At 41.1% G+C, this 70,311-nt stretch overlaps 1 protein-coding gene across 1 annotated transcript; it reads left to right on the top strand.

Moving 5' to 3' along the window:
- The first annotated feature begins 14,550 nt into the window (after positions 1-14,550).
- On the top strand, positions 14,551-60,254 carry fscn1a (fascin actin-bundling protein 1a). The gene is made up of 5 exons (XM_043711264.1): positions 14,551-15,678; positions 28,116-28,272; positions 47,116-47,237; positions 55,631-55,798; positions 57,933-60,254. The coding sequence occupies exons 1-5, from the start codon at positions 14,859-14,861 to the stop codon at positions 58,133-58,135; spliced, it is 1,470 nt and encodes a 489-aa protein (XP_043567199.1). The 5' UTR covers positions 14,551-14,858; the 3' UTR covers positions 58,136-60,254.
- Positions 60,255-70,311: the final 10,057 nt, after the last annotated feature.

Here is a 70,311-nt window from a genome sequence, read left to right as displayed (position 1 = left end):
CTCATCTTCCGCCTAGGAATCCTCCAACCACAAGGGATGAACTCGGGTTTCACCAGTTTCCTCATTTCCCCTCCCCCCACCTTGTCTCAGTCAAATCCATCGAATTCAGCACCGCCTTCCTAACCTGCAATCTTCTTCCCGACCTCTCCGCCCCCACCCCAGTCTGACCTATCACGCTCACCTTGACCTCTTTCCACCTATCACATTTCTGACGCCCCTCCCCCAAGTCCCTCCTCCCTACCTTTTATCTTAGCCTGCTGGACAAACTTTCCTCATTCCTGAAGAAGGGCTTATGCCTGAAACGTCGATTCTCCTGTTGCCTGGATGCTGCCTGACTTGCTCCGCTTTTCCAGCAATACATTTCCAGCTCTGATCTCCAGCATCTGCAGACCTCACTTTCTCCTTGCTTATCAAGAACCTATCTAACAATAATCAAAGACTCTGCTCCTGTCTTTTGAAGAAAAAAAAGCTCATAACCCTCTGAGAAAGAACTTATCACATTCATCTTAAAATTTCCAAGGATTGCAGAAAACCTTTTTCGTCATTTTTGGTAATTCCAACATCATTGGTTGGGGAATAGGGGTTGTGGTTGAGTGCATTTTTAAAAATTCCTATGATGTGATCTTCACAGTCTGGACCAGCATTTATTGCCCATTCTGAATCGGCTTTGAGAAGATGGCGGTAGACTGCCTACTTGAAGTGTTGCAGTCCATGAGCTTCAGATACAACACCATCAATATGATGTGGGAGGGAGTTCCAGGTTTTTAACCCAGTAACAATGAACAACAACAATATAGTTCCAAATCAGAATTATGTGAGACTTAGAGGGGAACATGTAGGTAGCAGAGTTCACATATATCTGCTGGTTTTGTGCTTCTACATTGTAGAGATCACAGGTTTGGAAGGTGCTGTTGTAATAGACTTGGTGAGTTTCTGCAGTTTACTCATAGATGGTACATACTGCTGCTACTGTGTGTACAGTAGGGGAGTGGAGGAGTGGGGAGGGAGTTAATATGTAAGGTGGTGGATGGGGTACTAACCAAGTAGTCTGATATTACAGGTACGATATTGAGCTTATTGAGTTGGTGAACCTGCATTCATTCAGGCAAGGATAGAGCATTCCATCCCTGTCCTGACTTTTACTTTGTAAATGATGGATAGGCTTTGAAGAATCAGGAGATGTGTTACTTGTTACAGAATTCTCTTGTATGTACACTATCTACATGGATGGCCCAATTCAGCATCTTGTCAATGATAACCCAACAATATTAATATTGGGGAATTCAGCAATGGGGTATTTCCACTGAACAGGCGAAAGTGAGGACTGCAGATTCTGGAGATTACAGTCAAGATTAGAGTGGTGCTGGAAAAGCACAGCAGGTCAGGCAGCATCCGAGGAGCAGGAAAATTGATGTTTCGGGCAGGAGCCCTTCATTGGGAATGAGGGACTCATTCCTGATGAAGGGCTCCTACCCGAAACATCGATTTTCCTGCTCCTCGGATGCTGCCTGACCTGCTGTGCATTTCCAGCGCCATTCTAATCGTGACTCGATTTCCACTGAATGTCAATGGTCGGATTCTCCTTTGTTGGAAGTGGTTGCTGCCTGGGACTTGTGTGGCACAAATATCAGCTCAAACTTGAATATTGTCCGGGTTTTGCTGCATTTGAGCATGGTTGTCTTCAGTGTCTGAGAAGTCACAAATGTGCAATCCTCAGTAAGCCTCACGTCTTCTGACTTAATGATGGAGAGAAGTGGCTGAAGTAGGTTGAGCCAGGATACTACTCTAAGAGACTTCTGTAGGGATGTCCTGTTGTTGAGATGATTGAGATTCAATGACCACAACCATTTTCCTCTGTCCTGGGTGTGACTCAAACCAACAGACAGGTTTCCCCTCAATTCCCATTGTCTTCAGTTTTGCTCGGGTTCCTTAATGCCACTCTTGGTTTAATGCTATCTTTGACGTCAAGGGTAATTACCCTCCCTTCCTCTCTTGAGTTTAGCTCATTTGCCCACATTTCAACCAGGACTGTAATGAGATCAGGAGCTGAGTAAACCTAACAAATCTCAAACCAAGCATCAGCAATCAGATTATTGTTGAGTAAATGTTGCTTAATAGCAAAGTCAAGGACACTTTCATCACTGTCCTAATGTTGAGGGTGGACAGGTTACATTTGGGTTATTTTGCAAATTGTTGGCTAGCTGCCAGTGTTGTAGCTCCATTGGAATAGCTCAGTTGGGGCATGGCCAGTGCTTCACTATTATACTATACTTAAGGTTGTGCAAATTAGTCTCCTGATTCATTATAAACCAGTTTTGCCTGGCTGGCATGGATCAATTCCACCCTAGGGAATTATGTACCACAGAAGGAGGCCATTCAGTCCACTGTGACAATGCTGGCTTGTAGTGCCACATCCTGCTTTTTCCCATCGTGCTGCAAGCTTTTCCCTTTTGGAATCCATATCCAACTCTCTTTTAAATGTTACTATTGGCAACCATTTACATTGTTTTGTCCAGCCGTACATTTGAGATTTTTCTATGGCCTCACCTGCACTGAACCCTGACCCACCCCCCACTTCAGTTTTGTTGTTTGCTAATTTGCCATTGCAAATTGTTTCTCTGAGTTACTTTACCAAACTTCTCGTGATTTTGAGCGGCTCTGTTCAATCTCCCTCTAACCTCCTCTCAGAACAACTTCAACTTCTCTGGATTAACTGAAGCCCCTTACCCTTGCTATCATTTTATGTAAATCTTTCAAACTATCCATAATGGAAGCTGCTTTCAGTGGTGATCAATGTGTTATAGCACAAGTTGCTGGCAACAGGGTGTTTGAGTGCAGGGCACAGCTGTATAAACTGTTAACAACTCATCTTGTTTTCTATCTGCATGAGATCAAAACAAGATTCCTCTTGCTATGGGGTGATTTGCCAAGTTATTACAAACCAAGTCACGGTAGTTACAAACACACAGTATCAGCACTGCATGATTTGTCTTGATATGAATCCTAACAGGCATCACGTATGCAAGAAGGAAATCACAAATTTACATCTACTAAAACAAAGAGTTACTGATTATAGTGAGGTTAAAAAAAAATCACACGACACCAGGTTATAGTCCAACAGGTTTATTTGAAAGCACTAGCTTTTGGAGCACTGCTCCTTCATCAGGTACCTCCAAATCATGATATAATGAGAAACGTGACAACTTTTTACACCGAGTTTTGTAGAATTTCATTGAAGTAATGCAAAGAATTTGTACCATTGCTAAAATCATTTGATCTCTACTTCAAAAGCTCACACACAATTTCCATGTTTCCTATTTTCAATTTCAATCTTGCAATTTTAAAAATTATTTCATGGGAACGGACCTGCTTGCCCATCTCCTAATTACACCAGCGATGGTGAACTACCTTCATGGACTGTGCAAGCTATCTGCTGTAGGTAGACCCACAGTGCCATCAGGAAGGAAGCTAAGAGACATGGAATCATTCCATGTTTTTGATCCAGCGACAGTACAGAAACGGTTAATTTAGAATGGTGTGTGACTTAGAGGAGAACTTGCAGCTGGTGGTGCTCCAGTGCATCTGCTGCTGCTCTTCGTCAATGGGCTAGAGCTCTCGTGTTTAGCAAGGCTTGGCAAGAGGGTGAAGTGCACCTTAAACAGGGTATACACGGCTGTCACTGTGTGTCAGTGGTGGAGTGAATGTTTGAGGGGGTGAATGATGTTCCAAACAAATGGGCTGCTTTGTCCTGAATGATGATGAGCTTCTTCAGCGTCGTTTGTACTCTGGTGAGCTGAGATTAGACCAAATTAGAGGGATGGGCAAAACTTCCATGGAACATGCTAAGATTTACAGACAAGTCAAGGATTTAAATTAACCTGTTTCAGGGAAAACAAAATGTGAACCTTTCTGTTTAATGCAACACAAGATTTATAATCTGCATGTGTAATGACCACACCAATGACTAAGACGTATAAAAACATCCCACTTTTAATTAAAATGTCAATCCCGTTTTAAGATTATTAAGAACTTTTCTGACAATACATCTACAAAGTGAGGTTAGCTAATTAACTTCACATCAGCAGAGATGCAACAGGAATGCATTGAAATCAAAGGAGGGTATATCTGGGACAGAAGCTTTAAAGGGTTACTGATCATGATGAAAGTATAAGTGAACGATCAATCAATCAGTCTGTTTTCAGTTACAAGAGAAGGGATAGTTGAGGCATTGGAAGAACTGCTTACAGCTATTTGAAAAATGCTGCAGCACCATTGCTATTCACATGAATTACCAGTCCAAACGTCTACATCTCATCTAAAGGACAGCAGACCTTTCTCAGAACTATATAGAAAATTTTGCCTAGATTAAACGGTTCTTGCCTACTTGAAGGTGGCAAATATAACTCAACTATTTGGGCAGGAAGTTGGCTCAATGACTCAGCACCAGAGACCCAGGTCCAATTCCAGTCTTGCGCGACTGCGTGTGTAGTGTTTGCACGTTCCCTCCCTGTGTCTGCATGGATTTCCTCTAGATGCTCCAGTTTCCCACTCACAGTCCAAAGGTGTGCTGGTTAGGTGGACTGGCTATGTTAAATTGCCCATAGTGTCCAGGCTAGGTGGGTTAGCCTTGGGAAATGCAGTGTTACAGGGATAGGCTAAGGTGGGACACACTTTGGAAGTTAGTGTGGACTCAATGAGCCAAAGGGCTTGCTTCCACACTGTAGGGAATTCTAAGATTCAATGATGAGAGAAACAGGGAACGTGGAGAACTTCAAAGCTGTTAGCTTCACAGTCATAGTAGGAAAATGTTTGAATATACTATAAAGGATGTGATAACTGAACACCAAAAAATGAATGCAAAACTGAGCAGAGTCAGTATGGATTTGTGCCAGGTAAATCACCTTGATAAATGTTTGGAGTTTTCCAACAATGTTACTTGTAGTATTCCAATAATGTTACTTGTAGTATTGACAAAGGACAAGTCAGTGTCGTGTATTTAGTTTTCAAAAGCCTTTTGGTCAGACTCCAAGCTGAGAGTGAATGTAAGTTGTGAATAGGGAGCGTAGGCTTCAAGAGGATTTGAATGGTTTTAAAAAAGCTAGAATGGGACAGATCGAATATAATGTGAAAAGTGTGAAGTTATTTCCTTCACTTTGTGATTGTTAAGTTTGTATACCCCAGTAAGAACAGAAAAGTAGAATATTTCTTAACTAGTTAGAGGTTTGGAAGTGTGAGAGTCCAGAGGGATCTGGGTGTCTTTGTTCGTGAGTCAATACAAAGCTAGAATACAAGTGCAGCAAGCAAGATCTTTATAACAGTATGTTGGCATTTCATTCTGTTTTGAACTAAAAAGATGTCTTGCTGCAGTTTATGGAGCCTTGATAAAACTGTTAAAAATCACACAGCACCAGGTTATAGTCCAACAGATGTATTTGGAAGCACTAGTTTTCGGAGCACTGCTCCTTCGTCAGGAAGCTGCTCCGAAAGCTAGCGCTTCTAAATAAGCCTGTTGGACTATAACCTGATGTTGTGTGATGGTTAAGTTTGTATACCCCAGTCCAACACCGGCAACTCCAAACCTTGATAAGACTGCACCTGGAGCATTGTGTACAGATTTGGTCTCCTTATCCAAGGAAGGATCGACTTGCCATAGAATGAGTGCGTCAGAAGTTTACCTTAATCCCTTGGATGGCAGGGTTGCTTTATGAGGAGAGATTGAGGTTTGAAGTTTTGAGTAATAACAAGTGACCTCAATTAAACTTACAAAATTCTTGCAGGATATGACAGGATGGATGGGGATAGGATGTGTCAGCTTGCTAGTGACTCTAGGACATATCCGGATAAGAGCAGGTCATTTAAGGTGAGGATGAGAAGGAATTTCTTGACTCCATGAGTGCTGAATCTTTGGAATTCCCACAGAAGAGGGGTTGGAAGTTCAATCATTGACCATGTTCAAAAAAGAAATCAATAGGATTCTGGAGACTAAAGTCATTAAGAGATGTGAAGGTCATGTGGGAAAGTGGCATTGAAGAGATTATTGGCTATGGTCTAGAATGGGAGTGTGGGCTTGATAGGTTGAATGGCTTCCTCCTAACCCAATGTTCCTATCCTGAAACAGTGATGTGGTGCTCAAGTACTGAAGGTTTCAGAGTCACGTATGCTATCAGTTCAGTCAAACTAATGTGTTAAAAAAAAATCTTATATAGTACCTTTCAAAATTTAAAGAAGCCACTAAGTGTCTTATAGCCAATTAACTACTCCTGAAGTGTAATTGTTTCCTCCTTTCTAGCAGTGTCCAAGTAAGGTGTAGGGATGGCCAGATAATTGGACCAGAGAAATACTCACCTTCTTCCTGCCTCCTCAGAAATTAATTTCTGGGTATGTTAAAAAAAAACAACGTTGACCTTCCTGATCTGCCAGCAATTAAGATTTATCAGTGGACAATTAAGGATGGTTCAAGGGTCTCATTCTACCTGTTATGATGTTGGAGGTGTGTACTGTAACTTTAAGAGAGGGTGAAAGCAATTTTGCACTGACAGCCTGCAGGCACCTATCATGTGACTGACTAGCAGTCTCAGAGTGTACTGGAAAATTGAAAATATGTAACATTTGGCTGTGAAACAAATACCCGAGTTTTGGTTACTGTTTTGACAATCATTCAATTAGCCAATCAGTTTAAATTCTGCACCAGGATACCAAAACCCAATTGATTTTGAATTTATTGTCTTTGTCAACCTCAAATCAATGAGATGATCCAATGTTTGGGTTATAAAGAAACAGGCATTTTGACAGTTAGCTAGAAAGACCAACTGCCATCATCAGAATAACTGTCAGCAAAACACTCTCTATCAAAGGTATCTTTTTCATATGAAACACCTTTGCAGCAAAAGACTGAAGATGACACAGGAAGATCTACACCAAAGAGAGACAGACACTGACAACAACAGCCGCTGCGTGGTTTTGAAATTAAGTTGATGTAATTTTAATATGGAGTTTTATGGGAACAAATTTTTTTTTTTAAGAGAGGGATGCATATAACAAGCATTTAAAAGAAAGGAGGCTTAAGAGTTGTAAATAGTTGTTTAATGTTCTCTTTTAGAGTTAAAGAATAAATTGATTTCTTTTTAAATAGTGGAATTTGGGAATTCTCTGTCACTCATACATTAACAGATTATGAGGTGAGGTGAGCTTTTCTGGGTGTTTGGTTTAATTAGCAGAGGAGTTTACCGCCATATCATAACACACCACCTTGCTGATTAACTGTGTTCCTGACTGCTGCATCAGAGCAGCCTGCCTACCAGTTTGCAGGGAACTTTGATTTGGTCCAGTCTGTGATGATCACACACAAGGTTGGGATTGGGGCATGGCCACTGAATCCCACTGCCCTGCCTTGCTTCTGACCCTCCTCCACCCCCAACCATTCTCTCTCTATATATCCCCACCCTGCCATTCACAGCCTCTAAAATGTCATCTACTGTCCCTCTGCAGTTGGTCTCAAGCACTGTAGTGCAGTCATCTGAGGTTGACTAAGAAGCCTTCTGAGGGATACTGCAAGTGCCTGATTTGCATTTATTCTAGTGACTCTCATTTTGTTGCGGGGGGGGGGGGGGAGGGCTGTCTCACTGGTAAAAATGCCCCACTCCCATATATTAACTAAAAAAGAAGTTCTGGCCATTAGTTACTGCAGCTTGTTGGTTTCTGAGTGTTTCCAGTATTTTCTGGTTTAAATTATGGTACAGTCATGGATGATGGAGTAGAGGGAGAATGGGGCAAGTAGATGCACAAGTAACAAGAGTCAAATGGAGGGAGAGTTCAATGGATTACACAGCTGGAGGAGGTCACAAAGATGTGTGATATGGCATGAAACACAAACACAAGGCTGAGAATTTTAAGTGGCCACTTTTCAGGTGCCACAATATACTTGAATTTCTGAAAAATGCTTCAACAACCATGGAAGAAAAAGAGAGGGCAAAAATCTAAGGTCCTATTTAGTACACTGTCTGCATTAAGAACATTCCCTCTCATCCTTCCTTTAAGGATGGAGAGCTACAAAGATGGAAATGAAAAGGTAGCCTTGAGTACTGGTATGTGACCTGGGGCCACATCTAACAATGTAGCATTTATTTCAAACACTGAAGCAAACTTTAGAAAACAGCAGTCAGACAGACATTTCATTCCGATAAATCCTAGCCATAACAATAAGTAAAATTGGAATGGGTCAGCACAACTGCTTATTTTCACATTTTATAGCTAAGGTATTACATCAGTTGATTTTACTATGTGACAAGAGGTCATTAATAATATGATTAATGGCAAGTTACAGACCAAACTATTATAAGGTAATTTTAGGTCATTGAAGTGTATGCTAACTGAAAATTCACTGCCACAAACACACCAACTTTCATTGAAAAAAGGGAGGAAAAGATTAATCATAATATGTAATATTCTTATTTGAAGTTCTCATGTTTAACTTTAAAATTTATGTGCGCCCAGGCAATGGAAGGAAAGCAGTAAACTCAACCAATGTACCATAAGATGAAGCTGGCAGGTAGGTGGGCAAAGAGAGTCAAATTTGATATATGGATGAAGAAGAGGGGCTGGTACAATGACTAAACAATAAGATGTTACATAATCTTCTTCAAGGTCAGTGATAATCTACTGAGACAAGAATGTTAGCAGCCTCTGCAAAAGCTGCTTTTATCTGCAAGGTATATTTTGCTGGGAATGAAGGATGCTTGGAGTAAAACTATCTGGCAGAACCCAGTTACTGGCTTAAAGTTGTGCAAGCTAGAAACAGAGACACAGTTACCCAAATATTGGAGCAGAGTAATGTTACAACCTCCATTCTGTGGAAATGATTCAAAAATGAATTAGTAGCAAAGACAATAATTCTGACAATCACTTTAGAGCATTCCCTGTAATTTGCAGTCTGTCTGGATTGAAGCAAGGTCACTGTTACTGCAATTTATGGTTCCAATCTGATGATGCATTAGACAGTGACATGCCAAAGATGTGCCAACATCTTATAAGTGTTTATAGGAATCTTCCTGGCAGAGGTGAAACTTGCCTCTGACCTGTCTGTTACCCATCCCATTGGTACACCTCATCTTTCACTCTCCATGCCCAATAAACATAAACAAAGAAGAATTCTCAATTAGGAAACTCATTATTCCAGTGTCATAGATGTACTATACCAAACCAAATCACTAGAAGTCATATATTAAATACACATCTGATACCGCTACACCCAAAAACCCTACCCAGCTGTTTTATCCTGACAGACTTATGTTGGATCATTTTGCAATTGAGAATGCCAAAGGAAAACTACATAGAGGGCTAAATGGTGTAATCCAAATTTAATCAAATACAATTTACTCCAAATTACTTCTTGGCCAGTAAAACAAAAACCTGGCCAGAAAACCAACTAAGCTGCTAAATGGATCAATCCAAAAACATGTATTTGTTTGTACAACCCACAAAAATGTGCAGCTTACTATTCTAACTCTGAAGCTATTCAGATAAACTGCCCATCTCCATTTCAAGTTCAACCTCATGTGTGATTCAAGTTATGATTCTGTAAACTTTCCACACAAGTATCCCTTGTCACCTCTACATGCACAACAAACTCTAGCTTCAGTCTCCAGAGCATTTCCAATTCAGTGATTCTATGTCAGCAGTTTTTAACGCAATCTGAAATGCAATCACTGGGAAAAACTGCAAAATAACAGGAAACAAAATTAGTAAGATTTCAAGATCTGGTCATGCACATCAATCAAAGTAATTGTTAAATCATTAAAATTTATATCTGCTGCTAACTGTAAGAATTTTCTGCATTGTTCTTTGCTGTTACATTGAGACATGAGTGAATTGAATTGAATTTATTGTCATGTGTACCAAGGCACAGTGAAAAGCTTTGCCTTGCGAGCAATACAGGCAGATCACAGAGTTAAGTAGCACAGATAAGTAAACAATAGATAAACAGCGTCAAAAACAAAAACACAGTTACAGGCGAATGTTAAGAGATTGTGAGTCCATTCAGTATTCTAACAAACAGTACGAAACCTGCTGGTGTGTGTTCAGGTTCTGTACCTTCTCCCCGATGGTAGAGGTTGTAGAAAAGCATGCCAGGGTGGGATTGATCTTTGAGAATGCTGTCGGCCTTTCCTTGACAATGCGCCTGGTAGATGGATTCTATAGATGGGAAGATAGCCTTTGTGATTGTCTGGACCAAGTTCACCACTCTCTGTAACCGTCTCCGATCTTGAATGGTACGGTTGCCATACCAGATAGCGATACATCCAGACAGAATGCTCTCGATGGCACACCTATAAAAGTTGGCGAGGGTATTTGCCATCATGCTAAATTTCCTCAGCTGCCTGAGGAAGAAGAGACATTCTTGGGCCTTTGTAACCAGTGTGTCCATATGAAGAGTCCCAGAAAACTTGTTTTGGATGACTACTCCAAGGACCTTGACACTCTCCACTCATTCCACCTCTGTGCTGTTGATGTATAGGGGCGGGCATGAGTAACATCGCACCGAACGTCAATAATGAGTTCCTTGGTTTTGCCAGCATTGAGAGCTAGGTTGTTCTCAGTGAACCATTTTTCCAGGTCTTCCACCTCCCGTCTATAGTCTGTCTCATCACCATCTGAAATTCAAACAACTGTGGTGGTGTCATCAGCAAACTTGTAAACGGCATTAGTCTGGTATTTGGTGACGCAGTCATGGGTATACAGTGAATACAGTAGGGGGGTGAATATGCACCATGTTTTAAGTAATGCTAAAAAGGAAGGGAGTTGCAAGTTAGGGAATCATGGACTAAAAGCTATATTCTGTGGGAAATTTACTAGTCTTTGACAAGATAGTATTGTGATCCTTTCAAAACCCATGGAGCCTGGAAGGGAGAGTCAGCATATTCTTAGAAACCACAGAGCTAATTGTAGTGCTCTCATTGTTACCTTACATAAATACATCAAACTCAGCATTACCTGGGGATCGAACTTGGGACTTCCTAATCTCTGTGGCTTAGTATTAGCAATAACTTGTCTTAGTAAATCACCATTACATAGTAAAATCTTTTCAAGATGTTTCACAGGAGCTTTATCAGATAGAATTTGGCACGGAGGTATGTGACAAGGTAGAAATAGCTACTCAGTCGTACAAAACTTGAGTATTGCTGAAAATACATTTGTTAAAGCTTTTCACTTTGCACTCATCCAGACCATTCACAAATAATACTCATTCAAGGGGGAAACCAACATGTATACAGCAGGAGAGGACAGAAACATGTGATTGACAATTAGATTCTAATTGGCAGAGCTGTTGCTATGGGAATGTCTGCATTGATGCTGATTGACAGTTAATTGCCAAGCTTTGTCTAAATCTTGAAACAGGCGTTTGACTCTGATTGGTTACAGCATTGTCAAGGAAAATTAACCAGCAAATGGTTGTCATATATTTTGTTGATTGAAATAGGTGCAGTGTGTGTATACAATAAAAACTGAAAGAACTGCAGATGCTGCAAATCAGAAACACAAATGGAAATTCATGGAAAAGCTGAGCAGGTTTAGCAGCATTTGTAGGGATAAATAAAAGATAACATTTTGAGTCAAGTGACTTTTCCTCAATGCTAAGAGACAGTGAGGTCTTCAGATGCTGGAGATCAGAGTTGAGAGTGTGTTCATCAGGAAGGGCTCCAGCCTGAAACGTTGATTTTCCTGTTCCGCGGATGCTGCCTGATCTGCTGTGCTTTTCCAGCAACACACTCTCAACTTCCTCAATGCTGCCAGACCTGCTCAGTTTTTCCAGCAGTTTATTTTTGTTGCAGTATGTGTATATGTTTGTTCTGTCTGCAAAGAACAAGGATCCAAGTATTAATATATTTAACTTACGCTCAGTACCTTGCTTGTTATGAACAGTAAAAGGATATATTCTTTGATATGATCCACTAGTCTTTGGGATGTACAGCCTACATACCTGACATCACATTGCTATTGAAATTCACAGACCACATTACTCATTTGTGTGATAGGCAGAATGTCTGTTTGGTCTGATAGCAGCATCCATGCAAACTTGATGCTGGAAAAGGATGCATCAAAGCCATCCTGCAGGATAACGGGCACCCTGATTAGATCATTTCACACTGCATTAACTCATGAAAGGCCAAGGTTATCACTTTGGTTCTGGAAAGTGTCCAGGTTACCTCAGAGAAGGGTAAGATATCTCAAACACTTGAGCAAACAAGTGAAGTTAGCTGTCTCATAGTATTATTAGGCTGTAGCAACAAAAGTGGTATTCGCCACAAACAGGATGCTGCTGTCACGCTAAAGAGATACTCTGTATTTCACACAAACGAATAATGTGTTATGCGAATTTAAGCATGGTGTGATGCCAGGTATGCAGACTGGCTGATCATATCAAATATGCGTGCAAAGAATTACACTGTCAAATAATTTAGACTTGTCAGTCCAAGCTCACAGTATGGTGCACTTGCGTGTACTGGAAATTACATAGGCCCCTGTTCATTGCAGATAGAAAGAATGCGTGCATGCTCTGCGCCTACTTCAACTGAATGAAGTAGGTGATAACCATTCACTGGTTCACTTTTTAGGGAGACACACTACCAGTCAGAGTTAATCTGCCTAGGTTAAAGTTTAAACACACTGTGATAAGCAGTAATGGGTTTGGAGGTGCTGGTGTTGGAATGGGATGGACAAAATTAAAAATCACATAACACCAGGTTATAGTTCAACAGGTTTATTTGGAAACACCAGCTTTCAGGGTACTGCTCCTTCATCAGGTGATTAATGGGTGCATTCCCCAACACTTTTATGAGTTCATTTGCCAGCTGGCCAACGAAAACTCTGTTGTCTTGCATTATAAATGTTGGTTTTCCCTTTTAACTGTATTCTTGTGAATTGTCTTGATGAGATGAAAAGCTTTTATAAATTTTTTTTTCAGTAGTAATAAAAAAGGTAGTTTGGTCAAAGCAGTAACTTTAAGAATGGATTAAAAAAAAAATTACTGAGGTGTTGAGGTTTAGGGAAGATATTCCTGAGTTTCGTGCCTACATTGCTGAAGGCAGGGTCAACAGTGCTGGAGTGATGACATTCGGGTTATGGAAGAATTGGAAATGTGCGATGATCTTGGATAATTGTGGGGCTGCAAGAAATTACAGTGATATGAAGAGGTGACAGGTGTGGATGGATTTGAACACAATTTCACTTTGTTAAAATTGAGGCAAAGCTCAACTGGGAATCAAAACAAGTCAGGGACTGTAAAGGGGGATGGGTGAACTAGGATACTGACTTGGTGCAAAAGGATTACAGGAACTTTCAAATATAACATGGGTATAACAAGTATAATATCTGTGAAGAGGAGATGGTGAGGACTACAGACGCTGGGGAGATCAGAGTCAAAAATTGTGATGAAGGGCTTATGCCTGAAACATCGATTCTCCTGCTCCTCAGATGCTGCCTGACCGTCTGTGTTTTTCCAGCACCACACTTTTCGACCGTAACATCTATGAACAGAAAAGAGTTAACCCTTACTGAGGAAGGGTCACTGGACCTGAAATGTTAACTCTGATTTTTTTCACTGATCCTGCTGAGCTTTTCCAGCAATTTCCATTTTTGAATCAGATTTACAGCATCTGCAGTTCTTTTAGCTTTGATTTAGTTTTAAAATGTTAGGATTAAATCCAATAATAGCTTACATTCATTTGCAGATAGTTAAGTCTACACTTCATCAAGTACAATGAATCACCTACTAAAATGTAGTAATCTTACAGGTACAGGTTTAACATTGCTCACGGTGCTGGTCACTCTGGTTACCTGCCTCTGTAAATGTCTGACTGACCTTGGAAAACGAATATGCAATATCCACAGGTATGCAAGATCTTCACTCACACGTATCACAGGATGTCTGCTGAGCATTGATAAAAACTTTCATCTTTAAGCTTCTCTAAATACTATTTTTTATGGTTGAGTTCCTTAATCGTGGTAACCTAATAAAACGAAAACAGGCACTTCTGTTTGATGACTGTGGAGTCAATGCACTGGCCCTCAAGATAGGGTCGATTGGAACCAAAATACTTTCACTCGTTTTGGAATTTCAAACTAGGAGGCATAGTCAGAAGATTAGATGCAGTCCTTTTGGTAATGAAATTGGGAAATGTCTCTGCAAGGAAAGAATGGTGGAAATTTGCAACTGTCTTCTGCTAACAATGATTGATACGAGATTAACTATTTTTTTAAAATCTGAGATTATAGATTTTTGTTAACACAAATGGAGCAAAGGGAATGGGTACATAAAGATGGGTGGCAGGTCAGGTATGATCTAATGGAGTGACAAAACACATTTGAGGAGCTAAATGGCCAACTTCTGGTTCAATTATGTTATGTTCATTCTTATGGGTTTATTTGGAGAGAAAAAACTGTGAAATTACGGCCAATTGTCTTTTATCAACTGGTCGCACAGACTAAGAACTGTCAAGTTGGTGTGGGGTTTTTTTTTGGAGGGGGTCTATTATCAGGGTGAAAGCATCAAGTGGAGTAACAACAAAATGCAGGGCAGTGTCAGTGAATGAGAAGAAGCCTCAGGGTCGGGATTTTGGTGGAAGGCGGTTCTAGGCGCCTGACGTCAGGCACGGTATAAATGATACCGCGGTCGCCAGCGCTCCAGCCTTTACTGGAGGGAGGCTGAGCTCAAATTTACTCGGGGAACGGGGGGCTTTTCATTTCAAACAAAGAGGTGGAACATAGCCCGTGCAACAAAAACTACATTCACCAAAAAAAAACACCCGGTTTTAAAGCAAAAAAAAACTTAGATTGAGATAGTGTTCACAAAAGAGCCAACCATGCCAGCTAACGACCCCAGCCACAGTCTGCAAATCCAGTTTGGGCTCATCAACTGCGGCAAGAAATACCTAACGGCTGAAGCCTTTGGCTTCAAGATCAACGCCTCGGCCACCTCCATGAAGAAGAAGCAGATCTGGACGCTGGAGCAGAACGGCGAGGACTCCAACGTGGTGTTCCTGAGGAGCCACCTCGGGCGGTACCTGGCCGCCGATAAGGATGGCAACGTGTGCTGTGAGAGTGAGCAGCCAGCCGCCGACTGCAGGTTCCTCATTGTCGCCCACGACGACGGCCGCTGGTCGCTGCAGTCCGAGCCCCACAAGCGCTACTTCGGCGGCACCGAGGACCGCCTGACGTGCTTCGCCCAGACCATCTCGGTGGCCGAGAAGTGGAGTGTCCACATCGCCATGCACCCGCAGGCCAACCTCTTCAGCGTGACCCGCAAGCGGTACGCGCACCTGAGCGACAAAGACGAGCTGGCCATTGACCGGGACACCCCGTGGGGAGTGGACTCCCTCATCACCCTGGTCTTCCAGGATCAGAAGTACAGCCTCCAGAGCAGCGACAACCGCTTCCTCCGCAACGACGGCCAACTGGTGGAGAAACCCGACCGGGGCACCGGCTACACCCTGGAGTTCAGGTCGGGCAAGGTGGCCTTCCGAGACTGTGAGGGCAGGTACCTGGCTCCCTCCGGCCCCACTGGCACCATGAAAGCTGGCAAAAGCACCAAAGCGGGCAAGGATGAGCTGTTTGTCTTGGAACAAAGCTACCCACAGGTGGTCCTGAAGGCAGCCAACAGCAGGAACGTTTCCATCCGGCAAGGTAAGGGTTAATGCCGGCACACATTTTGGTTTATTCTCTTGACTTAAACCATTTTCCATCTCTCCCCTTGATCTACTCCAATACTAGCCACCCCCGTTGCAAATATAGGAGCAGCTACAAAACTTGCTTGGGGGGGGAATCTACATTGTATTTATAAATAAGACCTGATTACCTTAAGAATTCCATTGACTTCATTCCCTCAATTTCGTCTGCTAGGGAACTAATATCAGGCTTGGAAGATTTTCTCCAATATGGCTCCTATTTTCAGTCCAATCCATTGTTTTCCTGTAGGGTTTTTTTCCTTTTGGAAGGCGTGACCCTTGATGAATACTTCACATATCCATCAACCCTTTCCAATCTCTCTTGGTAACGGTATTTAATTACTTTGGGCGGTGTGTCAAAGGTTAACTAGCTCAACCAAGTCTCATTCTGTGGTCTTCCATTTGCAAACCCTTTTGATTAAAACGAGACCATGTATTAAATGTGGGTAACAGTATAACCGGCTGGAACGGGAGAGCCATGAGTCCAACAGATTTTCCAGATCGTACGTGATGGAAACACGCGGGATATTTCTTTATGGACCGAAAACGCGCAAAGGCTTTTTTAAAAAAAAATCACTCCCTCATTGTCTGCAATAACGGTCTTCCATAGCGGTGCTCAATTGCTTTGCTCGTTCATTACATGAATGGTATAATGATTCCTTTGTGCAGTGAACAATCCAAACATTTCCTTACAATACTCTGCCAGCAAGACTGGTCACCCCTCTCCCAGCCAACACTTCGAAGGTGAGGAGTGCAATTGGTTCGTGTAATAAAGAGTTTGTGTCCGGTCAAACCAAGGACCCACATCCATGACTAAGCTGGGGCTAAATACATTTATAAATAAAAACATCCGCATGCAATTTAATCTTAATTCATCTGCTCTTGAGGCAGTTTTTTTTGTAAAAATGGGTTTAGAAATGGATAGCGGATATCTCACCTAGCACTGTTGTATTTTGCGATTAGCTGAAATTTCCCTTCCTCATCTCTTGAGGAGGCGCTAAATAACAATTTAGTTTCAGACACAACAAAGGAAATGTGCTGTGGTTACTGAGAGCGTTTTCAACGCTCAACAAAATAGGGTTCCAGAGAGATGCGATTTATAGGCAATACAGAGAAATAACTCCCTTTTTTTAAAAAGGAAGCAGCCGTTATGGTATGAAATATAAGCATTTAAAATCCTTTAGCCCCGCAAAAAGGCTTCAGAGTGATCTCACCCGTGACTGAAGAACAAAACCAGATGTGCTATTTGAGCTCTTAAAGGGGAGACCTTTTCAAAAAGCCTAGGGTCTGCCGACAGAAATATACTTCAGGCGCCTCGACTACTAAGTCCGGTCAGAACCTTACGTGCAACATTTCACCACAGCATCCAGACTGCGTTGAACTAAAATTGACCAAAGTGTAGCAATTGTACTCGGCTTTATTTTTTAGTTAATATTATTTTCTTAGTGTGAAATCATTGAGCATCAAGTTCCTTGATCTCATGGAGTTTACCACTTCTAAGTTTTCTTAATGAATTATGCACTATTTAAGATCTTGTGAGCATCAGGTATTGTAGTGATTTATTGAAAGGTGTACAAGCAGTAAGTTAAAATATCACTTGTATTGTATTTGCACTAATAACAAAAACAGTGGACATAGTTTTTTTGAGCCTCAAATAAAAATTAAGACAGCATATTTGGTTCCTTGCAATTGTGTGATCTTCCTTGCTCTGGTTTGATCTGCATAAACTGCATTTATCTGGCATCTTTTTAAGATAGTAAAATGGTACTGTGGAGTTTGCCACTGTCGATTTGGGCGGCACGGTGGCTCAGTGGTTAGCCTCACAGCGCCTGAGACCCGGGTTCAATTCCCGCCTCAGGCGACTGACTGTGGAGTTTGCGCGTTCTCCTGTGTCTGCGTGGGTGTGCTCCGGTTTCCTCCCACAGTCCAAAGATGTGCAGGTCAGGTGAATTGGCCATGCTAAATTGCCCGTAGTGTTAGGTAAGGGGTAAATGTAGGGGTATGGGTGGGTTACGCTTCGGCGGGGCGGTGTGGACTTGTTGGGCCGAAGGGCCTGTTTCCACACTGTAATCTAATCTAATCATGCGTCATTTATCGGATAGAACCAATCTATCAACGTAATATCCTCAAGCTTGGACTGACTTCAGCACCTTTATTTTAGGCAAAAAAAGTTCCATAAACATAAATTAGTTCAGAAGATTTGTATGGTCCTTATTTTCGTCACTTTTTAAAACAAAACACATTGAGTTTTTTTTTACATCCGTAAAGAAGCCCGAAACTGCTTTCACGCTCCTGGTCACAGCTGCCATAAGTCGATGGTAATAATCTCCTCCCTTCACTTGGTTTTTCAAAAAAACCTTTGTTAGGGAAAGGGAATAAAAACTGCACAGTCCAGGCATGTCAGTATTTTTAAAGGAAAATGTTTCCGGTCAGTGCCCAAGCAGCAACATAAAGTGAAGCCAGTTAGCTGGAATGGAGCCCAAAATACTCACTCGCTGCACGTGGGGAATTGGCTTCTGACCAGTTTGAAGTGGTCAGCCTACAAAACAGATTTGCCTTTTGTTTTCAAGGACAACACCTCTTATTCTGAAGAAGGGTCACCGGACCTGAAAAATTAATCTGATTTCTCACCATAATGCAGCCAGACTTAAGCTTTTCCAACAATTTATGTTTTTGTTTGATTTCCAGCATCCCTGATTTTTTTTATTAAACCTCTGGGGTGGGTACTGTCCAGTGGGTGTCTGCACCTCTCAAATGTTCTGCTTGTTAACTGACCCTTTTCTACGAGCTTAATTACAGAAGATTGCTTTCATCAGGAATACAAGTAGCTTATCATTTGTATCCTCCAATCTTTTTGGAGTTATAGTTAGGAAAATTATGAACTACTGATGCACAGCATTCTCTGCTGCATTCTGTAACTTGATGACTGTGTGCCATTACAATGTGCACTGCACAATCTACAGGATATACTGCAGCAAACTGCCAAGTCATTTTTGACGGGTCTTCACAAACTTGAGCTCTGTTAGATACAAAGGATTAGTACAGTGTACACTGGAATGTCATGTCTCTGTGAGGCACACCCCAATCTGACGAGCATTTATTGCTGCCTCAAAGTCCTGGGCCTCTGTATTCAGCAGCCCTGTAGGAACATCTTCGCCCGGTGGACTGAGGCCAAAAGGCAACCTACACTCCCCTTGTCAAGAAGAACTAAGGGTGGGCAATAAATGCTGGCTTTGATAGCCATGTGCATATTCCAGTGATTGAATTAAAAATGAATTTTTTAAAATGCTGCTTGTGACTTAGCTAGCCCACAGATGGATAGATGATGGTGGCAGTGTTCTGAGATGCTGTTTGGTGATTCTACTGGTGCAAATGTGGATGTCTGGCAGGGACAAGGTGGAATGTGGCTTATAGTATTTTTTTTCTGTAGCTGAAAAAAACTGCCAGTACCATTTAAGTGCCTCAACAGTGACTTGAATGAGGTTCTGCCAAGAAATTGGTCCTGGTGGTATCAGATGGTACTAAAGGAGATGGTTTTTGTTGGGATGAGAAGCATTTCAAAATTGAAGTGCGAAAATATTTTGCTATTTTATAGGTAGTGGGAGCATTATTTAACTCTTAGTCTGAGCTAATAGCTAAAAGATTCAACACGGATTCGACTGCAGCTTGTTGCAGTTGGGCATTTGGAACATGAGGTAGCAGATGATGCTCGGAGGATGATGTAGTCTGTGGCCAGTGACCAGCAACTGAGGCCTACCTTGTTGAACTTGGAGGATCACACTTGTTCCTTCCATGGGAGAACTGTCAATTTTTAATGGTTTTAATAAAGAATCTACTCTCTGACTGGACGCCACTGCACATGAGCAGAGTGTTAATCACAAGTGCAGCCATGCATCCATTAGGATTACTATGTGGCCAGGGGTGTAGTGTGCAAGGGAGGTAGTGGGGAAAGAAAGATGGGACATGATGCCTCTACAATCTTGCATTGTGTTTTTACTGAAACTTTCTAAGAAATGTTTTTGACTTTTCTCTGGTTTCCCTTAGTAGAGAAATTTTCCCAAAACTCAAAACTGGTTGTAAGTGGGAATCTTTTTTATTCCGAACACTAGGGAGACAGTAAAAGAAATTTCACAGCACAACCGATCAATGACTTACCGGATGTAAAGCATAGATCTCGAAGACATGGTAAACACTTGTTTCTGTCACTTATTTTCAAATAGAAAACCTTACTCTTGCTTATATTTTAAGCAACTAGGTTGGCAACAAAGGGATAGAATATAGTTTTTTGGATCCACAAAGCAACTCATAATCACTTTCTGATGTGAATGTTTACTGTCTCCTTTGTTGAAAGGATGAGTGTGTCACTGGCTGGGTCAATGTTTATTGCCAATCCTTAATTTCCCTTAAGGTCGTGGTGAGCTTCTCCTTAAACTGCTGCAGTCCTTGGGGTACAGGGACACGTGCCATGCTGTTGGGAGGGATATTTAGGATTTTGATTATGATATTGAAGGAATGATGAAATAGTACCAAGTGAGGATGGAGTGTGGGTTGGAGGGGAGTTTGCAGCTAATGGTGTTTCTATGCACCTGCTGTTCTTTTTAGGTGGTAGATGTCATCATTTGGAAGGTGCTGTCTTGTTCTCTGCTGTTTGAAATTTTATTGTGCATTAAAGATGTATGAAGGATGCAAAAATTGTTTCAGACCTGGTATGTTAGATGCTGAGAAAAAGAGGACAATCCAGAGATGACCATTTTTTGATTTGTCTCCTTGCACTTGAAACCTAAGCTCTGACACAACGTGCCAATCAAACTTCAATATTCCTCTACATTTGAACCTTGCAGTTTGTGCTGTTCCAAAATAAACCTTGGGTCTTTGAAAATATCCTGGAAACTAACACGACTTCTTAACCTGTACCAACTCAATGTTAAAATGAACATACTAAACCAACTTGGAGTATACCTAGCGCTGCGTTTGTTTGATTCCCAGCATCTACCATATTCTGCTTTTCTACTAAGCAAATATCACTGGTCTGAAATGTTTTTCTACAACCTCTGATCATTTAAGGGGCCCAGAACTGGACAAGTACACTTCTTGACGTGGCCATACCACATGTGGATGTTAAGAACTGGTATTATATTTATATTCAATTGCCTTGTAATTTCATTGCACTTAGAGAAAGTGAGGATTTTCATTTCATTCCTTTTTTTTTGTGATTGTCTCAGTGCACTGGTTGTGGACCTTCAATGAAAAAAGCAAGACTTGATGCTGGAAATCTGAAACAAAATCGAAAATTTCTGGAGAAGCTCAGCAAGTCCAGCAGCATCTGTGGAGAGAAAGCAGAGTTAAATGTTCAGAGTCCAGTGACTCTGCATTAGAACTGTTAACTAGAAAAAAGTGGTATTGATGCTGAAGCTGAAGTTTGGGATGGAGATGGGGGGAGCGGGGTGAGGGGGAAACAGGAGGAGAGGGAGGGAAGAGGTGAGCACATAGGTAGAGATGGAACTCTGAGAGGGATATGAAAGGGGAAGATAAACGAGATTATGAATAGCAGGCCAGAACTGAAGAGAAGCTGAATAAGTGATCAGTTTTACCCGCCCCACACCTGGTTGCTTTTAGCAGTCACCCATTCCCAGGTATTCCTCAATCTATTATCATATTATACAAATTGCATTCAACACAGCGAACTCATTCTCTCATGTCACATTACCATTTATTTAGTTTTTCTGAAGAAGGGTCACTATATCTGAAATGTTAACTCTGCTTTCTCTCCACATGCTGCCAGACCTGCTAAGTTTCTCCAACAATGGGTTTGTTTCAGACCTTGAATGTATTGTGATTCACACTAGTCCTTCAGTCCCTGCCTAGTAAATCCATGGTTGGATTTGCTCCAGTGCAAGTCTCTCCTTTGAGCCTGAAGGGAGCATTATTAGTTGCCTCATCACCAATGTACTTCCAAATATCCTTTTCAGCAGTGTCACCAAACTCAGTGAGCAAAGATTGATTTTTAAGAATTGATGCTAGGTGCCCAGTCCTGGAAGGTTTGGTGTGTTAACAATGACCTTTTGTGCTAAATTAACTTCTTTTGTGGTTAGTGATGTATTCCTTCAGTTCCAATTCTTGCTGACACTTTAATGTTCTAGTGCTGTCATGCACATACCCAAGTGATTGTGTGCCATTTGTTTTTAAAGGACGGATAGACGTCTGATTGTATTTATCTTTTTAATTTGCTTGATTTTTGTTAAACCTTTTTCACTGAAAATTTGCTTTTATTGTACTTCCTTGTCATTCAATCACTCAGCTAACTAAAGGCCTATTCATACAAGCATTGAACGTTTTTTGTACATCAAAGCCTAGTTGAATATCATCTGCAAGTGAACTCTGTCCTGATAGGCAAGCAACGCATTACTACATGGCTGTAGCAGCATAGCCATTGTATTTATGTATAATGAAAAATATTCTTATGTTACAATATGAATGGAGTACTTAAGTGACAACTTGCCTGAGGTCATATGGGATACTTTACTGTTCGCTGAAGTGTAGTGCTGGAAATAGAACAGCAGATCAGGCAACATTTGAGGAGCAACAGAGTCAACCTTTCAGGCTTAACCCTTCTTCAGGACTAGGGAGGGGCTCCAGGGATGAGGAATACATAGGGGGAGGGGCGGTGGGGCTGGGGAAAGGTAGTCGGGATGGCGATAGGTGGGCGAAGGTAAGTGGTGATTGTGACAGGTCAGTGGGAAGTGTGGAGCAGATAGTTGGGAAGGAAGATGGACAGGTAGGTTGGTCAAGAGGGTGGTGCCCAAGTCAGAGGATTGGATCTGGGATAGGGAGAGGGGAGATTTGGAAACTGGTTAATTCAGTGTTGAGGCTGTGTGGTCATAGGATCCCGAGGCAGAAGATGAGATATTCCTCCTTTGATTTGTGGCTGCCCTTGTTTAGGCAGTTGGAGGAGGCCCAGAATGGACATGTAATAGGGGGACAGAGAGTTGAAATGGGTGACTACAGGAAGGTGGGGTTGGTTAGTGTATATGGACCAGAGATGTTCCCTGAACTGTTCCATGAGATTGTGCTCTCTGATGTAGAGAAGGCCACATTGAGAGCAATGGATGCAGTAAATGAGGATATCATGTCCCCCATATACTTTACTCTGTGTCCACCTTGGTGAATAATATCCAAGTGTTATTTGCAAATCTGGTGACCTGCTTTTTGACCTTTATTGTCAAGACATCTCATTCTGCTGGTTTGAGGTGGGTTAATATAGGAATTGGGTTGAGTAAGTGTAATGGAGTCTCACTGGCAATAGTGTGGCAAAATTAGGGGAGGTGACAAGAAAACTGGCTGAGCCGAGAAATTCAGGATTACAGGCATTGGACAGAGGCCCAAACCATGTGTAGACCATGACAACCTTTCATTCTCGCATGTCATGCTGTCTAACTCCTGGATGTAAACTCGCACCCACTTTGGGGGAAATAGGTGCAGGGCAGCATTGAATGGAAGAGTTAATCTTGACATTTAAAAGATGAAATGCTGTACAGTAGCATAAGCTTATAACAAGTTATACAATGAAAATAAACTGTCAGTACTGGCTTTGAATTTGAACAATATGCACGATACAAAAAATGTACTGGTTAAAAAGAGCTTTTAAATTGACTCCAAATTAGAACACTCAAGATTTCACATGAGTCCTATTGGTATGTCTGCAATTGTGTATGCTTTTCCCAACTTACTCAGTGCTGGGTAAGAGTTGTTTGATTCATGTTTGAAGAAAAGATGATTCAGGATAAAATAACTTCCATCAATTATGTTTATTGTGTAGGCCCTTTTATCTATTTGACGGGGTTTAGAAATATTCACTACCTCTTGGTGTTGGTCTGCTTTCCTCCTGGATTTTTTTCCTTCCCTGCTGCTCCCTACCCAAACAAAAATCTGGAGGAAACATAGTGGGTATATCAAATCATCAGACAATGAGTAATAACTAGAATAGCCTTGCATTTGCTTCAGTTGTGGAAAACTTGCAAGGCCTTGGTGGAGTTTTTCTCTCTATGCATCATTTCTGTAAAAGATTATGCTACCATGTGATATGTTGGGCAAGGTCACCATGTTTACCACTAACAGAAGTATTTGAGTTTATAACAACATCAAATTTCTGATTCCTGTTTTGTTGCATTGCTGAAGAAAAGGTATTTTGTCAAAGCTTTTTGTCTTGCACTCATCAGGATAATGTTGTGGTGTTGTCGCCATAGTCTTACCAGATAATAGGGGCTGCTCTCTCATTAGAGAAGTGACTGGTGGTGATTTAGCTTGAGGGCCACCAGATGTGAGGTGAGGGAAGAGGTTGAGAGTCCTTCACGGTAACCTCGAACCAGTGATGGGAATTGAACCCACGCTGTTGGCATCACACTGCTGTGTAAATCGACAATCCAGCCAACTGAGGTAAACTGACTCCCATCAGGACAATGTGCAAGAGTACCAATAAAAGAAGAAAACCAACACTAAAACTGTATTAGAGACTGCAATCACTCAAATCTGCATTTTTCTCTTTCATTGGTATTTTGTGAATTGTTCTGAAGAGTGCTAGGCACAATGTTTCTTTTATTACCAATATCAAGTTCTGTACTTCCAAATAACTTTTCCATTGTCATGAATTCTGGGATTAGACAATTGGAATATTGTAGAATGAGATGTACAATTAGAGCAGAAAGGTGATCAGCAAAACAAAAGATTCCATGTTAACTTGATACAAAGGATTCCCATAAAGATTAAGGGAATAATGTTGGGTATTAAATTCTCATTCCTCCTCTGATTAAAAATCACCTGTTTAATTAGGGTTACCTAAATGCCTGAAACCAGTCGATAATACAACCACAGAGAGGTTCTCCATGCTTCCTGTGCTGCAATGATGTTGGGACAAATTATATGCCTAATTTAAATGGCTGATAATCCTCCAGAAGATGCTGGAGAAACCCAGCAGGTCTGGCAGCATCTGTGGAGAGAAGTTCTGAAGATTCCTACAGGACTAAACGTTAACTGCTTCACCACAGATTCTGCCAGACCTGAGTTTCTTCAGCATTTTTGTTTGTTGAATATCTTAGTAGGAAAGTAATATGTTGTATATCTTGGGTAGTTCAATGGTTAGTACTGCTGCCTCACAGCTCCAGGGATCTCGGTTTGATTCCAGCCTCTGGCAACTGTCTGTCTGTCTGTGAAGTTTGCACTGGATGTTCTGGTTTCCTCTCTGTACAAGGATGTGTAATTTAGGGTGGATTGATCATGTTAAGTATCCCTGTGATGTTTGCATTAGGTGGGTTAGCCATGGTAAGTGCTGCATTATGGGGATAGGTTGGGGGCTGGGTTGATTGTGATCCTCTTCAGAGTTGGTGTGGAATTGATGGGCCAAATGGTTTCTTTCTGCACTTTGAGTAGTCTATGATTCTGTGATTTTAATTTTTAAAATTGTCGTCTTAAAAATTTCAGTAGTTAAGTAGACCGGATGATGTACTTTTGAATCTCTCAACTGAGTTTATAGACAAATGTTTATTGAGCTAGTATCAGCCAAAGCAGCTGTGTTCAGGTTGTGTAGCAAGTCTGTCTCTGGGCTCTCTGAAGATAGATAGAATTGCAGCATTGCTACTAGGGCATGTATAGGATCAGTGAAGGCAATAGAGTTTGGTCATGTGGTTTCTGGCATCCATCTAAAACCCATCTTGAATAAGATGCTTGAGGCCTTGACCTTTGAATGACAACTTTTGAGATGCAACTGAACAAATGGAAAGGAAACTAAATAATTTAACAGGATTAGCTCAGTTATAGCTTCCATTTTGCAATTCTACGCCATGATTCTTAACTGTCTGTCTCACTATATACAGTTTCTTGGTTGCAGTTTCCCAAAATAAGTTGTCTGTTTTTAAACACGATCTCCAATTCTCATTGTATTTGATTGCAAAGGGACTTGCACAGCTGCTTCCTCTTTGGACTGCTTCAGCATACTGGGATGAGTGGAAGTCTTTTGATTGATTTTTAACATGTTTGTTAAATTACAGTTACTATTTTAAAATCTTCCAGACTTTGGGAGGTATGGGTGGGACTAGGAAACACTTTGAAGCTGCCCTTGTTGACACACTCGGTTTTAAAAAAAACTATGAAAAGGTTTTGAAAGTTCCCTTGAACATGAGAGAGCTACCCATTGCTTTACAACTCACATAAAGACAGAACTATGAAACTGCTTTCCATTTAGGATTCTTCTTAAAAATTGCCAGAGCTACACAAATATCCTCCCGTGCACCACCCATCTGCCTTAAGAGGACTTTAAGTTGGCTGTCGACTTGAAGAAGATTCCACTTCACTGGCATGGTCTGTAATCTGATCTGTGGCTGGTGTGGAATGTTATTCAATAAAACAAATTCAAAGGAAACTACTGTTCAGTTCTCCCTGGTCTCCAGTTAACTGGATGAATCTGTCTTTGTATAGTCTGCTGGTTTAGAATCATGTAGTAACTGTCCCCTTCCCTCTTGATAACTACCTACATCTCTTCCATCTTGGCACTGTGATTAGGGCTGGTGAATTTGCTTCCCAACTGTAACCAGCTTTGAAAAGCGTATGACACTTTACAGCTTAGCACTTCATTTAGCGTATTGCTGGCTAATGTAGTCCTTATTGCTAAAGTAAATTAGAGGAGAAAGTTGAAACTCCAGAAAAATTCATTCTAAGTATCAATCTTTTGTGAAATTAGTCAGAGTTGTAGAGTCATAGAGATGAACAGCATGGAAACAGACTCTTCGGTCCAACCTGTCCATGCTGACCAGATATCCCAACCCAATCTAATTCCACCTGCCAGCACCCGGCCCATATCCCTCCAAACCCTTCCTATTCATATATCCACCCAAATGCCTCTTAAATGTTCCAATTATACCAGCTTCCTCCACTTCCTCTGGCAGCTCATTCCATACATGCACCACCGTCTGTGTGAAAAAGTTGCCCCTGTGTGAAAGAGTTGTCTCTTTTATATCTTTCCCCTCTCACCATAATCCTGTGCCCTCTAGTTCTGGACTCCCTGACCCCAGGGAAAAGACTTTGCCTATTTACCCTATCTGTGCCCCTCAGCCTCAGACGCTCCAGGGAAAACAGCCCCAGCCTGTTCAGCACCTCCCTATAGCTTAAATCCTCCAACCCTGGCAATATCCTTAAATCTTTTCTGAACCCTTTCAAGTTTCACAACATCTTTCTACACTCCCTAGGAGCTTACCATTAAGTGTATAAGTCCTGCTAAGATTTGCTTTCCCAAAATGCAGCATTTTGTCTGAATTAAATTCCATCTGCCACTTCGCATCCATTGGCCCATCTGGTCCAGATCCAGTTGTAATCTGAGATAACCCTCTTCGCTGTCCACTACACCTCTAATTTTGGTGTCATCTGCAAACTTACTAACTATACCTCTTATGCTCGCATCCAAATCATTTATGTAAATGACAAAAAGTAGAGGATCTAGCACCGATCCTTGTGGCACTCCACTGGTCACAGGCCTCCAGTCTGAAAAACAACCCTCCACCACCACCCTCTGTCTTCTATCTTTGAGCCACATTAGTTCAAACCTCTAACGTGAGACTGATCAAACATTTTGGTACAGCTGAGTATTGCTGTCTTTTTATACGTCCAAAGCTTAAGTATTTTTTACTCCAATATTAAACAACTGTTTAGGTTTGGTTCCTGTTTGTCCTGAAAGCTCTTGCATCTATGCTTCCTCTTGCAGTCTGTCTTTAGCCTTTTATTGTTTTAAGGCTTGGGGTTCAAAATCAAATTTTCTGGACAAGCATCTCTTCCCTTTTCGCTGACATGAAGGACTGTGGATTCTCCAATTCTTTGCAATAGACATGTCTAGGGTAGTTATGTGTTAGTTGTCTATTATGTTCTTGAGTTGGTATTCCGTTATATCAGTAAATGGACTCTTGATGAGGTACTACCCAAAACCAATAGCTACCCCTTTGTGTTTCCAATGCCGATTTAATCTCTGGTGTTTTTACACTGTACTCACTTCATGTGTGCTCTGCCTGATGGCAGGTCCTTGGATTGTTGTTGATGCTTCATCCTGAGCTGCTTCCTTGATGGCTTTTGTTATTGGTGGCTGGCTTCCAATGTCTGACAGGATGAGGAGACAGGTCACTTGCTCCGCTTAAGGTGGACAGGGAATTGAAAATATGCTATTGGTGTTATTCTGTAGCACGTGAAAAGCATCTCGCTAACCGCTCCCAACATTAGCACGTTTGAGCAAAGCTACTTCTAATGGTGTCTCGTGTTCCAGCCAGGAAAAAGAAGTGTGATTTGGCTTGTTTAGCATTCTTTTGTGTTGCTTATGATTCCATCCAGATTTAGAAAAATGATGTATGATTTGTTCCCTGAAAGGTATGGACCTCTCTGCTAATCAAGATGAAGAAAGTGACCAGGAAACTTTTCAGTTAGAAATCAATAAAGAAACCAAGAAGTGTGCTTTCCGAACCTGCACTGGGAAATACTGGACTTTGACTGCCAATGGAGGGGTACAGTCCACTGCTTCCACAAAGTAAGTGTTCTGATCCTAGTTGATAGTAACACTGGCTAAGGACAGGTGTGAAGCCTGGCTTGCTGGGCCAGAAGTATATTTTTTGCATTTGGTTGGTTATTCACTGGCATTGTGAATACATTCAATGTTAGATAAATAACCTAGGCCTGTTAAGGAGAAGAAAAAAATGGCAAAAATATAATACAATTTGGAGGGATCATAACATAAACAGCAAAATGATTCCACTTTTCCTCCCAGCAATATCCTTTACAGTTAATCAACCCAGTTAAAATCATTCATATTTAACTTTAAGACATAATTGACTCCTTTCAATTCTAATGGCCTTGTTGTGACAGTTTGAGAACATCTATGCAAGCACTCATTGCTTGGAGACTTCATAAACTAACATCCCCTCCTGATATAACATTTCTGAACTGAGCCAGGTTGCTTCTGAGTTGAGCTCAAACTGCATATGGTCTCTGATCTGTTTTTCTGTATGTAATAAAAGTTCAACTTAGTAAGCGTTTCATCAGGTAAATTCTTGGTTATCTGACCAGGATATTTCATGCAGAATCGGAGAATTCTTTCAATGTGGAAGCAGGCCATTCGGCCAGTCAAATCCACACTGACCCTCCAAAGAGCATTTCACCATCCCCATCCAACCCATTTTCTAACCATATCCCTGTACACTCTGGGCAAGTTAGCATGGCTAATCCACGTAACCTCCACATCTTTGGACAGTGGGCGGAAAGCAGAGCAGCCAGAGGAAACCCAGGCAGGTACAAGGCGAATGTGCAAACCCCCACAGTTGCCAGAAAGTGAAATTGAACCTGGCATTGAGGCAGTGAGATGATCACTGAGCCACCATGCCACTCTCAGATTTAACTTAAATCACAGGCTTCCTTGAAAATTGTCTTTATTTCATTATTCCAAATGACTTTCTAACCTCTCTTCAAAAGCAAGTTACCTCCACGTAACTGAAACCAAAAACTTGTTTGCCTTTATTTTAAAATACAAATTTTAACAATAATGTTCTGTACATCTTTTATCACTCATCCTCCAAAGAAAACAATAAGTATCCTGAAGAGGCTTTTTTCATTTTTGTTTCCTATCAGCATTTCTTCTTATCACTATTTCTACTTTACATTGCCAGTAAAAAAAAAATACAGCAAACATTTTATTAACTGGCACCTATGAAACCAGGAGTGTTCTGGTTGATCAAGAGGTCCACGTAATATAAAAATACACACTAATAGCTATGTAATGTAGGGAGTATGCACATCACTGTTATACTTTATTTATAAGCATAAATCACTTTTTTAAAAAAAAAATAGTAATGCAACTTTGCCTTAAATAAAACTTAATGTGAGAGAGCCTTCACACTCTCACCCTTAACTGAATACTTGGACATTGTGGAGATCACCATAACACAATAAACATTCCTGATGAAGGGCTTTTGCCCGAAATGTCAATTTTCCTGCTTCTCTGATGCTGCCTGACCTGCTGTCGTTTTCCAGTACCACACTCATAATGCAATAAATGTCTGGTATTAATTTTTGCTGGTTTAGTGTGCTGCGATAAGGTGCCAGTTAAAACAAAGTTTGCTGTATTTACATTAAACATGATTTTCATAACCATAGTCCACAATACTTTGCTGCTTCATATGGGCTCTTGATAACAGGTCTGCTATAATATTAGCCTTTTCTTTCTACATGAATGATTTTAAATTGTGTGGTGTAGCATTAAACTCCACTAAAACAACTGTAGCTCTTTGTCAGAATCTGTGAAATAATCATCAAAGGGATAAAACCCATGGATGTAACAATCCCTGTTGGATTTATAAATTTCAAACCTGTATGGAACATCAGAAGGCTGTGTTTCTCCCTCTACTGTCAAATATTCCTGACAAGCTTTTTGGCTTTGAGGAGAGTAACTGACTTGCTGCTTAATCCCCTGCAACAACACTGACATCATTGTCACCTACTGCTAATTTAAATGGTTTCTTATAATGTAATGCTGCTACAACAAGTGCAATTATCAACATAACTTTCAAATTGCCAAAATCACATTCTTCTGTCCATTTGAATTTCTTGCCTTTAAGTTCACCGGGGAACAGTGCCAAAATTCAAAATAAACCTCCAATAAAATCTATTCATGTCAATATATCTCAGAATCTTATCATTTGCCTTGGACACAGACAAATCCAACATTGCCCTTATTTTTGCTTCTCTTGGTACTACTTGGCCTTGTTACAAAGTGCAGCCTAAATGAGTCATTTTTAGTGGTGATTTCACTTTTTTGCCATATTTATGGCCAAATTATGTTTCTTGTAATCAATCAAGCAGCTCCTTCAAATGGTGCAAAACATTGTTCTTCCGAGGTTTCATTGAATATCACCAACTCTTGATGCAGCCAACACAATTGCACAATTCCTAATTATCTTGTTAATTGTCAGCGGTCAGCGTTTGAAATCTTGATTTTCAATTTTTAAAAATGTTCTGATTATATTTCAATCTCTTTTTTTCATCTCTCAGTATACTTCTGTTCATTATTTCATTAACAGAACATATCTGACATTTTTCTGTTCTCTGGAGAATTCACTACGTAACTCACATTATAAGTTTTATTGAATGTAATTTTTACTGATTTTTTTTTTTACCCGAGACCGGTAACAGCAACAAAGTCCCTTTTTTTAAAATCTGGTCTAGATTTCATTGTTGAGCACTTTTCAAATGTCCTTTTGCCACCTTACAAGCTTTGTTGATATGTGGGACAGAAATGTAGTTTGAGCTTTGGTTTACAATTTTCCCTTTTAATTTGTAGGGTTCTCTTATCATGCCGATATCAATTCTAAAGAACAGGACTGATTCATGTAGAACAGTAACGAGGGAACTTCCTTTTTAAAAAAAAAAGCAGAGTATTTAGAAACGCCTCATATGATCAAGTAGACCATGAAGGGAACATTCTGCCTTTTTAAAAAAAAAGTAGAATTCTTTGAGGAAGTAACAAGCAGGATAGATAAAGGGGAAGCAGTGGATGTAATGTATATGGGCTTTCCAGAGGTGTTTGACACATTGGACTGCTTAATAAGAAAAATGCCCATAGAACAGAGGTGATTCGGAGTCCTTATCCATGAATCACAAAATGCTAGAATCCAACTTCAGTGGGTAATTCGGGAGACAATTGGAATGTTGGCTTTATTTCAAAGGAAATGGAGTATGAAAGTGGGGAAGTTCTGTTAAAATTATAGAAGGCGCTAGTTAGATCACAGCTGGAGTTAAGTGAACAAACTTCATCACCTTTCATAAGGAAGAATATTTGGCTTTGGAGGCATTCCAAAGAAGGTTCATAAGTCTATTACCAAGTATGGGGTACTGTCCAATGATGAGGTTTAGGAGTCGAGGCCTGTAATTGTTGGAATACAGAAGACTGAGAGGTGATCTTATTGAAACCTATTGGATTCTTGGGGAACTTGACAGAGTAGATGCAGAAAGTTCATTTTCCTTGTGGGAGAGTCTAGGGCCAGAGGGCATAATATCAAAATAAGGAGGCGCACGGAGGAATTTTTTTGATGGCAGTAAATCTGTGGAATTATTTACCACAGAGCTGTTGAGGTTAGGTCATTAAGTCTATTCAAGGTTGAGATAGACAGATTATGAATCAGCAAGGGAATTGAAGGTTATGGGAAAAACAAAGATGGGTGTTCAGAATTATCAGATCTGACATAACCTCATTGAATGGCATAATAACTCAATAGACTAAGTGGCCTGCCTTCTGCTTTGAAGTCTTATGGTCTTTATCCCAAAATAAACTTTAAATCATTGTCGTCAAAGTTTGATGTCATCTTTCCAATGCAACGTGAAATGATGGATGATAAAGTGAAAACGTAAATAGTTTCATTCTTTGGGAACTCTGTTTTCTTTCTTTAAAAAAACTTGGATTAACCTTTTCCAATATTGTGTTTTTTCTGTTATGGTTTTCCCTAAGTTTTCCACTTCAGGAAATCTTGTCAAAAGATTGTTAATTGATAAAATATACTGATCCCCGCTTTTTAATTTTAGGTAGGAGTTCTACATGGATTTTTATGCCCCTGCTGAATGATTCTTTGAATGCTGTCATTGAAATCAAAAGTGCAGGTTTTATTGTTTGGGGTTTCTAGATCACCCGACATACATTATTTTTGACCAATTTCACTACACATTTTGTGTAGGTCTGGACAATAAAAATGCTGTAATATTTTGACCTGTGTTTCCTATTACCTAGTTGTCCTGCCATTGGAATTTCATGAGCCACTCAAATTGTGTTGCAATACTCTGATGGAGTTTGCACCTGATGGCCTGTTGCCCATTCCTCACTGCCTGTTGTCTGAAATGGTCCCCATATCTTCATTAACGCTGTCTGTAATTGGTTCTGATTTTAATTTGAGTAGACTGGTATAATTCTCCCAGTTCAGGATCCATCTATTGTATTTGTAATGTAGACAATGGAATAAACATGTCAAACTCATTTACTTCACCTTCATCCTTTTAGATTCAAATTTTCAAAAGCTGTAAGAACAAAATTTCCAAGTCATCACCTCTTTTTCATTGGACACATTCTCTTCCTGTCTCATTGTGTGCCTGAAACCTAGTCTCAGGTTTCTTCCTGCAGTATCTCTCTCTTTCATTTATACTGTTTGCTCTGCCAGCTTTGGTGAGGTCAGTGTTTTGAAACCAGTCAAGATAAAATAAATTCCTTCTATAGTGATTACTGTACTACTCCCAACTACAATTTCTCCATTTACAAAGTCACTCATTAATCCAACTCTAAAATGATTTTGGAACCTCTGTGCATACCTTCAATTAATATCTCCTTCATCAGTCCCCCAGAAGTCTGACTAACTGTATCATCAGCCAAAATCAGTGACTGACTTGCCCCAGTGTGTCTCAATATTTGTATTGGTTTACCTTGATTGGAAGCATACAGAAATACCTGTTCCATTTTGAAATTAAAATATTAAAGCTTCCAATCGTCTGATTCTCTTCAATGATCATGGAAGTATTTTCTTACATTCTACCTTTTTATTAAATGTCTGTGTGGAGTTTGCACAATTCTTCCTGTGTCTGCATGTGCTTCCTCTGGGTGCTCCGGTTTCTTTTCAGACTCCAAAGATGTGCAGGCTAGGTGGATTAGCCATGGTAAATGTGGGCTTACAAGGATGGGATGGGATTGTCTTTTAGAGGGCTGTTGCAGACTCAGTGGGCCAAGTGGCCTTTATCTGCGCCTTAGGGATTCAATGATGCATCATTGCTCCCTCCCTAGTAGGTTCTAAAGTAACATATTCCACTTGTGTTACTGTTTCAATTTTAATAACCATTTCCTTTCCTTGAGGATTCCTTGGGTGTTCCCACTACAGTCAACCTACTATTTAACTTCCAGCAATTGGATTGGTATACCCTATCTTATTACAATGGAGACACATAATTTTCTTATTGCTTTTAGGTTCTAGCCTTTCTCCTTTTCAATTTGACATCTTTGTTTGCTAGGAGAAACTGAGGACTGCAGATGCTGGAAAGTCAGAGTTGAAAAGTGTGGTGCTGGAAAAGCACAGCAGGTCAGGCAGCATCTGAGAAGCAGGAGAGTCAATGATTTGTGCAAAAATCCTGATGAAGGGCTTATGCCCAAAACATGGACTCTCCTGCTTCTCAGATGCTGCCTGACCAGCTGTGCTTTTCCAGGGCCATATCTTTGTTTGCAGCTAAAACCAAAACTGATACTTTTTTCTATCTCCAGATTTTCCTTATCTCTGGAAAATGCAGCATTGTGGGGGCGCGGGTGGGTGTTTGATCAGGGCTAGATTTGCATGAGATGCTCTTTGGAGGGTTGGTGCAGACTCAATGGGCTGAATGACCTTTTACCACACTGTAGGGATTCTGATTCTTTAATTCCCATCTGACCATTTCTCTACATCTACCTTGTCATAGGTATCTGAGAACCATTGCTTCTTGGATTTTTGATAGTTGAATCTCCTCTAAGTAAGTCTTAATGATCACCAAGATACTATTTTGGAATTCTTCCAAAACTGACTTCTGGGATTGAAATCACTAATCCCATACTATTTTATTTTCTTCCAAATTTAACGAATGTTTGATTTGAATTTTTTCATTGTAATTTTTCATTTTAATTTGGAAGCTTCCAGCACAAGCTCAAACATTGAGTATTGCTTTTTTAAAAGCGTAGTCCGCAGATTGACAAGCTACACGTATGCATTCAATGTTGCACTTGTCAAAACACTCTTTGTAACATTCAAGTTCAAACATCTCAGTCCACTTCATCTTTTCAAATAGGTGCCAAATCATTCCGTGTAAATGTAAGCTCTGAACACAGATTTCTAGTTAAATGAAATCCTTCATTGGAATCTGAATCATTTGAGGTACTATCTCCTCTTTCTTTCTTTTAAGCTTTTCTCCCTGTATTATGTTGTCTTAAGTTCTCTTCCCTTTGAAGATATTTTAGTTTTTGTTCCCATTCCATTCCTTTTTTTCATTCATTTTCCAATTCAAGCTTTCTTATCATCTTTCTCTCACAATTCAAGTATTCCCCCCCCCCCCCATTTCTAATAAAATCTTGGTGACACCTTAATTTCAGGTTTCTTATCTCTTAATTCGAAATGCTGGGTGAGTCATCTCCTTTCATTTCTGCTTTCAATTGATCTGCTAAATCTCTGCATTTAGCTTTAGTCCAAGTTTTCAGAAAAATCCACTCTTTTCTACTCCCAGAAAAGTCTTGGCAACGTTCAAAGCCCTTTTGAAGTGTTTCCTGAACAATATACTTTGCAACAAGAATGATAACTAGAATTCGGGAGTTAAGTTGAGATGAGATCAAATTAGACCTGTTTTCCCTACATTTCAGAAGGCTATGGGGTGATCTGTTCAAAGTCCTCAAGGTATTAATAAGAATTTGGTGATTCTAGAGCTAGGGGAATAGACTGTGAATTCGGGCCAGACTATTTAGAGATTTTAGGGATTGCTTCTACACAAAGGGTGATAGATGTATGGAACAAACATCTTCCACAAACGGAAATAGATGCTGGATCATTTTAATCTGTGATGCGATGAAATTTTTGTCAAGCAAATGCATCTAGGGATATGGACCAAAGGCAGGGATATGGAGTTGGTCCACAGATCTGCCGTGACCACATGGAATAGTGGAACAAGCTCAAGAGGCTGAATGGTCTTCTCCTATTCCTATGTTCCCATAACACTCATTTGATGTCCAAGTACCTCCATTTACTAATTTCTTTAAAGATTCACAGTTCCTTCAAAATTCAATGAATTCTATTCCACCAAAAAATCCCCACTTTGATTCCTGATTCCAGCTGAAGGAGAAACAGTTTAGAGCACATGACTTGATCAATCAAAAGACTAATTTTTGCACTGGGTTGCTTACTGATTAGTCATTGAACATATTCTCACATGCCTGTCAGTATTCTTTAACAAAAGAACTAACATCTATTACACAAAATAAAGACCAATTTAGAAAGATCTGAACACCAACAACAAAAAGAAAATCCAGCCTTTCTCCTCACAAGTATTCTTTACAGACAACCAATAGTATTCTCGATTTGGAGATGCTGGTGTTCATACAAAATCACACAACACCAGGTTATAGTCTAAATAAACCAGTTGGACTGTAACCTGGTGTGTGAGATGTACAAAGTTTAAAAATTACACAAAACCAGGTTATAGTCCAGCAGGTTTAATTGGAAGCACTGCTCCTGATGAAGGAGGAACGCTCCAAAAGCTAGTGCTTCCAATTAAACCTGTTGGACAATGGTGTTCTCATGTCTTAACTTGAGATTTCTTTCTTAAGTAACTCTTTCCAGTTTTGTTGGCCTAGAGACTACTTTGCACTTCAATATCTAGCTTGCTGATATGACACTTCTAAACTTAGTTTGATGCAAGAAGCATTATGCTTATCAGTGGCCCCGAGTGAGGTTGTGTTTTCTGTATCTAATTAAATTTCAACACTATAAGCACTTCATTAATGATCTCTCCAGTCATCTGATCGGGGCCTTTAGCCTAAATCACAAGCTTAGGGCTATTGTGGCACAGTTTGTGTCCCAACCCTTGAGCCAGAAGGCCCAGATGTGTCTCCCAAGGTTTGTAACAACATTTCTGTGAACCCTGTTTAATTGGTTGGGAAAATATCTAATCCACAAGCCTCCTTGAGAAAAAAAATAGTTCACTGTTTCAAATGACTTTCTTAGAACTGGAATCAAAAACTTATTTGCCTCTACTTTTAAAGTCAACGTTTCAATTTTTTGTCATGAATGCAAATCTACATTGTTAATAGCCCAAGAGCTACATTTTAGCACAAACCTTGCATGCAGTCACCAGCTGTCATTGTTGAATCACATCTAGCAACATTGAGTTGCTTAATGAAAACCGCAAGCATTTGGTAAATTGGCTTCTATAGCTATAGCAATATGAAAGCTGCCTCTTTGACCTTTTTCTTGCAAGATTAAGATGAACATAAACATAACTCCCAAATATTCGAGCCTGGATAGATTGTTTTGATTTGTCCCAAAAAACACTTTATACACAAATTAATACTTTAAAATTATTTTCAATGTGAGAATGCATCACTTGCCAAGCTTTTGTAGCTCTTCTCTAGTTTTGTGACTTTCTGCATTTTAGTCTGTAGTTGAGACCCTTAAGTGAAGTTAGTTTCTATAATATTGAAAATCTCACAACACCAGGTTATAGTCCAACTGGTTTATTTGGACTATAACCTGGTGTTGATTTTTAACTTTGTACACCCCAGTCCAACACCGGCATCTCCAAATTATAATATTGAAGGAAGAGCATGGAATGACTGAAATCTTCTATAGAGTGATTGTTTAGTATCCCGGTTGATTTTATCAGACAAATCAAATCCCAGAAGGGAATCTGTTGGATAGGTCTTACATTGATTTGTTTTTGCTTTAATGAAGTGGTCTCTTACTGAAATGTAAGCATGGAATACTGCAGACTTTTTTTAACAATAAAACAAGTTTATTAACAATAGCAATTAAGATAGAATAAATGAAACCACTACACAAAGATTTTTAAATACCTTAAAAATACAATCTAATCCCAAAACAGTCTTTCATAAATTGAAAAGGGAGAAAAATGCTTTTGTATAGTACCTAAGATGCACCTCTGGTAGAGCACCTAAAATATAATTTGCACAAACGTCTCACCAGACTACCTGTAGCAAACGGTTCAGTGGATTTAAGTCCCGTGTGACTTAACTTTACCCTGTAACTGATGGTAGCTTCTTCCTAGACCTATTATAATGAACATAGTATTTGGCTTGAGCTAACACATAACTGTTCATTCTCAAACTATGGGAAAAGATTTGCTAACGCACGATAGGCCCACAAAAGCAAAATTGGCCAAACTGTACCAGAACACCCAGAATTCCCGAGCAGCTCACAAGCCAAGTCAGACAGCACACAGACAAGGGATTAGGCTTTAAACTCCCGTGGACATGACATAGCACCACAAATATCTCAAAGCCCTAAGGGTAGTTTCACAACCCAGCAATACCAAAGCCCCACAAACAGCAGGTCAGACAGAGAGGCACCACAGGACAATCGAAGCACCTCACCACCTCAGAGACATTAACACCTACGTGTGAAGAGGAATGGAACTGTTGTTACTGTCAGAATGTTGCATTGTGTGAAGGAACAGGACATCCATCTGATAACTGTTTTCCAATTAGCATCCTGGTAACTAGATTACTCAATTTCCAGATACATTGTAGTTTCCCATTTCTTAATCAGTGTCATTGTGCAGCATTACAATAAAGCTGGTCTTATCCTCAGCTCTCAGAAAAGAAATTCTGATCTACCTGTACAGACTGTCAGCCTAGTCAATTTCTCTTCCAGCAATATGGCTTGCAATAAACTGTTTTGTCAATTTCACTTTGAGCGGTGTTTTGTGATCTCTGACACTAAGGCAACTTACTTCACTATATATCCTTTCTTTCTCTGGAGTACTAGTCTGCACAGCCATCCTATTCCAAGGACTTCACAGGACAATCCAAAACTGAAATAAAATGTCTCCCTCTGTAAACTATCGGTGTTTCCCTTGAGCATTTTAAAAAAACATTCCAGAATTTAACAATCCCCGAGGGTCCTTTATTGACCTCGCTGAATGCAAAACAATCTAAGATAAAACAACAAAAAAATCTGTCTCTCCGAGACAGACCGACACACCCAACCCATTCACCTTAAAGCCTGGCCCCTCAAACTGTTGTAAGGGAAATCACCATGGCTAGAGAAATGCTTACCCATCAGTTATTAATTTTAGGTGTGCGCACAGGTTACTAACTCAAACCAGAAACCCAAACCTTTCCTTATATAAAAAAAAATCCACCACTTATGTCAGAACTCTAATGAATTATGTGCTTCAGTATCTTTTGGAAATGAATAAGACTTTGTGGCTTATAAAGATTTTGTTACTATCTATTAAAGTCTTAAGGGAAATTTTAGAAGTTGAACAATAAAAGGATTAAAGCAAAACTAGCTTAAAACTTGCTAATTATGCCACATTATCATAAAACCAGACCTGAACTGGAATACTTGAAATGGCCAAGGTTTTATCTTGACTATTGACTGCAATATCATGGCTCATTTATGAGTTAAGACCAGTTTTCTCCTCCCTAATGCAGCTGACATCTGTAATCTATTACATACTGTAAGTTGTGGCATCTTAAGATGTCTGATTTGATGTCAAAAATAATGCTATATATGAGTCAACTTTTCTATTGTAATAAATGCTGTTTTCTCATTAATTATTTATCTTGATTTATATTCTCACCCCAGAAATGCAGGTTTTTAATTGCCATGTATAGTAAGTCAGTGCATAGAATCAAGTAAGGGATTGTGGGCTGTATGCACTTTAAGTGGGCCGAATCAAATGTTTCCGACTATCAGCGAGTTGGTGTAGCCACTTTAACAACCTGCAGTTGTGGCAGGAAACACAGCTTGCTCAGACTACTGATGGACCTCCAGCTAAAACGACCAGTTTCCAGTGATTCATCATCAAACCATGGCCAAAATAGGAGTACACTTTTGGTCACGTTGAAATGCAGGAGTGTTTCATGCATGTACCACTATATCCCTTCAGCCAAATTGTGGAGTGGAAAGATTAAAAATAAGATTTCTAGTGAAAATGACAGAGCACGAGAGCACATGATTCATAGTAATATGAGCATGCTTGGTCAATGGAACAAAACTAAAGCCTGTGGTAATTTTCAAATATAAAACTGCGTCATAAAGTTTCTTGCAGAAGATTTTGTACATGTCCATGACCGTGGTTGGATGAAGGTGGAGCAAATTCATTGATCCACCTATTCTGTGGAATAGGTGTCCAGGTGATCTATGTTAAGATTGTAGCTTATTTGTGTTAGATGTGTTCAGATCCCTTATGACCACTGAGTTAGAGATGCCTGTTGTAAGATGATCCCTCATCATGGTGAAAGGTCTAACTGGTAGAGCTGCTGCCAGCATCCTCTTTCCTGGTAAGCATTTGCACGCGCTGCTTGATCTGGTGTGGTAGAACAAAACCAGCTGGCAGTCCGAATGGAAAGAGATTAATGTCTTAAATGAAATATAGTTTTTGCATGATGACCACGAGAATACAGGTTATATTGCTGTAACAGACATTGCTACTTAGACTGAGGGAGACCTTAATGGTAAGTCACTCCCGAGTCCAATGATATCATGTTGGGTGGTACTTAATGCACTTCTCTGCATTAGCCCTTTTAAACCCTTGCACCTTTCTACTACAAATACTTGCCCAAAAAAACCCTACATTGCTGCTATACCTAGGGTAGGGGTTCTAATACCCATAATCCAATCTTGGAATGCATGCATTCAAGGCTTGTGTTCACGCAAGATATGGTAGCATGGCTGAGTGATTGAAGGCTCTGGATTTACATTCCAGTTTCTTTGACAATGGATTGAATCCACCGCTGCCGAATATTCTGGTGGCTTTGATAATGTCATTGGACTCTTAATCCAGAATCCCAGGCCAATATTCTGGGGATCAAATGTAGAATAACGGTGTTCAACCTGGAAAAGTGTGAAGTGATTCATTTTGCAAGGTTGAATTTAAATGTAAAGGCAGGATTCTTGGCAGTGTGGAAGAACAGAGGGGTCTTGGAGTCCATGGCCACAGTTCCCCCAAAGTTGCCACCCAAGTTGATACGGTTGTTGAGAAGGCGTATGGTATAGCAGGGGGATTGAGTTTGAGCTGTGAGGCTGCAGCTCTCTGGAGCCCTGGTTAGACCAAACTTGGAATATTGTGTTCAGTTGCCTTAGGATGTGGAAGCTTTAGAAAGGGTGCAGAGGAGATTATCCAGGATACTGCCTGGACTGGAAGGCATGTCTTGTGAAGTAAAGGTTGTGGGAGCGAAGGCTTTTCTCATTGGAGCAAAGAAGGGTGAGAGGTGACATGATAGAAGTGTACAATATGATGAGAGGCATAGTTAGAGTGGATAGTCAGACTTTTTTCCAGGGCTGAAATGGCTATCGCGAGGCGGCATAATTTTAAGCTGGTTGGAGGAAGGTTTAAGGGAGACATCAGAGGTAGGTTCTTTACACAGAGTGGTGGGTGCATGGAAATGCACTGCCAGCAGTGGCAATAGCATCAGATACATTAGGGATGTTTAAGTGACTCTTGGAGAGGCATATGGATGATAGTAAAATGAGGTATGTAGGTTAGTTTGATCTTTAGAGTAGGATAAAAGGTTGGCACGACATCAAGGGCCGAAGGGTCTGTGCTGTGCTATACTGTCCTATGTTCTACTACAGGAGAAACTTAGCAGGTCTGGCAGTATCTGTGGAGAAAGAAACATTAAAGTTTCAAGTAGAGTGTGGTGCTGGAAAACCACAGCAGGTCAGGCAGCATCAGAGGAGCAGGAGAATCGCCGTTTCAGGCAAAAGCCCTTCATCAATAAATTTCAAGTCTGCTTTGACTTCTCCAGAATTTAAAGGTGACAGAAATCTTCTTATATTCCTTTATGGAAGTTGAGGACAGCAAGTGGTGTAGAGACCCAGTACAAAAGGCGAGCTGTTAGTGGTGAAAAAAGATGTAAAATGGGTATACGTATCGTTCCTCTCCAACCCTGTGCTATAGTAAATTGCGCAATGGAAAACCACTATAGAAAATCATTATACCCATTCACTAGAAAGTTTGCGTTATCCAAACAGAATCCACAATCTGTCAATTGCGTTATAACCCATTCATATTAACGAAACGTGGGTTATACCAGAACGACTTTTAAATTAAAGTGTGAAAATGGGAGAATAAGTCCTTCGTACTTAAGAGCAAGGTAAACCGGAAAAGGCTGGGTGTTAGAAGGGTCCTTTTTAAATGCAGATACTATAGGTGCAAAAACAAGGACCTGATCACATCTCCTCTCTCCCTGCTTCCAGTAAGGATTGTTCCATTCTCCCAGTTGCAGTTTCCTTCGCATCGGTTCTGATGTCACCTTCGGTAAGGCTGCCCCCAGTCACATCTATCAGGTTCTCTTTGTCCTTCCTTCCCACCCTGTTCATCTCTACATTAATAAAGATCATCCTCTGCCATTTCCACTACCTCCAACAGGGTGCTGCTACCGTACAAACATTCCCCTGCTCTCCAATATCAGCATTCTGCAGATATCGTTCCCTCTGAAATTCCTAACACTTCCTCACTCCCCATGGCACCTTCCTGGGGACTTGTAGAAGTTTTTAAACAGTTGTCCATTCACCATCGCCCTCCTTGCTGTCTCAAGGCCCCAGACATACCTTCCAGGTGAGGCAGTGTTTTGTTTTATTTTGTTTTGTTCAATCTAGTCTAGTGCATTCACTGCTCACAATGTGGTTTCCTTTACAATAGCGAGCACGGTGGGTGCAGACTGGGTGACAGTGTAAGTGTCCTCCGAAACAGTCTGTAGGAATTATCTTGACCTAGTTGCTTGCCACTTCAATAAACCATCTTGCTCTCATGCTAACCTTTCTGCCTTGGTCTTGTTGCAATGTTCAAATGCAGCAAAATACAATTTTAAGGAGCAACACCTCATTTTCTGCTAAGGCACTTGGCAGTCTCATGGTCTCAATATTAAATTTCATACCTTCAGAACAGATCACATTTTCTGATTTACATTTTCTTATTTTCTAACCCCCACCTCAAACAGCTTTGTCCTGTTTGTCTGTTTACTTTGCTGTTAGGGAGAGAATAGAGGGCTTTGAGGGGCAGGTCATTCCTCTGAAACCTTATTGAATTCTTTGAGAATGTGACAAAATATGTTGATGAAGGTAGAGCAATGGATGTAGTGTGTATGGATTTTAACAAGGCGTTTCATAAGGTTCCCCATGGTAGGCTCATTCAGCAGGTAAGGAGGCATGGGATACAGGGAGGTGTGGCTGTCTGGATACAGAATTGGCTAGCCCACAGAAGACAGGGTGGTAGGAGATGGAAAGTATTCAGCCTGGAGCTTGATGACCAGTAGTGTTCTGCAGGGAGCTGTTCTGGGACCTATGCTGTTGGTGATTTTTGAAAGTTACATGGATGAGGAAGTAGGTAAGTAGGTTTGCCGATGACAAAGTTTGGAGTTGTAGATAGTGTGGAGTGCTGTTGTACGTTGCAATGTGACGTTGACGAGATGCAGAACTGGGCTGATTAGTAGGTGGTGTTCAACCTGGAAAAGCGTGGAGTGATTCACTTTGGAAGGGTTAAAGGCAGGATTCTTGGCTGTCTGGAAGAACAGAGGGATCTTGGGGTCCATTTCCGTAGTTGCTAACCAAGTTGATAGCTTTGTGAAGGTGTGTGGTGTGTTGGCTTTCATAAGCCCAGAGGAATGATTGAGTTTAAGAGCTGCAAAACTATGTTGCAGTTCTATAAAGCCCTGGTTAGACCACACTTGGAATATTGCGTTCAGTTCTGCGTTCGCCTCATTACAGGAAAGACGTGGAAGCTTTAGAGAGGGTGCAGAGGAGATTTACCAGGATGGACTGGAGGGCATGTCTTGTGAAGTAAAGATTGAGGGAGCTAAGACTTTTCTCATTGGAGCAGAAAGGATGAGAGGTGACTTGATGGAGGTATACAAGATGAGAGGCATAGATATTGGATAGCTGGAGACTTTTTCCCCGGGCAGAAATGGCTATCACAAGGGGACATAATTTTAAGGTGATTGGAGGAAGGTTTAGAGGAGATGTCAGAGATAGGCTTAGTGGTGGGGGCCTGGAATGCACTGCCAGTAGTGGTGGTAGAGTCAGATACATTAGGGACATTTAAGCGACTCTTGGAAGTTAGTACAATGAAGGATATGCAAGTTAGTCTGATCTTAATAGGACAAAAGGCTGATGCAACATCAAGGATGAAAGGGCTGTACTGTTCTGTGTTCTAATAGTTCCTTTCATTTGTGTTTTATCTTTCTCTCTTCACTACTATTAACAAACCCCTTTGACTGTTGCAATGGGTCTCTCACCATCTGTCTCCCTTCTTCACCACCTCTATCAAAAATATTTAAAAAAGATTTTCTGACATACCAGAGACAAAATATTCTGTTTCTCTCTTCACAGATGCTACCAGTTTCTCCAGCATTCTGTTTGTTTGAGATTTCCAGCATCTGCAGGATTTTGCTAATACTCTGAACTCATTGGCTCAAATAGCACATGGTGAAATTTGAACTCCATAAAAACTTGGGTGACGTAGCCACTGTCAATTGTTGTAACAACCCATCTGGATCACTAATGTCCTTTTTAGGGAATGAAATCTGCCATCATTGCCACACATAGTCCAGACCAGGTAACAGACCCACAACAGTGTGGTTGACAGATTGTCCTTTGGATCATTAGGTATGAACAGTAAATGTTGATGCAGCCAGCAACACGGGCCATCAATGAATTTAAAACACAATAGAATAAATGGAATGTAGACTGAGAAAATAGTTCAGAGGGAACTGTGAATGTTTACCATATCAAATCATAGTTAAAAATCACACACCAGGTTGTAGTGCAGCAGGTTTTTGTTTTGGAGCAGGTAGTGAAGGAGCAGTGTTTTGAAAGCTGGTGCTTCCAAGTAAACATGTTGGACTATAACCTGGCGATTTTTAACTTTGTCCACCCCAGTCCAACACTGGCTCCTCCATGTCATGGCTTGTCAAATAATGGAACTCTAATAGTGCACCAAGTATTGTTCAAAAATGCAGATTTTCCAATCCAATGACCGGAGAAGGTAATTTGTTATGGAGGGAAATGGATCGAACCTGATCCAGAGTGGTATCCTTACCATGATAACATGGCCAAATAGAGTCATAGAGAGGAGTGTCGGAGGCTGAGGGGAGACCTTATAGAGGTTTATAAAATCACGAGGGGGATGGATAGGATAAATAGGCAAAGTCTTTTCCCTGGGTTTGGGGAGTCCAGAACTAGAGGGCATAGTTTTAGGGTGAGAGGGGAAAGATATAAAAGAGACCTCAGGGGCAACTTTTTCACACAGAGGGTGGTGCATGTATGGAATGAGCTGCCAGAGGAAGTGGTGGAGGCTGGTACAATTGCAACAGTTAAAAGGCATCTGGATGGGTATATGAATAGGAAGGGTTTGGAGGGATATGGGCCAAGTACTGGCAGGTGGGACTAGATTGGGTTGACAACCTCTCCCTGTAGCTCAAATCCTCCAAACCTGGAAACATCTGTGTAAATCTTTTGAGTCTTGCCTGCTGTCGTCAGACTTTTGAGTTGACCTCTCAAACATCAATTTTGATGTCTCTCTCTGAATCTTCTCTGCAGCTGTAACACTACAATCTGTACTCTGTACTGCTACCCTGATGCACTTCATGTGATATGATCCATTAGTTTAGCATGCAAAACAACACTTTCCACTGTATCTCAGTATATGTGACAAGAATAAATTGACTTGATTGTTTAGTTTAGAACTTTACTTCAGATAATGATTGTATCTGCCAGTGTGTGAGCAAATATGGAGATGTTGCAGGAATATGGAGAGAATGAACAATTTGGAATCTAATTGCTGAGAAGCACTTTTAGCAGTTCTCTCCAGCCCCTCCCCTCCACGCCTCAAGCCTTGAACATCGTTCCTCAGATTTGCCATCCTCATCGCACTTCAGCACCAGCAGAACACCAGCCTTTCACATTGTCGTCATGTGTACTGTTTGACTAACTCTGGCATCACCTCAGTCCTTAATCACTTCAAAACTCCAGGGACATTTGAGATATGTTCTTCGGTTAGGGTGCTTTATGCACAGGGACATGTGTTTCAGATGCATCTTGTGACTCTTAGTTTGCTTTGTTAGTGCTAACTCACTTTGCCCTTGCTGGGAGACCTCCATGCTTTGTCTTAGTCACATTGCTTTCTTTCCTGCACTCTCTCAAACTCCCAGACTTCAGCACTGGTTTATGGGCTGCCAGCCTCTCTCTGGGTTACACTGCCTTTGTGTGCATGGCATGTAGTGTTCAGTTGCAGGCTTGCCAGCCTCTGTGGCTTGCATTGCTTCTTAGTGCAGAGGGAGTATCAGACTGTTTGTCAGGGTGGGGAGCTCTGAACAACCAAATGTGGTGGACAGGTCTGTATGCAGCACAATGGTATGTCAACTGCATCCAAGCTGCATGTGCCACAAAGTTTTTCAGAAAATGCGTACGTGTGCTTGAAGCAAATAGCCTAATGTGAAAATCAAAGGGGTGTTTCCCTCAACTCGAGTGGAAGGGCACCATGGTCAGCCTGGGGTACTATCAGAATCGGTCAAGCAGCTTGTCCTTTCCCTGTCCAGGGGTTTGGCCACATCTACCAGAGCCCAAGGGATTTATGCCTGTACAGTCTGGGGATTGGTCATGATCAGTCAGCCCATTGAGTCTGCTCTGCTATTCAATCATGGCTGATAAGTTTCTCAACCCCATTCTCTCTTTCTCCCTGTAATTCTTGACACTCAAGAACCTATCTATCTCAGTCTTAAATAATACTTGATGACCTGGCTTCCACAGCCTTCTGTGGCAATGAATTCCATAGATTCACCACTCTCTGGCTGAAGACATTTCTCCTTCTCTCCATTCTAAAAGGTCTTCCCTTTACTCTAAGGCTGAGCCCTCTGGTCCTAGTCTCTCCTACCAATGGAAACCAGTCTAAAGCCAGGATAACAGACAGGCCAGTCAGGGTGTTGTGGAGAAATTACCTTCAAATCTGTTCTGTTTTGTTGTCCTATTACAACTTGCACTCTATTCTACAACACTCAATTTTGGAGATGTGGTTTGACGTTAAGAATGATTATGCAGTCCATTTCATTCCTCCATTCACTGCCATACAGTAGGAACTGGTGTGGACATGAGGTGGAGTCTATGGCCTGCTGAGCAGAGTCACAAGTTCTGGCAAAGAGGAAAAAGTGAGGAGGTTTAAATAGAGTTGTCGGTACCAGAAGCCCAGCACTGTCCAAGCAAAAAGACATGGAAGGTGTAAACTGTGAAATAATGTTTGTGCTCTTGGGTAGCTATTTGTATAGTTAATTCCAAATTTGAATAATTGTAGTTGTCTCTTTTTGCTTTGAAGAAACCATTATAAGACTGAAACTGATCTATATCTATACATCTTAAAATTCAGTTGAGACGAGGATTAAAATTCCAAAAATAGGGTCCTGAACAGGTTGTGCCAGTTCCTTTTCTATAAAATAGATTAAAGCAGTCAGAGGAATAAACTTGAGGTAAATGACATCAGCCTGTGATGGTTATGGGTTATGTTACAAATGTGGATGCTGTGCAATGACTAAAGTCCTCATTTCAAATCCAGTTTTTTCAACCCACACAGAATTAATCTTCTTTCCTGCATTTTTGTTTCACAGAAATGGCAATTGCTACTTTGAAATTGAATGGCGTGGGAGAAGGATTGTTCTGAAGGCTGTCAATGGAAAATATGTGACCGCAAAAAAGAATGGGCAGCTTTGTGCCAGCATAGAAACACCAGGTAGGCCGAGGCTTCCAAATTGTACGCAGGCATGACTGTGGATTACAGCTTCCCCTCCCCACCCCACACATTGTCCTTTTTTTTGCAATTTGAACTGGTGTTTAATTGATGTTTGGAGAAGTGGGACAAGTATACCATTTTGTTTTTGAAGAATAAATTTACATTAATTGTACACTTTTTTTTAAAATTGAAGAAATCTCCACTGCTGATTTGTCAAGTTATTTTTAATGCTCTGTTACTTTGGGCCAACACTAACTCATCTGAAATTTGCTCCCCCCCCAGTCCTAGAAACTCATTTTAATCCTAAATTTCCTGTTCTACCCTAACTTTGAGTGTAACTGTTATTATCAGCCACTTTCATTACTCTACACTGATGTATTTGCACCATTTCACTTCTGGAGCTAAATTGAGCAACTCTCATTTTGTTCCCCACATTGCTATTTGCTGAGATGTATTGACCTAGGAAGCAGCTTTAGATTCATTATAAAGTTTCCACCATTTTCTCCATGTATAAAACCTTTATTGTATCCAGTTCATCTTAGAATGGCTTAAAATCACCCAAATTTTTATACATTTAAAAAAAAATTTGAGTGAAATAGAGTATCTGGGCTTCACTGGTCAGGCCAGCATTTATTGCCCATATGTAGTTGCCCTGAAAAACGTGGTGTGAGATGCCTTATTGAACCACTGCAATCTGTTGGTGTACACCAAAGTGCTATTAAATGGATTGGGGGCCTTCCAGAATTTTGTCCCAGCAGTACTGAAGGAATGCCGCTGTATTTCTCAGTCATCATGATTAGTAACATTAAGGGAACTTGCAGGTGCTAGTGTTCCCATGTCTGTTGTCCTTGTTCTTCTAGCTGGTAGTGATCATCTGTTTGGAAGGTGCTGTCTAAGGAGCCTCTGAAGCTCTGCAGTGTTTCTTATGAATGGTATGCGCAGCTGCTACTGAGTGGTGGAGGGAGTGAATGTTTATGGGTGCAGGGCCTGTGCCCGAAACGTCGAATCTCCTGTTCCCTGGATGCTGCCTGACCTGCTGTGCTGTTCCAGCAATAAAGTTTCAGCAGTGCCGATTATACAGACCGTTTCTCACGTTGGAGCTGCACTTCTGCAGAAAAGTGGAGATTACTCCATTACACTCCTGACTTCTGCCTTGTACATTGTAGCCAGGTTTTAGGGAATCTGGAGGTGAGTTACTTGCAAGATTCCTAGCCTCTGACTTCATGTAACGACAGCTTCAGATTAATGATCATTCCCATGTGGTGTTAGTGGCAGATATGTTGGTAATACCACTGAGTGTCAAGAGGAGATGATGGATCTTGTTAGAGATTATCATTTCATGACATTTGTGAGGCACAGATGTTCCCCACCTCAGCCCACAAGTAGAATCCATGCCTATAGAATAAAATGCCCGCAGTGTGGAGGCAAGCCATTCAGCCCTTCGAATCCACACCAACCCTCCAACTGGCATCCCACCCAGAGCCACTCCATCCCTGCAACCTTGCATTTTCCCATGGCTAATCCACCTTGCCTGCACATCCCTGGGCACCATGGGCAATTTAATATTGCCAATCCACCTAACCTGCATATTTTTGGAATATGGGGGAAAACAATTGAACACCATGCGGCACAGTGGCTCAGTGGTTAGCACTTCTGCCTCACAGCGTCAGGGTCCCAGGTTCAATTCCAGCCTCTGGCGACTGTCTGTGTGGAGTTTGCACATTCTCCCCGTGTCTGCGTGGATTTCCTGCGGGTGCTCCGGTTTCCTCCCACAGTCAAAAGATATGCAAGTCAGGTGAATTGGCCATGCTAAGTTGTCCGTAGTGTTAGGTGCATTAGTCAGTGGGAAATGGGTCTGGGTAGGTTACTGTTTGGAGAGTCACTGTGGACTGGTTAGGCCGGAGGGCCTGTTTCCACACTGTAGGGAATCTAATCTTAAAAAAACTCTCACAGACACTGGGAGAATGTCTGGAATTTGCACAGACACTCAAGGCTGGGATCGAACCTGGCTCCTTGGTGTTGAGTCAGCAGGTGCTAACCACTGCAACACTGTGCTGTCTCATGCCTGAATATTGTCAAGGTTTTCTTGCAATTTGATGTAGATTGCTTCAGCATTGGAGGAATCAAAATAGTGCTGAACACTGTCAGATCTTTTGATGAAGGAAACATCACTTATGAAACAGCTGAAATGGATTTAGATGAGAACACTACCTTGGGGAACTCCTACAGAGATGACTGATATCTAACATCTACAACCATCTTCCTATGTGCCAGGAATGATTGAAACCAGCAGAGAGATTCTCCCTGATTCCCATTGACTCTAGTTTTGTTCGAGCTCCTTGATAACACACACTGTCAAATACAGCTTAATGGCAAGGGTAGTCATTGCCTCCCCACGAGTTCAGCTTTCTTGTCCATATTTAAGCCTAGGCTGTGATGAGGTCAGGAGCTGACTGCCCCTGGTGGAATCAAGCTGAGCGTCAGGAAGAAGTCCACTGCCAAGCAAGTGATACTTGATAGCACTGTTGCTGACACCATCTATAACTTTACCGACAGTAGACTGATTGGGTGGTATTGAGTAGGGGGGAGTTTGCCCTGCCTCTTGTGTACAGGACGCATGGAATTTGAGGTATCTAGTGTCTTCAGTTGTCCTTTTGTACTTGAAGTGAGTAGAGTTGACTGAAGACTGATATGGTGCATCATCTACTTTGGTACTTCTGGCTAAAGATTGTTGTACATCTTTACCCTTACCCAGCCTTAGACTGTGCCCACCAGTGAGGATGGAGCTGCATCTTCAAGTGAGGTTTTTTGTATACTTTGTTTCATGGTTGAATGGCAGGGCTACAGAAGTTAGATCTGATTAGTGCTTGTGGAATTGCTTAGTCCTGTGTACCACTTGCTTATGCTGTTTGGTTACACTGTCTAGTGTTGTAGACTCCCCAGGTTAGCACCTCACTTTCAGGCATGCCTGGTGCTGCTGCTCCCGCTGCCACGCTCTCCAGCGTTGTTCTTTGAATTAGGGTTGGTCCTTTGATTCAGTGGCAATGATAGTGTGGGAGATACACTAGGCCATGAGGTTACAGATTGTGTTGGAGTATAATGGCCCACAGCACCTTGTGGATGTCCAGGCCCCTCAACACTGAGGGTACCTCTCCCACATCTCTAGTGGTCACTCTGACTGAGCAGGCTGTCACAGGCAGATGTAACTCTAGCAGGCTGATTGAGGGGGAGGTCAAATATGTTTTCTCTCTAGCTTATTCGTCCACCAACTGCTGTACACCTAGCCTAACAACTGTCATTAAAACTTGACCAGCTTGGTCATTAATGATGATGATGCCAAGACCACCACCCCTACCCCCAAGATGCTGGACATTGAAGGATATTCTCTGCCCCTGCCATATTCTGTGCTTTCTCCAAGTGGTATGTGACATGGATTTGGGGAAGGGGAGTGTGCTGTTGTTGTGGCATGGTGGTACATGATCATCAGACCCAGGGTACTTTATTGGTGATTAACCTCATTATTTTTTCCCAGCAGGTTTTCTCTCTCGCTAGTTATTGTACTTATTCCCTCCCCTCCTTTTGCCGCTTGAATATTTTTAATTTTGGAATGCAATTGGTGAAGACTGATTCTCCAAGTATTTATCGGTTTCCTTTGCTGGTTTCAGGTTCGTTATCATTCCTTCCCCAGCCTCATTTTCTCTCCAGGATCTATGCTCACTTTGGCTTCTCACTTCCTTTCTGGCTGTTGAACCACATTTTACTGTCTGTTTTGATATTACTTGCAAGTTTATGCTCAAAGTTTATTTTCTCCCTCTTCTTTTGTCACCTTTTTTGATTTTTAAAACTTACCCAATTTCTTAGAATCTTCCTTCCTCACTGGAATATGCCTTTGCTGTAAGCCTTAAACTATCATCTTAAATGTCTGCCATTGTTTCTCATCTATCTTTGCTGCTAAGCCCCTTCAGTCCACTTCAGCCAGGTCAGTCCTGATTCTTTTGTAATTAGCCATGTTCAAGCTTCACGTAATCACTTCTGACCCAAGTTCTTCCTGCTTTATTATACCATGTTCTGATCACTTTTTCTGAGGGGATCTTTAATTGTGACATCATTTATCAAATCTGCTTTGTAACACATCACCAGATTAAAAATGGCCTGATCCTGGTTGGATCCACCATACCTTTGTTCTAGGAAACTGTCTGGAATACACTCAATTTTTCCTCATGGTTTCTGCCAATCTGACTCTCCCAAACTACATGAAGGTTAAATTCACCCATGGTGAATGAGCTGCCTTTGTTTTATGCCTCATTATCTCCTGAGTGTCTGTCCCACCATATAGCTACTGTTAGGGGGCCATAAGACTACCCTTCCAGTGTCATCTTTACCCTTTTCTATTTTACCTTCACCCAGCTATCATACTTTTTTTTACATTTTCTGACTCCAAATTATTTCTTGCTATTATATTTAGAGTCAGAGATGTACAGCACAGAAACATTTTCAACTCATCCACACTAACCAGATATCCTTAAGTCAAGTCTCATTTGTCAGCATTCTCTTCCTATTCATATACGTATCCAGATGCCTTTTAGATATTGTAATTGTCACAGCTTTTACCATTTCCACTTCCTCTGGCAGCTCATTCCAGACATGCACTACCATCTGTGTTTTTAAAAGGTTGTCCCTTAGATCCCTTTTTAAACCTTGCCCCTGTCACTCTATACCTATGCCCTCTAGTTTTGGACTGCACCAACCCCATGGAAAAGACCTCGTTTTATTTATCCTACCCATGTCTCTCATGATTTGATAAACCTCTAAGGTCACCCCTCTGCCTCTGATGCACCAGTGAAAATGGTCCCAGTCAATTCCACTTCTCCCTTTGGCTCAAACACTCCAACCCTAGCAATATCTTTGTCGATCTTTTCTGAACCCTTTCAAGTTTCATGACATCCTGCCTATAGCAGGGAGATCAGAATTGCACACAATATTCCCATAGTGGCCTAAGCAGTGCCCTGTACAGCCACAACATGACCTCCCAACTCCTATACTCAATGCTCTGACCAATAAAGGAAAGCATACCAAACGCTGCCTTCACTATACTCTGTACTTGTGATTCTATGTTCAATGAATTATGAACCTGAACTCCAAAGTCTCTTGTTTAGCAACACTCCCCAGCACTTTACTATTAATAGTTCAAGCCCTGCTCTGATTTGCCGTTCCAAAATGCAGCACCCCACATTTATCTAGATTAACCTCCAACTGCCACTCCTCTGCTCATTAGCCCATCTGATAAAGATCCTGTTGTACTCTGAGGTAACCACTATCTCCAGTTTTGGTGTTGTCAGATTTATTTCATTCGATACCAACAATGCTAGCCTACAACCCTTTCCTTTTGTGCCTGTCTTTTTGAAAAGTCAGATACTTATGAAAATTTAGTTTCCAGTTCTGGTCTCCTTGCAATCATGTCTCCATACTTTGAGATCATACCCATTAACTTGTATTTGTCCTGCTAATTCATCTATTTGTTCTGAATGCTAAATACATTTGAGCTATTAATCCTGTCTTTTTCCTAAATTATCTCCCTTTTCTGTTTATTGTTGTTTCTTGGTTACTCTGTCTATTTTCTATTGCTCTCCTGGGTATAGTTACTCCAAATATTTGCCATGTACTGCCACCATATCTTGTTGCCTTGTAACCCTACATTCTCTTGCTGGTATTTGCGCCAGTACCTCACCAACACTGGTATTGGTGCCAGTGCTTCTTGCACTGAAAGCATTTTCACACACTCCAATTTTTGAGGCATGCATTTAACTCCTCGACTTTACTTACTTACTGTCAGTTTGCCTATGACTCGTGTGGTAATCCAAAGAATATTACTTTGGAGGTTTTGTTTTTAATTTAATTGGGCCCCTAATTGTGCAAAATGTATAAGCAAAACCATCTCTCTAGTTCTGCAAATGTGATTTGGTACCAATACAATGAGTGTTTAATCTCTTCCCCTGCCCCCCCCACCCCCCACCCAAGTTGTCAACCCTGAGGAGAGGTCTTTAACCCTGGCACCAGGCAGGCAACAGTCTTCAGTTCAGGGCTTCAAAGGTCCAGAAAACTGTGCTTATCTCTGTAATTATACTGTCCATAACCACAACTATATACCTATTTTCTTCCCCATATGAATAGTTCCCTGTACCAAAGTGTATTTCATTTACTTGCTTTGTTGCCCCCTTCTGTTGCTTTTATTCTTACTTCACCACCCTCCTTAAAACTGCTGCCCCAGGAGGGTGCAGTTATTGGTAGGACTCTAGGTGGTTGATAGTGTGGCGCTGAAAAAGCACAGCAAGTTAGGCAGCTTCCGAGGAACAGGAGAATCAAGGTTTCAGGCGTAAGCCCTTCATCAGGAATGCTCTTTCAGCACCACACTATTCGATACTGATCTGCCGTCTTCACTTTTTCCCAGGACTCTAGGTGTTATAGAACAGAGCAAAGAAGGGATTCAGGTACATAATTCTTTGAAATTTGCATCACAGGTAGACAGGCTGGTTAACAAGGCATTAAACACGCTGTCCTTCATTGCTCAGACCTTTTGAGGATAGGAGTTGGGTAGCCATGCTAAAGTTGTACAGGATGTTATGAGACTTCTTTTGGAACACTGAACAGTTCTGGTTGCCCTGTTACAGGAAGGATATTACTAAACTGGAGAGGGTTCAGAAAAGATTTACCAGGATGTTGGGGAAAGGTGAGCAGAGAAAGATTTAAAAAGGGCAAGGATCAACTTTTTAAAGAGTGTGGTTCATGTGTGGAATGAACTACCAGGGAGAAAGTTCATGAATTGGAAAGGTGTAGAAGGATACGGGCCAAATGCATGCAAATTGGACTAGTTTAGTTTGGGAACATGGTCAGCATGGATTAGTTGAACCAATGGGTCTGTTTCTATGTAGTATTACGCTGACTCTGACATGCAGTTTTATCAGAAGGGCATTCCTTATTATTTTTGGTTGGTGTGAGTGGTGTCCCATTAATCTAGCGTTCCCTTGGCAAGTTTGCTGTAAAAGCCCTTCTGTTCTGTACAGCAGGTTGACTCAGTTTTCCTCTTTAAAATGACTCATGTATGATGCAAGAAGCATTTCCAGGCTAGTCTTGTTTTTCAGTTGTGCCCAACACATTTTAAACTTCCTATGCAAAACTCAAAATTGCATCTACTTTATTGCAGGGCTCCAAGTTCCATATTGAGGCACCAATGTGGATCTCCTGGTTTAGCTACTTGCCTATCCCTTCTAGAAGCATTTAACCAGTTGCATATAATCTATTCCTAAACCAGAAGATTTTGAGCAGCATGTTCCCTTTTATGTTTTGACTCAAACCGAAGTATTTTTCCAACCTTTCTTGAAATGGTTTTTCATCATATTTGGTGTTTAAGTAGAAAAAGATTCCAGTACTTTAGAAAACTGCAAATCCAGATAGTGCTTTGCAATTCTTCTGTTTTAACATTGTCAGATGATTGCTACAGAAAAATGTCGATATTTGAAAAAGATTGTATCCTAAGTGTTGAAGAAATCTAAGTTTTTATTTTCTATTCACATCTTTCAGAACCAAGTCCTTTGATTATCATTTTATCATGTCGCCAGCAACTTTGAAACTTGGCATTGGTACCATGTGTGGCAGTAAGCTTTTTTTATTGGCGATGAAACAAAATTGACTGCAGCCACAGGTTTTCCCAAAGCTCTGAATTAATCTGTTTCGCTGAGTCATGTGCATCTTGTATTTTCTGCTTTAAGTAATATAGTCTGGATTAAAATGTCTTGCCCAGTGCTGGTGAAGTAAAAACTTGTTGACTGTAGTTCCAGATGGAAACTTCCATCTCCCACTGAAGTGATTCCAAACATCTGCATAACTGAATCCTGTCGAATTTTCCACAGAGCGCCAATGGTTCCAACTAGCTGTGAGACTAGGAATTGCTCATCATGTTCTCTTCCACATAAAGTCATAGAGATGTACAGCATGGAAACCGACCCTTCGGTCTAACCTGTCCATGCCGTCCAGTTATCCCAACCCAATCTAGTCCCACCTGCCAGCACCCGGCCCATATCCCTCCAAACCCTTCCTATTCATATACCCATCCAAATGCCTCTTAAATGTTGCAATTGTACCAGCCTCCACCACTTCCTCTGGCAGCTCATTTTGAACCTGTACCACCCCCTGCGTGAAACAATTGCCCCTTAGGACTTATATTTTTCCCCTCTCCACCCTAAATGTATCTCTTTTTTTTTTCTCCTTCCCTAAATGTGTTGATTCCTTGCTCAGGGTATTGGCAAAAATGTGGGGTGTGTCTTCAATTGTCCTGGCTAATTGACCGTCACTGCCTGAATTGCTATAGTGTTCACTTCAACTTTCCTGTTTTCAAGCGGAGACTGAAGAATTTGTGATGAAACTCATCAACAGGCCGATTATTGCTCTTCGTGGAGAGCATGGCTTTATTGGATGCCGGAAAATGACTGGAACCCTAGATTCAAACAGATCTTCTTACGATGTCTTCCAGCTGGAATTTAATGATGGTGCTTACAGACTCAAAGGTAAGTCATTCCATTTGTTTACTTGTTATAGGTTTCTCTCCTGTAGGCGTAATTTCTGGCAGGACATGATTCCATGAATCTCATTCTCTTAGTCCTTTTTCATGTCCTGAGTCTGGAAAGTCTCAATCCCTAGTGTTACGGTGCAGATTCATGTCACTATCTGTACTGACTCCAAATATACATCATGACTGTCATTTGCAGTCTTTCCCCATACCTTTGCAAGCTTGATTCTAGTTAAATAACGATCCAAGCCCTGATTAAATGCATGAATTGAACCTGTCTCCTCCTCATTTCTACACCGTGCATTCCAGACCTGAACAACTTGTTACATGCAAGTTTTTTTTTCTCTGGTCTTCCATTTGCTTCTTTTGCAAATCACTTCAAATCTGTGCCTTCCTGTTCCTTATACAAGCGGGAACAGTTTCTCCTTTTCTGCTGTATCCAGATCCATCATGATTTTGAAAATTTCTATCCAATTTCCTCTTCAGTCTTCCCTGCAATGAGAACAGTTTCACCAATGTAACTGAAGTTTCTCATCCCTGGAACCGTTCAGTTAAATATCTACAATAGGAGTCACTAAACCAAGCAATAACGCTGTTTTTATTCCCTACTCCTTCCTACACTTTAATTCTGGGAGCTCAGGGACCCCAATTGTATGGCATTGCTCTTCTCTTTGGAGATCAAGCCTGAACTGTATCAGGAAGTGTTTTAGCTATTAGATATTGAGAAGAGAATTTAGTTAAGCAGATCAATATTGACACCAAAATGGAGGTGTAGTGGACAGCGAAGAGGGTTACCTCAGATTACAACAGGATCTTGACCAGATGGGCCAATGGGCTGAGAAGTGGCAGATGGAGTTTAATTCAGATAAATGTGAGGTGCTGCAGTGTGGGAAAGCAAATCTTAGCAGGACTTATACACTTAATGGTAAGGTCTTAAGGAGTGTTGCTGAACAAAGAGACCTTGGAGTGCAGGTTCATAGCTCCTTGAAAGTGGAGTCACTGGTAGATAGGATAGTGAAGAAGGCATTTGGTATGCTTTCCTGTATTGGTCAGAGTATTGAGTACAGGAGTTGGGAAGCCATGTTGCGGCTGTACAGAACACTGGTTAGGCCACTGTTGGAATATTGCCTGCAATTTTGGTCTCCTTCCTATCGAAAAGATGTTGTGAAACTTGAAAGAGTTCAGAAAAGATTTACAAGGATATTGCCAGGGTTGGAGGATTTGAGCTATAGGGAGAGGCTGAACAGGCTGGGGCTGTTTTCTCTGGAGCATCAGAGGCTGAGGAGTGACCTTAGAGGTTTACAAAATTATGAAGGGCATGGATAGGGTAAATAGGCAAAGTCTTTTCCCTGGGGTCAGGGAGTCCAGAACTAGAGGGCATAGGTTTAGGGTGAAAGGGGAAAGATATAAAAGAGACCTACAGGGCATGTTTTTCACGCGGAGGGTGGTACGTGTATGAAATGAGCTGCCAGAGGATGTGGTGGAGGCTGGTACAATTGCAACATTTAAGAGGCATTTGGATGGGTATATGAATAGGAAGGGTTTGGAGGGATATGGGCCGGGTGCTGGCAGGTGGGATAGATTGGGTTGAGATATCTGGTGGGAATGGACGAGTTGGACTGAAGGGTCTGTTTCCATGCTGTACATCTCTGACTCTGACTCTGACTGTGAGTTTATACTGTACATATGAAATAAACAGGAATCAATTTTTAAGCAAACTTCATTATCCGTTTCACCGATAAATAATTTCAGTTCAACCAGTTTAATGATCATAGCAGCCAATTTTGGTCAATTTTTCCTCCTTTAAAAATTTCCAGTTATAAAGTGTTTTGATATTAACATCCATTGGGGAAAGTTGAATATCAGTAGTTCAGGTTACCATTATTATACCAATTCTCAGGCTTTTTCTAAAAAAAAACCAAAACACCTGCTTGCTACTCACTGGAGTATCTTATTTGTTTAAGTGCTACAAAAGCAGGACCAAACCTTGGTATGTTGCAGCTAGCAATCATATGCTACCATTTTTACAGGATATATCGATGAGTGAAATCATGCTGCATCTGTCCAAGACATTGATTGTGTTGCTGTTCTCGGTCTGGGTTGGCTCACAATATCTTTGCACTCTTTTGCAGATTCTACTGGGAAGTACTGGATGGTTGGAAGTGACTCTTCTGTCACCAGCAGCAGTGATCAACCTGTCGATTTCCTGTTTGAATTCTGTGATTACAACAAAGTTGCAATTAAAATAGATGGGAAGTATTTGAAGGGGGACCATGCAGGTGTGCTGAAGGCATCTGCTGATGGCATTGACTCCTCGACCCTCTGGGAGTATTAAATGCACTTTATATATAAATGTGGCTTTCCAGCATTTTTTTTTTTTGCAGTAGTCCTACCATGGGTCATAATGCCTGCCTGCCTTTCACAACATATCGTGGCAATTTTTTTAAAGCAGATTTTGTATACTCATCATGGCAATAGTTATCAAAGATAATCTCCCTAGGTCTATGCAGGCTGTATAATTCGATTCTACAACCTTTAGTATTTTTTTCATGTTAGGGTAGGGTTTTCCTGAACATCTGTAATGTGGTATTGCCAAAGTTATGGTTCAACTTGCTCTGGCCATGGATTGCAGCTGCTGTACTAACAGATGTTCTAATATTAGCCATGTTCACAAGTGCATTGCTCAGGCCTGGCTGGGAGTTTGGCCTCTTGCTGCCTCCCTTTCTAAAGGGTGGAAGGATGCAGCTTGTTAAGGGAAGCTCTTCTAGTGAGCTGACTCAATATTGGATCTGTGAAAGCCATTCCTTTTTAGCAGAAGCAGTTTAATTCTGGATTGGATAACAAACTCAATGCTCATCCCCTCCATGGACTGAGCAGTTGTCTAACTGTAGCCATAAACATTCTTATGGTGAACAGATGAAATCCAATTGCCAGAACTCCTTAGTTGCCCTTCTAACTGAAGATGTTGCTTTAGGCATTATCTTCACTAGTTCTAGAAATCTTCAGAAATCAAATACAACTGGCACAATAGAATGGTGTAGAGATGTTTAGGACTTCAGTGGGCAACATTTTAATCATGGCAACATTTAATAATGTCATTTCCCAGAATAAAATTATGTGGATATGGAATGCCCTAAGCTGGTCTTGTGTTGTGCATTTCTATTGTTTATCCATTCTTCTGTAGTTCAGTAAGTTACTTTCCTACTGCAGAGTTGTACTAGGAAAAGAGGGTGCCACATATTGGTGAAAATGACAATGCCTCGAGTGAGACACAAAGTTAATGCTTTACATTTCTGCTGTACATTGTGAATCCCAACTTGTATGATGCTCTCTCTTTAACATATTCCTTGAGGGTTAACACCACAATCTCAATGTTTCATAACTGCTCAGATTGGGCAAAATGCTGAAACACTGGACACTGCCACCTTGCCTGTTGCTGGAACTGGAGATGGGGATGTGGACTGAATAGCACTTCCCCAATGATCCAGGGGCTACTGGACTATTTAGTATGTTGTTTATTAATGGGGTTATTTCTGGAATATATTAAGCCTTAACATTCCTAGGACTGGAAAGCCAGGGCATCCCTCCTAAACTGTAATGTGCCATTACATTGGTATAAAACTGGATATCCCAATGTGAATTGTTAATGATTTGAGCAGATGGATCCTCTCTGTCATTGCAAAATACTCTTTCCTGGCTAAGACTTCATTTCCTTTTTGGCTAATGGATGAGAGAAATTCATCTAACAAATTTCATTTTGAGCTACCCAATCAATAATAGCAATTGGGTTTTGGAAGGAATAAGTTGGAACTTTTTAAGGCAGCATTTTTTTTGAGAAAAATAATTTCATGCATTTTGAGTGAAAGATGGACAGGCATTTAGACCTTGTAAGACTTTTGTGGTCCATGGTAGGATCTCTCAATGCAGTGCTGCATTCACTGAGAATGTACTTAATGGCAAATGCATGTGGTCTTGTAACTTGAGGGAACCAATTGCCAAAACCCACATCTCATATTAATGTGGACTTGAGTATTGTCCTAGAAGATCTGATTGGGATGAGGAAGCCACTGGGGTGAACTAAAGAACAACCCTCTAGTTTATGGTATCCTTATCGAAAATTTACGGAAAGAAAATATTGTTTTAAATGTCGGTTACATCATTACTGTGCAGGAAGTTCAAGAATTGCTTGATCCAAAACTTTGTGGTAAGACACCTTCAAATGTTCTTTTAAGAAAGATCAGTAAAACGTAGCTCTCATTTATCGGACATTGAAAATGGTGCCAGCTTAAAGGTTTCACCTTTCAAATGTTGCATTATTTCCACCCAAATGTATCTTGTAGAAGTAACACTGTTCCACTTTACTTCAGTCTTTTCTCTTTTTTGTACATGTCATTTGTATAACTTGAGGAATGTCATGTCAAATAAAACAGATGTTGCATATGCCAGAAAATCCATACTGTTTACAAATAATGAGTTGTGGCAACTTAATCCTGAGATTTTGGCACTGAAACCAGCCATTCTGCTCAAGTGGTCTATGCTGCATAAGAATAGCACAAAGGACTGTCTTTTGGAAATGGAGATGAACTAAATATTGAGCATCTTTTGTCTGATCTACCTGCCTGTTCTTTTCCTTTCCTGTTTGTTCTGATAGCTTTGAGTAATTATTGGTGTTGTAGCTCATTTGAATGCAAGAGACATTTTAAACCATTTGACACATCCCCCAAGTTTAATGATGTATCATCATGGTTACTTTGCAGACCCCACCCATTCTTGTCATGGTCACTGCCATTTTTGTTTCCATCATACAATTGTGATTTCCAGGACAATTATTATATTGCAACAAAAGCCATTCCTCGACATAGATTTCCTGGTCTGCCTTGCAGTGTAGGTCCCCCCACACACCCCCTCCTCCACATTTTCCCCCCTTCTCTCTCTCACTCACTCACTCACCTCCAAGGCAGCTGTCCACATATCCATGAAGGAATCTAGATGATACCTGCCTGAGACATGTGTTCCCATTGGGTTGCTGCATTCCTGCAGCAATGTCAATATGGTACTATGGTAACTATATTCTTGTGCTCGTGCATTTATATGAAGTCACATGGTCAACACCATGGTGTTCCTCAACCTGGACTGACTACTTTGTCACTCAGAACTGCAAGAGACCATGGGCTGTAATGTCCCTAACCCTCGGCCAGTTTTAAGTCCGACCTGTTCCAGAGATATGTCAAACATGTTGATTTATGTTTGCATAGGAGTATAAGATGCAGAAGGGAGAATTGGATTGAGGGGAGGGAAAAGAAAGCAGGCAATGCAAGAACATATTAATAAAAATGAAGGGAATCTAAAAGGTACTTTATTATACTACAGCAAAACTAAATAGGAAAATAATAAGGCATAACCGTGTTACTAAATGAGCATTCTGTCTTGGTTACCAAATAAGAGGACATTAAGGTTGTTAGGGCACTGGATAAAATTAGATTCTGTATTAGCAAGGCTGGCAGTGCATTTGAAAAAAGGATAAATCACCAAATCTGAATGAACTGCTGAGGGTGCTATTCAGAAATATCCCATCTTCTGAGCAGCTGAGTGAAGGATTGCAAATGTTACGTCCTTGTAATGGACAAGGATAAAACTGACAATTACTGGCTAATAGTTTAATGCTGATGGAAACATAAAACAACTTATACAACCACTTGGAACTGCATAGATGTGTTGCGGGTTGAGTTTTTGATGGCAGAGGGTGAATAGGGAGTCCACTGTTGGTCTCTTAAAAGGCACTAATAAAATAAGATAATACTTAATGCCTGTGGAATAAAAGTATAAACAAGGGGCAACATGGGTATAAAAAGTTGTGGTGAATGTTTAATTAAAATGCAGAATACTACAAATGCTTGAAATCTGAAATGAAAATGCTGGAAATATTCCACTGAAACTGAGTAAGAGTCAAAATTTTAAGTCAATTAAATGTTTCAGAATCTCAAACTTTAATTCTTTTCCTCTGCTGAATATTGCTAGCATTATTTGATCTCCTCATGTTTTTCTGACTAAAGGAAGTTATACAATGATGTTCCCCAGAGTTCAGTACTATAGCAATGGTGTTAGTAAGAATGTCTTGGACTGGGTGGTTGGGAGTAGGTACAAAGTACAATTTTGAAATTGGCAAATGATACAACTTGAGTGGTAATCAATGGTGAATGTTGTGATAAAATTAAAAATGATGTAGGAATAATAAGACATGACAATCGTAGAATTGTTTAGTACAAAAAAGGACCACATCTAGTCCATGTTTTTACCAGGCTCCAAATGAACCATTCTCTTAGTATCACTCCCCATCTTTTTCTCTAAACCCTGCACATACTCTTTTCAGATAATAATCCAATTCCTCCTTAAACTTCAATTGAACCTGCCTCCAACATAATCTGCATTCTAGACCTTAACCATTTGCTGCATGCAAAACATTTTCCTAATGGTGTTTTTGTTGCTTTTGCTAATTACTTCAAATCTGTGCCCTCCTGTCATTCATCCCTTCATGAAGTGGAAATAGTTGTTCCTTCATCTACTCTGTCCAGACGCCTCATGATTTTGAATTGTGTACTTTGAAATCTCCTCTTGGCTGCCTTTCTTCCAAGAAAGAGTTCTAATTTCTCCAATCTGAGGCTTTTATCACTAACCATGCCAGTGTATCTTTTCTGTACCCTCTCAAAGGCTTTCCCACCGTTCCTAAACTGCAGTGCTCAAAACTGAATAACATTCCACGGAAGGCCAAATTAGCATTTCTATTAATAAACCTTTGAATACTGTACACTATTATCCACTCAACCTGTCTAGCCACCTTCAGTAACCTATGGGAAAATTTGAAGGTGTTCATTTTGGAAAGAAGAACACAATAGATTACAATTTAAATGGAAAATAACTGCAACAGAAGGATTTGGGGGATAACTGCACAAACAGATACAGCACATAATCAAAGGCTAATGGAATCATAGAATCCCTACAGTGTGGAAACAGGCCCTTCGACCCAACAAGTCCACACTGACCCGCTGAAGCGCAACCCACCCAGATCCATTCTTCTACATTTACCCCTTCACCTAACACTAGGGGCAATTTAGCATAGCCAATTCACCGAACCTGCACATTTTTGGATTGTGGGAGGAAACCCATGAAGACACTGGGAGAATGTGCAAACTCCACACAGTTGCCAGAGGTGGGAATTGAATCTGGGTCTCTGGCGCTGTGAGGCAGAGTGCTAACCACTGTGCCACCGTGCTGCCCACTTTGAGTCCACAAGGACCCTGCCCCCACAGCTCATTTGTGACAAGGACTCCTAAAGACACTCGACTCTGAGAGAAGACATTCCTCCTCATCTTAGTCTTAAATTGGCACCCCTTTATTCCAACACTATGCCTTTTGGTCCTTGACCCTTCCATGAGGGGAAATATCCTGTCAGCATTTACCCTGTCAAGCTCCTTAAGAATCCTATTTGGTTTATACAGATCACCTTTCATTCTTCTAGACTCCTGTCAGTAAAGTCCCCATCTGTTTAATTTTTTTTTAGATTAGATTCCCTACAGTGTGGAAACAGGACCTTTGGCCCAACGAGTCCACACTGACCCTCCGAAGAGCAACCCACCCTAACGAGTGCACCTATTATTTAGCATAGCCAATTCACCTAACCTGCATATCTTTGGACTATGGGAGGAAGATGAGGAGGAATTTCTTAAGGGTTTAGTATTTGTCACAGACAGCTGTGGGGGTATAGTCCTTGTATATAAAGGCAGTGCTGAATATATTCAGTAGAGGAAATGAGGGTTACAGGGAAAAGGAAAGTTGATGTAAGGAATGTTGGATCAGCTATGATCCTATTGAAGGGCAGAGCAGGCTTGAGGGGCTGAACGGCGTACTCTTCTTCCCATTTCATAATGATCCAATGTCTAATCCACATATATATGCAGATCCCTCTGTTTCTGCACCCAGTTTATAATTGTACACTTCCTATCAAAATGAATCACTTTACACTCTTCATGAAGTTCAGCATTGGGCTGACATGTGGCAAATGAAGTTTGCTACCTTGTTCAGGGTCCTTTTGCATTTGTACACCGTTCCACAGTTTACAGTGCTTCTAATTTTCTATTTCCTGCAAACTTTCAAATTGTACCCTGTTCACCAAAATGTAGGTTTTTAATTCCTGATGTGCTGGACTATTCTATGATGATTGGCACAATATTTCCCTGATCGGAATTATTCTGTGATGGACTCCACAAAATGATCTGTGCTGGACCAGTCTAGGACTGAAACTTATTGGCATGTTATTGACCGTATTGGTTTTGTGATTCATGAAGTACTTTGAAGAATATTTTGCAAGTTTATGAAAATTGTGCAGTTTAACCAGTACACATTCAAAATCTTGAACAGTTTTATCCACTTGAGAAACTTCCACTAAAATTCAAATTGATAAATTGCATAGACTCAATAGACCCCCAAAACAAGTCACTGTAGTCAAAACATGATAAGACCACATTCAACAAGTAATTTGTGATTCTATTTTTGAATTATTTTCTGTATGCTATGTAAAGACAGGTTTATCTGGATCTCTGGATGTTCAGATAGTCAACTTAAGATTACTGGAAATTATTTACTGGATTCATAGTTCACCTGAGATTCTAACTTTGCAAAAGTAGAGTGTGTCAGAGACTCCATAGCACTGTTGCAACTCCTTGTCACAGTTATTCAAGCAATCGCATGTCCAAATGCAGGAAGACCTGGATAATGACAAGTAACTATCAGTACACAAATGTCAGACAGTGACACATATCTGGATGTACTATGTTGACAAGAGTAGATTAGATGTAAGGAATCCTGTTGAGTAACTCCTCCCTCAACTTCACAAAGCCTCTCCACAAGGCAGGAAACTGATGGAATCCCACTCATCCAAGCAAGTGGGAATATTCTAACAATACTCATGAAGCAGCTTGACACCATCCCAAAGACATTCAAAGTTCCACCACGATGCACAGTAGCAGTAGCAGCACCATGCACTATCTACCAGCTGCATTGCAGAAACTCACCACAATCCGCAGATAGCATTTCCAAACTCACAATCAATACAATCTAGAAGGATAAGGACAGTGGATGCATGGGAACACCACTACTTAGAAAGTTCCCTTCCAAGCCAGTCACAGTCCAGACTTTTATTTATATGGCCATTCTTTCAGTAACAATGGGTCAAAAATTCTGGAAATCTCTCCCATTGTGGGGGTACTTACACCCATGGATTGAACAGTTCAATTGGGCAACTCACCACCACATTCAAGGACAATGAGGATTGAGCAATAAGTGCTGGCGTAGGCAGTGATGCACAGCTGCCATAATGAATAAAATTTATTAATTCCCTTCCATACATGGTCAGGTTATTACAGAATAAGACCAACTATAGGATTCCATGATCAAGACAAGATGAGCTGATTTTAACAAGACAAATAGAGTCGTAGAGCTGTACAGCACAGGAACAGACCCTGTGGTCCAACTTATCCATGCTGACCAGATATCCTAAAATTAACCTAGTCCTATTTGCCAGCATATGGCCCATATCCCTCTAAACCTTTCTTATTCATAAACCCTTTTAAATGTAATTGTACCTGCCTCCACCAGCTCATTTCATACATATTATGTGAATGCACAGGAAGTAGTTAATAAGATTGGGCAGTTGTAGGCACAGGGATTGGGATTCTGACATTGTGATACTAGAAACCCAGTGTTGAATAATCCTTGTTACAGAGTGTTCAGCAAAATTAGGAAAGGAAAAGGACAAGAGGTGATATTTTGCTGAGGAAAGTATTACAGTTCTAAAGAAAGAGAATAGTTCAGTGCTTTCAACGACAGAATCACTTGTCTAGAGCCAAGTGCAATTACCTTGCTCACTAGCATTTTGACCACCAGCTAGTGGGAAGGATAGAGGAACAGGTCTGCAGGGAAATTACTGAGTGTAAACATCATAGAGTAGTTATAACGAGGTACTTTAATTACCCATACATTGACTGAGTTAGTGGCAGTGTAAGGAACAGCAAGGGACCAAATGCTTCAAGACTGTGTTCAGGAGAATTTCCCAGTGTCCAGAACAATAATAAAGGAGGCACTGCCAAATCTGGTTCTTGGAAATAAGATGGGCCAAACAGATCAAGTGACAGTGTAAAAAAATTTAGGGGAGAGTAATTATTGTATCATTAAGGTTTAGGGTGACATAAGGAGATGACGTTGCATTAAAGAAAAGGAAATGTACTTATGGCAGTTGTGCGGTATTAAAGTACAACTGAGAACCAAGCGGAATACAAAATGTCAGAAGTGAAGTGAAAAAGCAACTACAAAAAGCAAAGAGGAATTATGAAAAAAGACTGGCAGCTAACTTAAAAGGGAATCTTAATGTCTTCATAAGCACTTCAGTAGTAAAAAGGAGAAGCAAGACAAATTAAGGACCATGAAGGGGATTTATTCTGGAAGGCTGGAGGCATGGTTGAGGTGTTAACTGAATACTTTGCATCCTTTTTTAAAAAACGTTGACTCATGGGACATGGGTAATTGTTGGCCCTCACTCCCTCACTGTCCTGGAGAAGGTTGGGGGTGGGTGGGCGCGAGTCACTTTAACCACTGCAGTCCATGTGCTGTCGGTTGATCCACAGTGCCCTTGGTGGGGGGAGGGGGGTGGTGGTGGTGGTTGGGATGCATTTCCAGGATCTTCACTTAGCGACAGGGAAGGGATAATGATATATTTCCATGATGTGAAAAGCTACACAGCACAAGGTTATAGTCCCAACAGGTTTAGTTGGAAGCACTAGCCTATTGGACTATAACCTGGTGGTGTTGTGACATATTTCCAAGTCAGGATGGTGAGTGGCTCGGAGGGGGGACTTGAAGGTGGTGATTCCATGTCCTTGTACATCTAGATGGCAGTTGACGTGGTTTTCGAAGGTGCTGTCTAAGGTTCTTTTGGTGAATTTCTACAGTGCATCTTGTAGACTGTACACACTGCTGCTACGGAGTGTCGGTGATGGATGCAGTGCCAATGAAGCAAGCTTTGTCTTGGGAAGTGCCAAAGCATCTTGAGTGTTGTTGGAGCTGCACCCATCCAGGTAAGTGGGGAGTACACCATCACTCTCCTGACCGGAGCCTTGTAAATGATGGACAGGCTCTGGGGAATCAGGTGGTGACTCGATGCAGTAACACTAGCTGCTGAACTGTTCGCTCAGAAATTCAACTGTACTCACCAGACAATGGTCACCCCTCCCTCCAGGATGTTGACAGTGGGGGGATTCAGTAATGGTAACACCATTGAATGTTAAGCAATGGTGGTTCAATTGTCTCTTATTGGAGATGGTCATTGCCTTGCATTGGTATTCGTTGCCTGTTAAATCCCTTGACAATAGCCAACCTGCACCTCACCACACAAGTTTGACTGGGCAAACTCAACAAGGAAACCAGAGCAAGCTCCTGGTGGATTCAGCTCACCACTTTCCTGTTAGAAACCAGGCACCTACATCTCGGAGCACACTCAGACACTGACCACCTGCACCCAATAGACATGGGCATCTGATATGTGCCAGCCTCTAAGAACCCTTATGGCACATCTCTGATCCATTTACAAGACGCTTCTGCACTTCAATACTCTACCAAAAACTCTCATCGTAATGCTGCAGCAAGGACACGGTGCTCAGGAACACTCACCCAGCCCATGGCCTCGACCAGGCTGCCATTCTGTGCTCTCCACTTGCTGTCATAAATCACACTCACTCTGAGTCCTATCCACTAGCCTTCTCAACCTCTCCCCACACCTGAGGCAGGTTAAACCATCACCATTATCTCTCTGTAGTGAAAGAACAGCCCTATGGTCTGGTAAGACTGTGGCGACGTTGCTCTTTTTCTCCTCAGACAGAGGTACTAGGCTCATATCAATGCAGTCCTCAATCAAGTCAAGGGAGGTAACGTTTGTTCTGGGGTTTACAGCACAGTAAGTCAAGGGCAGCCTCTGATATAAGTGCAGGCCCTACTGAAGGTGGTCAGTCAGAATCCTCACTGCATTAACGGATGGGGAAGTCAAATGATGGACACCACCACCGTGACTCTTTCTGTCCCATTGTAGGTTGCTTTCTTCATGGAGAGTGATATTATGGAATAAGAAAGAGGGGGCTCCACTATTACCATTCGTGCAGCTGAGGACCTGTTTCCCCCCCCCCCCCACCAACAAGTAAGGCGGCATGAGCAGATGGTATGCAGGGTTAGTGATTTCAGGAGTTGGGGTGGATGACAATGGGGCAGATGTTACAGCCAATGGTAAGAGTGGTAAAGTTTGGAGTAGAGTAGTGGTTAGAGTTAATGAATGTGAAGGAGCAGAGAGAAGATGTTGGCCTTATGCTAGCAAAGTGGAGAAAGACATTGGCCTTCGTCCTTTAGTGCCAACTACTCCTCTAGATGACCAAGACTGCTTTACCCTGCGTGGCATCTTGGATCAGGCTGGCATGGCTTGTTGTCAATGGCTTCTGCTGCCGATCCTGGGGGGAAGAAGTCCCACACTGGCAACATCTCATCCAGCAGGGCCTTCCAGTACACAGTTTCCCCCTGTCCGATACATTCCAAAAATACAGCAGGAGCCATGCTCTGAACTAAGGGTTTGACTGGCTGTACAACAGGCTTTTAACGATGGTGGAGGCAGCAGGGATACTGGGTAATTCCACCATATCTGCCAAATGGTGAGTTGTTCCAGGTATGGTGTGTGGTAAGATGGGGTGGAAATCAGACACACCATGGGGCGGAAATCAGACACACCATGGGGCCACAGTAGATAATTAATGAATTGAGACTGGTAAGAAACACAAAGGGCTTAGAGATGACAAACCCGCAAAAATTCAATGCATTGCATCCTCAAGCAAAAAAAAAAGAACATCGTCATACTCAAGCCTTTACTCAAATAAAAGTTGTAAAGACTGACCCAGCAATTACAGTCTGTCAGTTTAAGTTGGGTGGTGGGAAACCTTTTTGAAATAATTGTGCAGGGTGGAATTAATAGTCGCATGGAAAATAGGGATTTATTTGAAATCATGTTTAACTAATGTGCTGGAGGTTTTTGAAGAGGTAACAGAGAGAATGATCAAACAAATACAAGGTGAGAGAAAACTTCTTCACACACCAAACAGTTAGGGCATGGAAGGCAGTGCCTGTAAATGTGATGGAAATAAGTTCAATAGAGGCATTCAAGGGAGCATTGTTCTACTTACATAATCACCCAATGCATAGGGTTAAAGGCATTCCAACTGGAACTCTATCAACAAACACATTGGGTTAGACCCACCCCCTGAGAAAAGGAGCAGGAAGTGACTTCACCACAGGAAATAACATCACCAACCCAAAGAAAGTAGGAATTTTCACAATTGCTTTACATGAGGTCCACCGAAGATGTTACCTAGTAAGGTAATGAAATGTTTGGAAATGAACCTTTCAGCTCAGCGAACAAACCTACATCCAAAAGGCAGGAAGACTGGCACTCAAAATGCTCAAAAGAATCACTGCTGCCATGATGGGCCAAATGCACCTCCTGCACCTAGTTTTGAGGAGTACCAGAGCTTCCTGGGAATGGTGAAGTGGGAATGTACAAAGAGGCCAGAATTGAAGAAACAAGTATCAGAGGATTAGGAAAGCTGAAGTCTGTTCTAGTGACAGAATGATTTGAGAAGTAAGGATGATCATTTTTTAAAATGAAATACAGATAACATTTAGCACCTGACAGTTTCAGAATGAATAGATTCAATTTGTAGTATATACAACATTTACCTCATACAAACCATACTCCACTGAATTTAATGGCAAACTATTTGCATTTACAACACAGTTAATGTCTAGACAACATGGTAAACTATCTAGGGACTTTCAAATTGGTCATTCTAAATTTACACTTCCAAATTGTGGGCCTAGTGTGTGTGAAAAGGAACACCACACAAAAAAAATCTGAGAAAAAAAACTTGTGACCAGCTTTCAAGCATCTAATTTCCTCTTTTTGTTTATAAAGTAAATCTATCCCTCAGTACAAAGGCAGGAATCTGCAAGTTATTACACTGCGCTTGAAAATCTGTTCCTTACTGAGTGCCAACCTACATTACTGAAAGTCATGTCTGTCGTTCCTGAAAGATCCTTTGTTCTATTGTGTTGTTTCAGAGTCAAGTCCACAGTAGAGCTGAACAGTCAGTCAATCTATTAATTGTTTCAGACTGGTTTGTTTTCTGTTTAACCAGTATGTTTCACGATGCACAACCCACATTGTGTAGATTACTGTGATAGTGAGGTGGGGATACTAAGCAGTCTTTCAAGTTTAAATGGAAACTAAAATCATGAGAGATGTAAAACTGATGGCCAATTTGTTCTCATCCATCCTACACTGTCTCACAGCGTTAAACCTATACCCAGATAATGTTCAAGACCCATACAGATAAAGGAACAGATAGAATAAACAGTGGTTTACAAATCTCA

This window comes from Chiloscyllium plagiosum, chromosome 21 (genome assembly GCF_004010195.1).
Source record: "Chiloscyllium plagiosum isolate BGI_BamShark_2017 chromosome 21, ASM401019v2, whole genome shotgun sequence".
Taxonomy (NCBI): Eukaryota; Metazoa; Chordata; class Chondrichthyes; order Orectolobiformes; family Hemiscylliidae; genus Chiloscyllium; species Chiloscyllium plagiosum.
The sequence above is the reverse complement of the archived record's forward strand: the minus strand, read 5'-3'. Positions and strand labels throughout refer to the sequence as shown.

Bases quoted from the DNA above. Each gene is read 5' to 3' on its own strand.
- fscn1a (XM_043711264.1), top strand. From the start codon at position 14,859: ATGCCAGCTAACGACCCCAGCCACAGTCTGCAAATCCAGTTTGGGCTC. The intron at 15,679-28,115 runs GTAAGGGTTAAT...GTTCCCTGAAAG, and splicing joins GAACGTTTCCATCCGGCAAG to GTATGGACCTCTCTGCTAAT. The intron at 47,238-55,630 runs GTAGGCCGAGGC...CCTGTTTTCAAG, and splicing joins TGCCAGCATAGAAACACCAG to CGGAGACTGAAGAATTTGTG.